At 54.1% G+C, this 69578-nt stretch overlaps 3 protein-coding genes across 3 annotated transcripts; all 3 read right to left on the reverse strand.

Moving 5' to 3' along the window:
• Window positions 1–7819: 7819 nt before the first annotated feature.
• Tnnt2 (troponin T2, cardiac type) lies at window positions 7820–19718 on the reverse strand. The gene is made up of 13 exons (XM_051183211.1): window positions 19667–19718; window positions 18821–18831; window positions 14187–14276; window positions 13906–13941; window positions 13082–13115; window positions 12067–12130; window positions 11714–11830; window positions 11080–11157; window positions 10509–10619; window positions 9130–9239; window positions 8552–8642; window positions 8327–8367; window positions 7820–8042 (listed from the first exon to the last, which is right to left on the reverse strand). Exons 1-13 carry the CDS (start codon window positions 19702–19704, stop codon window positions 7997–7999), a joined length of 867 nt encoding a protein of 288 aa, XP_051039168.1. The 5' UTR covers window positions 19705–19718; the 3' UTR covers window positions 7820–7996.
• Window positions 19719–26876: 7158 nt separating this feature from the next.
• Lad1 (ladinin 1) lies at window positions 26877–39992 on the reverse strand. The gene is made up of 10 exons (XM_051183210.1): window positions 39925–39992; window positions 32928–33065; window positions 30750–31632; window positions 30075–30179; window positions 29275–29318; window positions 28128–28200; window positions 27832–27966; window positions 27494–27580; window positions 27222–27296; window positions 26877–26897 (listed from the first exon to the last, which is right to left on the reverse strand). Exons 1-10 carry the CDS (start codon window positions 39960–39962, stop codon window positions 26892–26894), a joined length of 1584 nt encoding a protein of 527 aa, XP_051039167.1. The 5' UTR covers window positions 39963–39992; the 3' UTR covers window positions 26877–26891.
• Window positions 39993–48020: 8028 nt separating this feature from the next.
• On the reverse strand, window positions 48021–52035 carry Tnni1 (troponin I1, slow skeletal type). The gene is made up of 5 exons (XM_051183203.1): window positions 51915–52035; window positions 51349–51480; window positions 49993–50082; window positions 48860–49036; window positions 48021–48151 (listed from the first exon to the last, which is right to left on the reverse strand). The coding sequence occupies exons 1-5, from the start codon at window positions 51921–51923 to the stop codon at window positions 48044–48046; spliced, it is 516 nt and encodes a 171-aa protein (XP_051039160.1). The 5' UTR covers window positions 51924–52035; the 3' UTR covers window positions 48021–48043.
• Between the last annotated feature and the right edge of the window lie 17543 nt (window positions 52036–69578).

Consider the following 69578-nt stretch of genomic DNA (forward strand, 5'->3'; position numbering starts at 1 on the left):
GAAGCTACAGGAAGCGGGTAGGAGGCGGAAGTTCTACGCTGTGGGGAGAACAGAGGAGGTGGGGGAGGGGAGAAAGGGGGAACACCCTCTGCCCCCCCCCCAGCATCCCAAAGGTCACAGGGAACGTTCACATGCCCTCTTTAGGCACTGGTGTTTACACAAGCTGGTTTAATCCCCACAAGAACCTGGTGAGGTCATTGCTAATATCATTCCCTTTGTGTAGAGGAAGAAACCCAGGCGTAATGCTGCCAAAGCCACTCAGCAAATATGCGGGTTGGGGGTGGGGTGAAGGTGGCATGGAACCCAGGAAGCCTGGTGCCTCAGCCTGTGACTACTGACTCTCCAGAAGGAGCTGATTCTGGGGAACGTGTGACTGCTCTCCCCTTGATAAGTGAACAGAATGCAAAACCGGCTACTGATGGCCAGGCCCAGAGTACACACACACACACACACACACACACACACACACACACACACGACATTGGGAACGACAGTCAGCCCCCATGAAACCTCTTCAGGCGGTCTCTCATTCCCAGAAAGCCTCTTTGCTAACTTCTGGCTGAAGTAGCCCTGGCTGCACCGGCTACTCCCCAGACAGCCAGCTGCTCCACCTGGGGGCCCCAGATCTGTTCACCTTCCAGAGCCAGAAAGACTCTGACTGTTCTAGAATCACTGTGTGTATGCAACCTGTTCAACAAGGGGCCTGGACTCTGGGAGAAAGTCACCCACCATCCCTCTACCAAGTGCCACCGTGTGCAGTGAACAAAAGGCCGATCCCAGCTCTATTGAGCTTGCAGTCGAGCCAGCAAGAGAGCAGAAAGACAAGACGAGCCAGGGCAAAGTACAGCAGAAAAAGAAAGCTTGGAAGGGAAGGGAAGGGAGCGAGCGTGAAGGGGGGGCGGGGACAGACAGATCGACCAGAAGGGCGCCTGCAGAGCCAGCTCTGGCGGCCAGGGGTGGCCTCCCTGTGAGCTGGAGAAAATCTGAAGAAGGTGAAGCTGGCCACGCCAAGTTTCATTTGTCCCCCCAGTACTGCTCAACCTTCTGGGGACCCGCCCTGCTGGACCGTGGGGCCCTCTGGGGACCCGCCCTGCTGGACCGTGGGGCCCTCTGGGGACCCGCCCTGCTGGACCGTGGTGTCTGTTACAGCTTCCAAACCTTGACCGTCTTACTTCCTATACTTGAGCTGAGACTCCCTGATCCAGCTGAAGCTTGGTCCTCAGTTTGATGTTTCTCTTGCCCCTCCGACCAGTACAGACTCGACTGCAGGGTGAGCAGACAGGAGGCTTGTCATCACCCTGCCTGCTACCAGCAAAGGAGAGGGTTGAGCCCTTGGTTTCACGGCCATCTTCCTGATACCCTGGGATGGATGTTCTAGGTTCCTTTGACCAGGGGTAGGAGGGTGGAGAGGCACACAAGGCCAATGCCGTGATGCATCCATCATCTTCAAGAAAGGTACCATGTCATACTGTCTGGCCTCCCATAACTTTCCACAGTCAACCCCTCCACACCGCCCTGAGGGCAAGGGTAGTTGCTTGGAACCTCTAGAGGTAGGAAACACTCAACCAGTTGTTCAAGGGCCCTGATCCCACCATGGCCTCCACAGGTCCAGCGGATGACAGGACAGCTTTGAGTGCTGGACCTTGAGAGGCCGCCCCCCCCAACAAGTCAGGCCCATCCTATCCCTTACTAACTCTCCTTCACCCAACTCCACAAGGGACCCGGAGCCCATCCCAGTCCTAGTCTCAAGCCACACACTGTGGTTGTAATTTGCTTGCCTAGACTCTGGGCAATAGTCACACTCCAGAGCTACTTGGCAGGAAATTGGAGCTGCTGGGTACCCCGGGAGCAGCCTAGGACATCATTATTAGAAGAGAAGTCTCTGTTTCTATCCACCATACACAAGAATCTGGTGTTAAAATGAAGAATGGCTATATCCCTAAGTACACGGTCTGTCTAGGTGATTTTTGTCATTTAGGAAGGAAGGAAGGAAGGAGAGAGGGGAGGGGGAAACTTGGTTGCAAGGTTATTTTTTCCTCTGAAGTAGAGACTTGAAGCACTGGCCCACCACCTTAGCCTACTTGGTTAGTTTAGGGCGGCGAGAGACTGACTCAGAAGGCAAGGGAACAGTTCCTGAGGCTGAGCCTCATGGACACATGCATCCCACACTCCATAAAATAAGGTAAGACACAGAGCCCAGAGACAGCCCCGGCTGCCCAGTGTAAGGGAGGGGAGGGGTGGGGAGGGGAGGGGAGGGGAGGGGAGGTGGTCCTTAAAGGCCTCGCACACCCTCTTCCCCGATCCTGTGGGCTTTGCCTTCACCCTCTCCCACCATTTCCTTCTCTTACTCTACTACCTGCCCACATCACCAACTTAACGCGCCAGTGGTGGCGTCTCGTGCAGTCTTCCTGCGTCCCTCCTGGACCTCTTCCAACCAAAGAGATTTTTAAAACAAACCATGCTAAGCTAGTTGTACACATCTGAAATCACAACACTCAGGAGGCTGGAGCAGGGGGATTGCAGGGAGTTGGAGGCCACCATAGACAACACAGGGAAACTGACTCAATGCGCTCTCTCTCTCTCTCTCTCACACACACACACACATCCTCCCCTCCCCACTGTGTGTGTGTGTGTGTGCGCGTGTGTGTGTGCGTGCGCACACGCCCTATATAGTGGCACAGAGCAGTACTATAATCTCAGTTCTTGGGTGATGAAGGAAATAATGTCTCAAGTGCAGGGCTACCTATCCTCAGGTACATAGAGAATTATAGCCTAAGCTGAATAGGCCTTTTCTTATAAATGATAGGATACAGACAGACAGACAGACAGACAGATAGAGATTAGGTATATGAAGAGAGACAGACAGGCAGGCAGACATGTGAACCAGCGTGTTTCACTCTCGATAAAAACTCTCGATAACTTCCCATGATGCCCTTCTGCATGACTGGCAAGGACTGACATTATCCTGGCCAAACCCTGGTCTCTTCTCAAATCTCTACGCCCATCCTTTCCAGCCTCACCTCAGTACCACTATGATGCTTTTTAGTTTGTTTGTTTGTTTTGAGATAGGAGTTGTCTGTGTAGCTCTGGCTGTCCTGGAACTCACTCTGTAGACCAGGCTGGCCTGGAACTCACAGAGATCCCCCTGCCTCTGCCTCCTGAGTGCTAACATTAAAGGACTGTGCCACCACGCCTGGCCACGTGACCTATTAGGAGAAAAGTTGTTTTCCTAGAGCAGGGATGCCATTCCACATAGTGAAATGCTTTTGTCATCATCTACAAATGGCTTGGGTCACTCTTACTGCTTTCCTGGGCCCCATGCAGACTGTGAGCTGCCGGGAGGACGTGCTGGTTATAAAAAGCTATCCCTTTAATTTATCACAGGCGTCAGCAGCTGCAAAAGACAATGTCTGTTTTGCCGTGTATTCCAATCGTGTCAATATTTGATGTCCACAAATCCAGTTCTATCCAGGTCACCTACAGTGGGAATGACTCCTGGACTCAGTCCATCCGTTGGGTAGGACACTAGGATCTATAAAAGAGTGTGTTAGGGCTCTAAGCATCAAGGAAGGCCCAGTTTACATAAGAAGGGGAAATCGATAGCCACAGCTAAATAAGATAGGGGCTTTAATTCACAAGCAGTGGCCTGACTGGCAAACAGTGATAGCATCTGACTGGCCAGAGAGTGATCAAAACTTTGCAACTGATAGATGTGTATATTATTTCACACAAGTTTTCCTGCGACAAGTTTTGGCACATATATATTTCACGTTGCATAATCAGAAATCTTTCGGATACTTGTTGGCTAGAATACTAAGCAATTTCTTGAAAACACAATTCTTTTGTCTTCTTCACACAAGCGGTGGCTTCATTTGATAGAAAGTGTGTTGTGCAAATAGCCCTAGCATCATAATAGAAATGATCCTATGTGCAATCATAATAAAAGTAATCCCTGCCCTGTGTGACCTAGGATGAGTCACCTAACTTCTCTGGGCTTCAATTTCCTTGTGTATAAAATGGATTTACTTATGCAGGACCTAACTTTGCATGCTATTGTAATCAGAGTTTACACAGCACAGTACCTCGAATGCTATAGACCCTTAGTACATGGGCATGAATGTTATTTATTAGTATTATCCATCGCTCATAAACTATACCTTGTGTCTCAGAGGAATCCACTTATTCCCTCCTTCCCTGGGAGATGCCAGGCTAAAGAGTCCCCTGGGTCAAATTCTCAAGGAAAAAAAAAAAATACTATGTTCATTCTTCCAACCTTCATACCAGTTTTGGGCCTCGTCTGGGAGCTGGCAGGGCATGGTGGGTGGGAAGAGGATGAATCAAGACAGCTCATTCTCAACAGGCCTTCAGACCTGTCACTCTGTTCTGCTAGCCCAGCACAAACTCAGCAGGTCTCAGCCTGGGAACCACCCCACCCCAAGCCTGCCCACCCCTTTCCTCAAGAGCACCCCAGCCTGGCCCAGGCCCTGCATTGTCCAGGCCTGACTTTCCAGAGGGAACTACTTTGAGATTGGCTTGAGTTTAAGGTGTGGCTACTGTAGCCCTGGCCAGCTCTACGTGGAGAGCCACAGGGTGGAGCAGGGGCAGGGCAGGGTGGGACCGGGAGATGACAGTGAACACCCACTCCCCAGGGCCTGGGTGCTTTGCACAAGCGTGGAAACCTTTTTCTCCTGAGTCTCCAGCTGAGAGCAATTTAAATTCCTGTAGCTGAGAACCTGGGGTGCGCTGCTGGGTAACGCCAGGGAGAAAGAGTTGAGCTGGGTACCCACAGCTGACTCTGGGGAATCACAACCTGGGCAAATTCTCAGTGTAGGGAATCTGAGGCCTCTCCAAGGAAACAAGAAGCGCTCCGGACATGGCCAGAGAAACAGGGATTGGCCACGGCACAGAGACATGGACAAAGCGAGCTTGGGAGGGAGGAGCGTTGGGGCTAGCAATAGCATTGCAGAGGCAGGAGCAAATAAAAGTGGGGGTAAAGGGGGCTGCGAGGTGGCTCAGCCAGTAAAGGAGCTTGCTGCCAAGTGTGAAGACCGGAGATGACTCCTGTAAGCTGCTCTCTGACACACACACACACACACACACACACACACACACACACACACACACACAAAGTTTTTTAAAAAATTTAAAGAAAGCTGACCCCCTTCTTAATAGAAATGAGATGTCATCTGCAACAGGCCAGGTGGTGACTTCCATGACCCAGAAGCCCTTCACCAATCCAGGACACAGGAACGGGCTAAGGGCTCAATCCCGTGTATGCAGTCACCCACCAAGAGGAGGCTACCTGTGCATCCTGTAGCTCCTGAGTGCCCCCTTCAGGCTGGCCTCTCTGCTGGAGCCCACATCCCCCATCGGGTCCGGGGAAGAGAAAGCAGGAAAGGGGCTGGAGGAGCAGAGTCCCTGGACTCAGGCTTTGTGCCCTGACTGGGTGTCCCCACAGCTAGTTCCCAGGAGACCCTGACCCTGACCCAGGTGCTGCATTTGGGGGAGGTTGGAATGCTTCTCAATCTGCAAGGTCCAAGCGCAAGGGAGTGAACTGGCCAGGGTCTGCAGCAATGTTCCCTCTCAAACCCCGTCTTCCTCCTGGTGCGATTACTACACAGGCAGAACCCTCAGACAGAGAAAGGTCACACTCAGTCAGACACGTACTGTGAGTCAGGCTGTACTGTGAGTGACTGGACTCCAGTCTGGTTTCTGGAGCCCCCAACTCCAAGTGAGCCCATTCAGAGGGCTTGACTCTGGGCCCCAATTTAAGTTCAATTCCCCCACCAGGATAGGCCCAAGAAAGCTGAGTTTTTTTGTCTCAGCCTTTCCAGAAACCATGCTGCACAGTCTTAGGAGAAGCTTGCCTGAAAGCAAACTCAACTCAGAACAATCCTGACCATGTACCTGAAGGACAGTCCTCAGCAGCCCTGCCTGCCCATTGCAGCCTCCATCAGTCCAGCCGGACAAAACAGTGGCAAGCCGGCTTCCCCAAACCTTGAGCCCCTGAGAGGAACTGAACACGTATGATAGCCAGAGCAGCAACAGTAGTGGCTAACGCTGACGATGCAATTAATCTTCAGCAAATACCACCCTCATCACTACACACATTGCTACAGTCCAACCCTCACACCACCCCACCTTTAGGAGGGGAACTCGGGAACAGAAGTAGCAAGAACTTGCCCAAAGCTCCCAGAGTCGGGACTTGGCAGAACCAGAATTTGACAAGTCCTGGGTCCAGAGCAGGGTCAGCAGCTTCAAGAGTTGACCTCAGGGCTAATGGCCCCCTGGAGACCCCTGTCTTTAGCTGTCCCACCTCTAAAGTGGGCGTAGTAGAAAGGAGCTCTGCCCAGGAGGTAAGGTTGAGAGCAAACATAAGGGAGTGTGAATCTGTTAGCAAGATGAAGCAGGGTCTCGACTACTCCCACGCAGAGCCAGGGGATGCATGTGAGTGGGCATGGGCACTGAGCTCCTGAGACAAGGGGTCAGGGACCCAGAGTGGTCAAGGTTAAAACTAGAGAGGGCGGTCCTGGGGCTGTACAGAAAGGTGGGCACGCAGGAGTCAGGGTGCCAAACGCGCGTTGGTCCTACCCCACCTCCCTGACCCGCCCACCACCCCTTAGTTAGTCATGAGGCCCAGCCCACCTTGGCCATCCTTGTACCTCTAGTGTTAGACCCAGTTCCATGGTAAAAACAAGATCAAGGTGTGGAATGGATAATTCAAGTAAGGCTGGATACTGTGAACCCAGATGGACCCTTCCTTTCTTAAGTTACTTCTGTCTGTTTTTTTTTTTTTTTTTTTTTTTTTTAATCACAGCAACAAGAATAGTAACTGGTAGAGACAGATGAGTAAGTGAAGCCTCGGCCACAGGCTAAGCCCCCTAGGACCGTATTCTTTTCATGTCTGATCACTAATGTCTGTTACCGGCACGGAGCTCAGGGTAAGCAGGGAGCATGGTGTCCAGAGAGCAGGACGAGGGATGCTGGTAGTAACAGACTGGCCTAAGAGTGTCCGCTAGAAGACTTAAGTTGAGCCCAGATGCTCAGCGCAGTGAGAGGTGAATCCGAGAGATCACGGAGAAAGTTATGAGACGGGACTCACAGGAAGCTGCTGATGCTGTCAAAGGGTTAACAGGAGAAAGGATTTCAGTAGAGGGAGGCCGGAGGAAGACCTGCTGGTCCAGGAAAAACACTTTGGGGAATTGCCCCAGAGAGTTGTTGATTTGAGTGTTCTACTGTCTCTTGTGGATTCTCTGTCCGTCTGCTCAGAAGCTGTGCTACACGCTATCCTCTTAGCTCTGGGGTCTTTAAGGCCTAGAAGATATGCAGATCACAGGAAAGGGGAAACCGAGGCGCACAGACTAACCCAAGCCTCTTGGCAGCTCTGGCCTGAACAGCTGCCCAATGAAACCATCCTTCCTTCCTCCCTCGAGGGCTCCCTGCCCCTCAGACAGTGGGCTCTTAGTGCCCAGGCCAGGAGGAGAAAGACAACAGGAAACCATCCAAAGAGGCCCATTGTTCCCAGCAAATGACTCACACGGGGAATACTCCCTCCCTGTGCGACAGCCTCTTCCCCGGTATGCTGTTCCCCGTGACTCACAAAGACTAAAATCACAAACCCTGTCCACTGTTCCCACCTCCCTCCTGGGCTCTGAGACTGTACGTGCATTGCTTAGGCATCAGCTTCTTCCCTGTAGCTGAGTAAAAGAAGGCCAGACTGGCATCCATTCCTCCAAGCTGAGCAGATGTGAGGGCACTGGTTCTCGGTGACATTGGAGGGAAATGACATAAATACCATTCCTTGTGTGCAGTGTGTTGACCTTTTATTACTGGAGTGGTATTGGAACGGGGATCAGGCAGAGTACTGGCTGCTAGCTAGCCCAGCTCCCACTTTGCAGGCAGGAGTCTGCGTTGGGTGTCCAGGAGGACCCAGAGCTGGGATGCTCAGGGCAGGGACACTGGCAAGGAGCAGAGCTTCAGCGAGAGCAGCCTGTCTCTATTTCCAGCGTCCGGTGACTTTGGCCTTCCCACGAGTTTTGGAGCTGCAGGAGAATCAGAACCCCGTCAGATGGAGGGAGGGGGGGTAGCAGTTTCCAAAGGGGCAGAGGGTGGGCTAAGGGAAGCTAAGCGTTTGAAATGAACATTGTAAGGCAGGTGGGCTATGGCAACCGTCTTGACCCTCCCATCCCACGCTGCACAGGCAGGGGGGGTGGCTAAGGCTGAGAGAAGGAAGCTGTAAACTGAAGGAGACACTCTGGGGTCAGAAGCCTCACAGCAGGATGAGGGAGGCCGGGTGTGCGAGGAGAGGAAGGCCACAGACACTCACACTTTCTGGTTGTCGTTGATCCTGTTCCGCAGAACATTGATCTGGAAGAAAAAGGATGGAGCTGGGCTCGACCGGTGAGGTCTGGAAGGGCAAAGGGCACAAAGGGGGAGGAGGAAAGCACCAGAACATTGTTGGGGACAGCCGGGGACAGGGAATGGGGCTTTGAGGGTCAGCGGTGGTGAGGAGCAGGTCAAGCCAGGAGCGCGGGCACAGTGAGCAGCTCACTTCGTATTTCTGCTGCTTGAGCTTCTCCTGCAGGTCGAACTTCTCGGCCTCCAGGTTGTGAATGCTCTGCCAAAGCTCCTTGGCCTTCTCCCTGCAGGAGCCACAGTGGGGGCCGAGTGAGGGGTGATAAAGACAGGCTTTGGCTTTCACCCTGGCCCTGGCTCAGCCTACGCGGTCCTCCGGCCTGCCCTTGCACATTTAGGTCTGCAAAGGGCACCTCCAGCCTGTGCGATGGATGGGTCTGACCGTTCTGAAATTCTGGGCCCCAGCTACGGCGCCCAGTGGTCAGGGACAGACACCAAGGGCTGCCGGGGCAGAGCTCTGGGGTCCTGGAAGTTGTGAAGAAGCATCGAATCCAATGTGTGTGAAGGCCTCCTGTGTGAAGGCCAGCAAGCAGGAGCTCGGGCGAGAAAGCCCCCCCCCCTCCCGCTCAGTTCTCTTCCCCTGAGAGAAAGAAAGCTCTCACAGGGAGGCCTGACCGCTGAGGCCCAATGCCAGCCCTAGTAACGAGCCTTGGTAAATGTGTGAGGGAGTAACTCCCCCTGGCGGTGGACGGTGGGAAGCGCTTTCTACCCCACCTCAGCTGGTCTTCGTTCAGATGATCGATGGCCAGCACCTTCCTCCTCTCAGCCAGGATCTTCTTCTTCTTCTCTCGCTCTGTCTGTCTCTTCCCACTCTTGCGCTCTGTCTGAAGGGGGTGGAGAGCAGGGACACTTGTCTAGAGATGGCTCCTCCCTGACCCCTGGCCCTCCCAATGCCCTGGGGAGTATGGCTAGGTATGCAGAACACCAGCTTTCTAGCCTGTTGCCCTAGCAACACGGCACACGCACCGATACCTTCTGAATTCCCCCTGAGAAACTGAGGCAGGGCCAAGGAGGGGCCTATTACCAGTCTCCCTCCTCCCACAACTCCTCCTCCAGCAGGGAGTGCTCCCCCCTCCCAGGGAGCACTCTACAAGGACTCGAGGGTTTGTACCCACCTGAGCTTGCTAACCAGGAAACCATGAGAGAAAGACCCAGAGAGAAAGACCAAGATCGTCACAGAGACGCGGACAGAAGCAGGCGGGAGAGAGATAGGAAGACAGTGAGGGTCATGCCATTCAGCTGCTCAGCAGGGGCGGCCTGCTGTGCCCAGTACAGGTCTAGGGCTTAGGGAAGTGCAATTTTGATAACATTTGCCTGGTACAGTCACTCTGAGGACAGACATACAGTGGCAGAGCTAGGGACTTAATTTCTAAAACGAAATATTCTCATGCCTCCACGCATAAAGAAAACCAGGTCTCGTCGGGCATGGTGGCACAATCCCAGCACTTGGGAGGCAGAGGCAGGAGGATCTCTGTGAGTTCAAGACCAGCCTGGTCTATATGGTGAGTTCCAGGACAGCCAGGACTACACATTGAAGCCCTGTCTCAAAAAAAAAAAAAAAAAAAAAAAAAAAAAAAAAAAGACAAAGAAAGAAAGAAAATCAGGCCACAGCTCTGACCAGGGCTGGGGGGTACAGGGCATCTGGAAGGCATGAGTGTCCACAGGCAAGCCGCCCACATCTGTGTGGTACACACTTTCCATTAGCCCATTGCCTCTCTGAAGCTGCAGGGCAGGCAATACCGGGCCATGTGAGGAAACAGGGCTGTAGATTAGTGCAGGCCATGCTGCAGTATACGGCAGAGTCTGGTCTCCAACCAGAGCTCTGGCTCCAGGACCCAGGCTTCCCCTGCTGGCACACAGTCACCTTGGGGAGCCAGCATGAGGAGGCATATTCGTGTTCTATCCTTTGCCCCTAGCAGACCCCTCCTAGTAAGGTCATGGTCAGGCTAACAGCCAGCTCAGGGGCTAAGCATGGGAGACCTTAGATGTCAGCCGCAGCAGCTGGGGAATTCTTCGTGGGTCCAACCACAGGTAGCCTTGAGGATACACCGAGGTCGCCTGGAGTCCTATGCCGCCTCCTGTGTCCCACCTACCTTCTGGATGTACCCTCCAAAATGCATCATGCTGGACAGAGCCGCCTTCTTGCGTGCCTCGTCCTCAGCCTTCCTCCTGTTCTCCTCCTCCTCACGCCGGGCCCGCTCTTCCTGAGTTCAGGGAGGGCAAATGGACCCATTAATGGCAAGGTTAGGAAAACCGGACTCCGGGTTGAAGCTGGTGTTCTTTACGAACGAGATCAGCTTTCTTCCCACGGGACAAGGAGCTTCCTGAGATACCCTCTAGCACAAGAAGGGCACACTGGAGTTTACAGAATGGGTAGATGGATTGTTGTATGAATGAGTTAATGAAGCGCTAACTCACGCCTATAAAATCCCACCCCCCAAGGCTGAGGGGCCCTCCATCCCCATGTAGCCAGGGAAGGGGTAGGGGCTACAGGTTTTAAAATCATGAGCATAAGGCCCCCGCATGTCTGTCCAGTTCTTTGGTGTGATGTCAACCCTGAGCCAATGACCTGGACTTCTGTGGCAAACACTGCCTGCCTCTCAGGCTGCTGTCTGTGGATACAGAGGGCACTGGGATTTCGGGGGCTCGGTGAGGCTCACTCACAGCCAGGCGGTTCTGCCGCTCCTTCTCCCGCTCGTTTCGGATGCGCTGTTGCTCTGCCCGCTCTGCCCGCCGCTTTTCCTAGGGAAAGGCAGGAACTCCTGTGTGTGCTGCTGAGGGCTGTTATCCCCAGTACAGGAACCGGGAGGTGGCCCGCCACAGGGGGAGCCTCCTCTGAAAGCCCCCTGGAAACAATTCTGTGGGAAAAGCCGAGTGGCTTCTCTTGTCTCCTTTAAGGGCCATACCCACGTTCTGGCCCCAGAGATGCGTGGCTACCATGCACACCTGAGAAAAGTAGGTTGGCCACAGAAAAACAAGGAGTCAAATCGTCTCTCTCAGAGTGGGATCCAGATGTCATGCCTCCTGAGTTAATGAGGCAGCTATGCCCCATGGGTTGGAAAGAGGGACAGGGAGAACACAGACATTTGACTATCGTTCCACAGCCAGTGGTGTTTGGTTGGGCCCAGCTAGAGCCAGAAGCTCTTCCCTGGCCGTCTCCTGTTGGCAAGGAGCATCCGCACCGATAGACAGGTAGCAGGGACCCAAGGACAGCAATATCCAACAGGTTGGCAGCTTGAGGCATGCTGCGGGGGCGGGGGAAGGAAGCTGCAGCGGACTGTGGAAGATTGACACATACGATCCTGTCTTTGAGAGAGATCAGCTCCTCCTCCTCCTTCTTCCGGTTCTCAAAGTGAGCCTCGATCAGCGTCTGCAGCTCATTCAAGTCCTTCTCCATGCGCTTCCTGTGGATGTCCTGCGGGGAGAGCCCGGCTGAGCCTGCCGCACCCGTGCAGCGCGGGGCTCAATGCAAAAGGCATTGTCAGGGCTTGGAGCCTGAGGCTCTGTCACCCCGCACCAGCCTGCCAATGGCCTGCCCCCGCCCCAGCCCCCGCCCCAGCCCCCGCCCCCTAGATCAGGAGATCGGACGTCCTCATTAGCGCCCTTGCCGCCACCTGAGGCTGACCCACTCCACCCGCAGTCTCCACTCACGTCGAAGTCCACTCTCTCTCCATCCGGGATCTTGGGCGGCACCAAGTTTGGCATGAAGAGCCGGCTGCAGAGAGGAGTAGAGGGTCAACCCGACGGGGGAGGGGGCGGGGGGGAACGGGACAATGTGCTCCCGGGCAGCTCCAGGCTGCCTCCCTGCAGGAGTATTCTCCTCTGTGATGACGCCAGCACCAATGTCTACCTCACTGGCTCACACTTTCACCGAACACTTCTCGTCAGATCCCAGAAGGGGGCAGCACTGAGCTCCATTGGGAAAATGGAGGCTTAAAACTACACAGCTGGGAAGCAGAAGAGCTGAGCTTAGAAATGGAGTCCCTGTGCTCTTGGGCCTTCAGGAGCTAAAAGGAGCTGCTCCTGGATGCACGAAGCAACCAGCAGAGAGGATGAACAGAGCTAACACACACACACACACACACACACACACACACACACACACACACACACCCCACACCACACCACACCACAGGTGCTACAGCTCCATCTTGGAAAGATAAGCATTGTGGGAAAGGAAATGCTCCCTGTCTTAAAGGTCCCACGCTCACGCTCAGCCACCAGGTGTAGATCCAGGTATGGGATGAAGCTGTAGCTCTCTGACGCTGCTGTGCCTGCGTCGGCGGCATGGGTCCACTGCTTGGCTCCCCAAAATTTGCATCCCTTTCCCCCTAGGTCCCACCCCAGCCAGGATGGAGGGCATCCTGTGGGATAGGCAGTGTGTCCGTCCGAGGCCGTGGCTAGCCCTTCCCCATGCTATAGACGAATGTAACTCCATCCATGTTCGTGAACGTAATTGGTGAAGTGCAGGGTCCAGTTCATCTCCCATTCTACCCCTCAGGCTGAGATCTTCGGCAGTATAAAACCTGTCCAGCCCTCTGCGGTAGTCTGTGCCTACTACTACGGCTCCTGCTCAGACTCCATATACCACATGCACTGGGGTCTCTGTCAGCCTCCCTAACCGGCCCCTGCCCCCAGGGCTATCCCACAGATGCATTCCACTCACCTGGGCTTGGGTTTGGACTCCTCTGTTGGACCATCTGGAGGAGAAAGAAGGAGGTATGGGTCAGCAAGCCTGACTATTCCCAGCTCCAGCCTGAGCTGCCCACCTGTGGGTCTCTGTTTACCCATCTGTACCCTGCTAAGTCTGGACTTCCATTAACACGCAGGGAGCCTGGAGGTGAGGTCACAGAGAGCGGCTGGCTGTGTCTACAGGCTCAGAACCTTCTCCCATCTGCTCTGCCCTGGGGAGATTACCTCTCACACAGGGGCTTGTGGGAAGGTTCCCAGGTGCTCCAACCTGAGAGCCCCTCCCAGATCTGCTTTAATGCTTTGGGCCCTAGACTTCCTAGTGGCCATAGGACCAGGGAGCCAGTGGGCGTGATTCCAAGGCCTGGCCGGCTGTCCCCGCAACCCCCTACCCTGTGTCTGAGTGACTGGAGCCAACTGACAGAGGCAGTGACCGGCCAAGGTTCTTGATGATGATGTCACCACAGCATGAGCCACCTGTGTCTTGGAAGTCCACCCTATAAACACCAGACCTCATTGGCACTGTCTGGGTATCAGGAGCCTGGGGTGTGAATGTGATGTCTGAGTTCACTACCCTGCACAGACCAGGGGCTAGATGCTGGTTCCCTCTCCTACTGGGCTCTAAGGCCACATCTGCGAGACAGAAGACACAGGTTCAGAGCCTCGCAGGCCCTGCAAGAGCTACGAGGTTCTGCCTTCTAACCCTTTTCGGTATAACGTTTGGTGGAATCCCCAGGTACACTTTTCCCCAAAGTTCCTTCATCATACCCAACTCCTGGGCTGACATCCAGCAGCACTTACCTTCAGCATCTCTGGCTTCTTCATCTGGATCAACCTCTAAACAAAACACGAGCAATCAACAGAGGTCGTGCTCTGAGCTCATTTCCCTGAGGGCATTGCCCATGGCCAGGTGTGCTAACCCCTTCATTTAGTGTAGGGTCAACCATGAAAGAGACACTGGGTTGATGATCGTCAGCCAGAAACGGGCTGCTGCATCCCCCAGCCCCACCCCTCCCGGTCAGGCACACGAGCTAAGACCGCACCTGGGCGACTGAGCCCCTTGTCCCCTCACCCTGGCATACCTTCTGCTTTGGTCTCCTCTGTCTCAGCCTCACCCTCAGGCTCAGCCTCAGCCCCACCATCATCCTCCTCCTCCACCGCCTCTTCTTGCTCTGGAGAGGTGAACCAGACACAATGAACATCTCTCAGCAACCAGACAGCACCCCAGAACAGAGATCAGCCTGGGAGGGGAGGGGTGGAAGAGGGCCAGTAATGTCCCGGTTCACATGACTTGGGAGCCACGGCCTCAAATGACAGAAGGGATGCTGCTCCGTGCCTGGTTTAGACCAGAAGTAAATAAACCAGAGCCCTAGCCACACCCAGCCCAGGGCCACCTCTGTAAGCCAAGTTTCATAGGTGTGCAACCTCAGTCACTCATCCACGCCGAGTGAGGAAGGGTTCACCGTCTACTCCTTTGCAGGAAAAGTGGAACCCAACCGAAGGGTACCATCCGGCTGAACTTGCCTCTCCCAGAGTTTGGAAGTCAGAATGGGACTTTTCCCAGTGTGGACACCTACGTGCCATTTGGAGGCTGCTGGACAAGCCAGACACTTGAGTTGGGGCGTGTGATGTGGTGGGTGCCTTGGGCAGAGCCAGTGAGGGAGGTCAGCAAGACCCATTGCTGGGGACCAGTTGGGGTGAGGGTCTGCCCAGCCTCTTTCTGCCCAGTTTAGAGCTTGCCTCTCCAATGCTCCACCCCCCCCCACCTCCACCCCCCCCCCGCGCCCAGGGATATGATTCCTTCATCTTCACCAACTTTTCCCCTGGAGGCTCCATTCAGTGCCTGGCAGCACAGGACAGGTTCTGACTAAACTGAGATGCCAGGGACTCTTCAACTCTGTAGACCCTTCTCCATGCCTAGCAGAAGCCAGAGCCATGAGGTTGGGCAGATGGATGGAACACCCAATATTTGGAGAGTTGTGCTACCCAGAAGGCTGCCAGGAATTTCTATTTTCATCATTCACTTGGCAGGATGTGGACCCCGTCTCTCCCGACATTCAAAAGGGACAGACAGATTAGGGAGGCAGCATGCCATCCAGACCATGACTCGGCTTGGCAGACATGTGCTTGTAACATTCAGTGATGGACAGGCTGACAAGTGGCGGCCCTTGGCAGAGGGAGAAGAAAACACCTCACGACAGAAAGAACCATAGGAGGGAAAAGTCCTTTCCTAGGACTGGGTCCCCACCGAGGTCTGGGGAAACAGCTTTCAACTCTGCAGGGGACTTGCCAGGAGCGTGAGGGTAGAGGGAAATGGCCAGTTATGGGGTCCACCTTACGGCCACCATGCCAGTAGCTCTCCCATACACTCTACGCTTCATCTCTCTGTGTCCTGTGCCCTGTGCCCTTTGCCCAGCGGTCACATGGAAACTCAATGTCACTGCGGGGAGCTGGTCCTAGAATTAAGTCCCATTCTGTGTCCTTTGCCCTCCTGTTATCCCTGGGAGCAAGTCCAGCCTCACCCCACCGCTCAGCAGCACACATCTGCTCTAGCTATCTGCAGTCTCCTCTGATACCCTCAGAGCCCTAACCCCTTGGCCATCGTGCCTGAGGCAAAACAGGGAAGGTCCCCGCATGGAACACTGCCACGGACAGTGGAGAAGCTGGGGTTCATTCCTGCCGAAAGAATCCACCACGTGTGGAGTGAGAAGGGAGAGCACAGCCCCCTCCATGGAAAAGTCAACACAGAAAAGAAGGGATGGGCAAGGCACCCTGGGGCCCCGGCCCCTCTGTGCCCAGAGCCCAGAGGAACAGGAACAGGAGCGGGGACAGGAACAGGACAGCAAAAGCTATACTACCGTCTTCATCTTCGCTCCAGTCTTCCTCTTCCAGGCGCAGGAGGTGACAGGCAGCAAAGGGGGCAAAGCAGAACAGGTTAGTGTGCAGCAAAAAGCCTGGTGGCTGCGCAGGCCACCGCCAGCTCAGAGTTAGGCCTGAACTCCGTTTCCCAAGCTAACGCGTGTAGTGAGATATCCACCCTGCCCTGCACCTGCAGCACTGACCACACCCACTGGGCGCGTGGGGGCAGGTGCAGGTGTGACCTGGGGGGCCTAGGTCTGGGGTCCTGGACCTCAGCTCTCTCTCTTACTTCCTGGTCGGAGACAGACAGCATCTGGAGGCATCCTTGGGATGGGAACCTGTGGCGGTCGTCTGTTTCTGGTGTAAGTGATCTCTCCCACAATAAGCATCCATCAGCCTATCGTTTCCCAGATCCTCATTTACCAGGCTTTAAACACGCAAGCAATATGACAGCCTCACACCTCAGTGACATCCCCAAGCCTCAAGTAGACAGACATCATGACACTCAGTTCCCAACCACTACTGAGAATGGAATGCCTAACACCAAGCAGAACCTGGCCCCTGGAAGCATCCATTCCCCCGCCTGCTTCTAGGCTACAGGCAAGATAGTGGACCCCAGTCTCAGAAAATAGGAAAAAATTCACTTCCCCTCCAACTTCTCCTGTATTCCTACCCTGAGTGAGTTTTGGGACTATCCCACAAAATGCCTACAGACTCCCAGAATCACCTCTAGGAGGACCACCCTGGAGGCCATACCAAAGGGCTGGCCCGGCCTGTTGGAAGGCATGGGCTCATAATCTGAGGAGGCTGACTATGTTCGCCCCTTGTTCTCGATGCAAATCTCTGCTTAAGGAAGAGTTTAAGAAGCTAGCAGGCAGATCTCTGTGAAGTTCCAGGACAGCTTGGTCCACAGAGCTAGTTCTAGGACAGCCAAGGCTACACAAAGAAACCCTGTCTCCAAAAGCCAAAATAGAGGGGGGGGGCGGGGAGGAAGATCTTAGCGGCTGTGGGAAGATGCTTTGTCCTAGAACAAAGGCCGTAAGGACCTGTAGGTTTCAGCTGCTCCTTTCTGAGCCAGAGGCTGTGCCTTGAACCTTTCAGGACAAGTAAGGCACACACAGATGCTGCAAGGAGTTTGCTTCACCGAGATCTTTGACTCCCAGACAGAACAGAACCTACTGTGTGCAGTAGCAGCCAGGCTGGAGGTCCCAAGCCGTTTCCCAACCCCAGAACCTGCTATGATTAGGAGGAAAATCTGCCAAGGCAAAGGAATGCCCAGCAGATGGTGTCCTTTCTATGGAGGAAGTTGGGGGCAGCTGGACTTGACTCAAAAATGCATTTTGGAAGAAGCTGGACAGGCTCATGCCTGTAATCCCAGTACCGAAGCTGAGGCAGTAGGATTGCTACAGCTTGAGACCAGCCTAAACAAAATAAAATAAAACAAAAAGAGCCTTGGCTTGATGATTTGGCTCACCGGTGAAATGCTGGGTGGATCAGGGTGAGAGATCTTTCTAATGGCTCCTAAAAAACTCAGAAGTAGCATCTGTGGACCCTTTCTGCTCCTGGCTCGTGCTTGGCTACATGACCCGGAACAGGTTTAAAGGCGCAAGGGGACCCTCACTTTTCCCAGAAAGCCTGAGGAGCCGGGGGGTGTGGCTCCCTAGACCACCAGGGCCCCTTTTCAGTGTGTCTACATGTGACCTAACTTTGCTGAACCCCTGTGAGCCAAGCTGGGTGGTGCAGAAGCCAGGAACCACAGGATGGTTCCGGGCCTTCCAGGAGGAAGGACGGAAGGAGAGTGTGATTCCAGAGACAGCAGAGCCCAAGCCAAGGAGGGTGACATGTCGTCCTATCCAAGACGAGGGGACAGCAAGATGGACCTTTGCCGGATTGTAATAAAGCTTCATGCCCATAGAAAATGTGCCCGGCTATGGCGCACTTTCAGATTCACAGCCATGTTTGGAAATGCAGTCAATGGAGGGTTCTTTGGTTTGTTCATGGCACTGTGATTGTGTTTGTTTAATGGTGGTTATTTTTTTCTAAGTCTTAATTTAACTCTCTCTATACACACACACACACACACACACACACACACACACACACATATGTTTTGCCTGCATGTATGCCTGTGCACTATTTGTGTGCATGGTGCCCACAGAGATCAGATGAAGGTGTCAGGTCCCCTGAAACTGGAGTTACAGACAGTTGTGAACCACCATGTAAGTAGCAGGAACTGAACCCGAGTCCTCTGGAAAAGCAGCCAGTGCTCTTAACTGCTGAGCCGTTTCTCCAGCCCACATATCCTGAGATGTGTGCTGAAACAGTAACGTGTGCATCTGGGAATGGTTTGGAGTGCCTCTTCAGAGCAGCTGAAGATGAAAGACGTGTTTATGATTGCGCTGGGTGATGAGTGTGTGCATGTGTGTGTGGGGGGGTCATTATGCTTTTCTCGCTGTCTACATAACACTTCAAAGTTTAATGGTAAAAATATGTTTTATACACACCACACAGACATATATGTATGTATGTATATATGCATATACATATATATGTGTGTGTATACATATATATGTATGTGTGTGTATATGTGTGTGTGTGTGTGTGTGTGTGTGTACAAAGTGATTACTTGGGACATCTCTGCTCTGCTAGGAGTTCAGGGCAGAGAAAAACAAGCTGTTTCCCCAGAACCACAGGCCTCCCAAAACCACTCTCTGACTCCCCATGTCCCTGAAGAACATACCTTCCACAGCTTCTGTTCAGAAGAGAAGGCCAGGGTAAGAGAGAAGAGAGAGAGAAGAGGTAGGTCACTTTGCAGCCATACTGTCCTCCATCAGCCTGCACACAGGTGAGCACTTACCTTCCTGCTCCCTGTGTATGGAAGGAAGAAGACACTGTCAGAACCTGTGCACATGCTACACACCAGAGATGCATATGCATGCATGCGTGCGCACACACATGCATGACTTTTCCCTGAAGCCAGTCCCCTTATCCACTCCTTCCTTGGGCAAATAGCACGCCATCCTCTGGCTTGCCCTGCAAAGGCCCCCAGCAGCAGGGCCCACCCTCCTTAGCCTGCCATTTGCAAATGTCTAAGTCAACAAGCATCTTCAGCATTCTTCCTGGGTCCGTATCACCTAACCTCTGTGGCTATCCCAGGCAGAGCTCCTTTCCAGAAATACCTTTCCTCCCAAGACTACAAATGCTGCCTACCTTCTCCACACAGCCACCTCTGCCTATCCCAGTGCCCCGTCTCCCTCTCCCCCGAGCTCCTGTGCAACCTGGGCCACATCTGGACATCACATCCCTTTGCTAAGTCCTTCCAGGGATCTGAACAGGAGTGATACTCGTGGGCCCTGGGGCAGGATGGATGGGGGAGGCCAGCATCTCTATGGCCTCGTGAGAGCTGTTAAACCCGTAGCAGTTTCAATGGCCCCCCAACTTCTCAGCTTTCCCCCCGAATGCCAGGAAAGTTCCTGAATGCCTGGAACTGAACCCTGTATTCCCAAAGTCCCCAGCCTGAGTTGTCTGGGATCTGCTAAACAGAGCTACAAAGATGGGATGGGAGGGAAGAAATCCAAACTCCAAGTCCTGGAAACGATGCAGCCACTCCCACCAGGACTGAGGGTTGCGGGGGGGGGGGGGTCCATGGGCCGGGTATGAGGGGACCACATACAAGACAGGATGCTCCCAATACGATACTTACTCTTCGAACTCCTCCACCACCTCCTCCGCGTCAGACATGGCCTCGGCTCTCCCTCCAGAAAGAGAAAAACATCATTGCAGGTTGTAAGAGAAGGATGCCTTCCGCAGGAGCCCTCCGCAGCACCTAGCTATAGCGAGCTCAAAGAAGCCCGGGGGACGAATTCACTGTGTGGCCCACAGGCAAAGCCAGTTTCTCCCTCTTCAGGGAGCAAACCGCGATACTTCCGCCACAGCAAGGCGCTAAGCAGCGTTCACCCTTTCCCTTCCCCTGAGCAGGCACCCTTCCATTCCTATTTGCAATTCTCAAAGAAACGTTAGCTGTACTTCTCTACTTCTCCAGGGAGCAGAGAGCCCTAGCGAAGCGCACCTTATTTCTGTTCTCAATGTTTATTTCATCAGGGCCTGGGATACGAACTCGAAAAGGCAACTGTGATGGCTGTAGGCTGTATGGATCCATTTATGACTTTCTTGAAATGGCAAGATTAAAAATGTGGAGAATAAGGCACCGGAGCTCATGAGGAGAGCGGGGGGGGGGGGGGGGAGGTTGAGTAATTAAAATACGCACAAGGGGCCTTGTCGGCCCTTTAGAAAGTCACGTATTTATTGATGTGTGTGCACACGAGTATCACAGAGCGTGTGTGTGGAGGTCAGGACAACTGGCTTGTTTCTTCCACCATTTGGGTCCCGGGGTCACGTCAGGCTTGGTGGCAAGTGCTCTTACCACCGAGCAACGTCACAAGTCCCCCGTGTAGGGGTGAACACACACACATGCCCGGGTTAGAACTGCCTAAGAACTCAACCCAAAACACAAGTGAAGCTGGGGTGGTCTAAGTGAGATCGTGATGGTCTGCGCCTGAGTCTTGACATCACATTATATAGTTTTGGAAATGTTTTCTCTGGGGAACGTGGACAAAGGGACACAAGAAAATTTTGTTTTCTTTCTCTTTTTTGACTTCTCTTATTTTTATTTTTTTTTTATCATGTGTCTGTGGACACACGGAGTGTGTATGTCTGTGTGTGAGTCTGTGCACAAGAGGAATTCAGATCCCCTGAAGCTGAGCCCCCTGACCTGGATGCCAGGAACCCACCGTGGTCTTTAAGTGCGTGCTCTTCGCTGCTGAGCCATTTCCCCAGCCCTTTTGTATTATTTCTTAGGCGAGTGTTGATCCACATTATCCCAGTAAAGAGTCCAGCTTTAAAGTTGTCCCCATGGCTTCAAAGTGTAACTGGGGCAGGGACAGCGCTGGGGTCAGGCTCTCTTCTCTCAGTTGGCTGAGGTGTTGGTGCGTCTGTAGCACAGTTGAACCCAGGTTCTCTCTGAATGATGGAGGGAGTCAGGCATCCTGGCTAAGGGGCCTTATGGGGACCCAGCGGATAGTGAGTGGATGCCTAGGCATGGCCAGATGTAATTATGTGGACTCGTAGTTGCAAGAAGCCACGGGGGAGAGGTGGGAAGAGCAAGACCTCCGTGTGAGAGTCATCTGGCGCCCTTGAGTGTGACCTTGGAGAGGTCATTTCGTTTTCCTACACCATAATTCCCTCGGGGACCCCTCCCCTGTGGTGTATGCAATAGAGTGAACGGATTAGAGATAGTGTAAAGTGCTTGGCCTGAGAACGATTTCTACCCATATTATTATAACCCGATTCCCGGAAGTGCATCGGTGCCTAACCCAGAGACACTGTCACGTTGCCTGAAATGTGGACAGCGCCCCCTGTTTTTTGCAATAACCTGCCAGTTTCGAGGAGAAGGACCACACGATGCGATGCGGTGGGCTCAAGAGCAATAGGAACATGCTAACGATAGGCCCGCCCTCCCATCTTCCTCTTGTGCCTTGCTTGCTGCCCACACCGAAGCCACACCCACCCCCGTAGCCTCACCGAAGCCACACCCACCCCCGTAGCCTGCCCCCCCCCCCCCCGTTGCTGGTGGGACATGGATGGTCCTGCCCCTGCCTTCTCCAGCTTTCCTTGCATATCCCAAAGCAGGGGAAGAGGGCTGAGACCCTACCCAACTCACATCTACAAAAGGCAGTGAGCTGCTGGGTTGAGCTGGTGGTCAGCACAAAGCCCACGCTGAGACTGGGCCGTTTCCAGCAAGCTAGCAGCACTGGCTAGCTGCTGTGAGGGGAGACTGCCTCAGACTCAGAGCTCACTGCAGCCTGGGATTGGTCCAGGCCCGCGAGGCAGGGGACAAGCGCAGCCAGTCCCTGCTCCGCTGCCTCTGCCGGGGTAGGCCAGAGACAGTGGGGGGGGGGCTGTTCAAGGGGAGCTCTAGACAGCAGCCCTGCCTGCGCAGAGTGTCACCCTGCCCCCCCACCCCTCATCCCACCCCTCACCCCACCCCCGTATTAAGATAGTGGCAAAGGGCTGTCTAAGGTGTACGATGTCTCAACAGGGGGTGGAGCTGTGTTCTACTGAGAGAAGACTCCAACACCAGATGCCCTCCACCTGGGCCTCAGGATGAGCATGGCCAGCCCTGAGCCCAGCAGTTGGGTCCTAACCCCAGGGGAGCAGTCAGGGCCTGTGAGGAGTCTGGGAGTGTGGGGGTGATGGGCAGTGCTCTTGGAGGAAGGGGCGTGGCTACCCCAGGTCTTATCATTGCTGGGCTCTCTCCTGCCCTCCCTCCCACCAGCTTAGCCGCTGGGCATCTTGCTGACGTGAGAGGAGGTAGGAGCAATTTGGACTCCCCACCCTGGCCCCAGGAACACCATCAAGCTCCCCAAACAGCACACAGACCGCAGAGGAGTGTGCTTCCGGGGGAGGGGCACACCTAAGCCGGTAGACTGGGAAAAGAAACGGGGGGGGGGGGGCTGACTCTGAGGGCCACAGAGTGGGAAGAGATGAGGAAGCTGGAGGATGACCCTAACCCAAACCCTAGGGCCCTACCCCCCCCACCAGCTTCTTACCAGCTGACTACCCCCACTGAAAGCCGCAGGGGTCACTTTTCATGGGTGATCAAGCAAAACAACAGAAGCCAAATGTGGGCTCTCATCAAAAGATGTGAGTCTTAAACCCAGCTTTTACTGTGTGGCCTTAGGTAACTCACTAGCTGTCTCTGAACCTTTCGTTGATTTACCTATAAAATAGATTAGCTTCAGATTCTGGCCTTGCGGTTCCTGAGGAATGTAGGCTCTGTCCTTTAGCCCTGGTCCAGAGCACAGAGCTGGGACCTTCCTAAAGCTACAGCTGTTAGCCCAGGAGACTAGCTGAGGAATCAGCAGAGGGTAGAAGGGGGGGGGCATAGGCAACTTGATCCCCTCAGATTCTTCTGCCCTGAGAGGAGGAGGGAGGGCCTGTCCAGTGAGAGCAGGAGCCCTGGAGGTCAGGTAGCTTCCCAGCTGGACTCCCTATGGAATGTGCTGGAAATGTCTTAGACTTAGCAATTATCTCCTAAGCAATCCTTCCCTACACCCAGAAGTCAGAAAGCCTGCCCACAATGCAAAGTCACCAAGGGCAAGTTGGGGTAAGGCAAGGGTCACACTGGAAGGGACTCAGTGGGTCCCAGGGACATCCTTCCAATGTATCTCGTATCTCCTGAGAAGGGATCTGAACTCACCTCCCCCACCCGCCCCATGCTAGCCAGTCTTGACCTCCTCCAGGAGTGGGGTCACACCCGGTCCCGGACGCCCAGTGGATAGCACATCTGCTTGGAGAAACCCCATCAGGCCCGCATGTCTCTGGATGTTTGACCTTTCCCATTGCTTCCAGGGCAGCATCTTTGTCCCTGGACACGAGAGCCGTGTCACCAGAATTCATTGGCAAATATAGCCACGGCCTTATCCTGCTCTCTAGGCCTCTAGGAGAAAGGTTTGGGTGGTCCTTAACCGGGAATCAAGGAGATGGACAGAGCAGTCCGGGGATCCCTGTTGGCTAGGGTTTCGCTGTATTTACTGGCCCAACAGGGCTCTCTACTGTGAAAAGTAGATCTGGGGAGGGAAAGCAACCTACTCAAGATTTTAAAACCACGCAGCATCGGGACCTCCCACCCACTTCCCACCACTCCACGGCACCAGTGTTGGAGTCTGCCCTGGGTACCGCTCCTCTGCACATGGAGCTGTTCTCCACTCTAGAAGGGTTCGTGGATTTCCATCAACCTAGTGAGCACCCGCACAGACCAGGGAAACCTGCAGGGCCGAATCCCTTGTGTTCTTCCACCCGTCTCTGCCCTCTCCTAGAACACCCACTGGTCTTACCTCTGAACAGGGGCAGCACACGGGTCCCGAGGTATCTATCTACTCAGCCTCGGCAGGGACTGGCCGAGGGCAGGGCATGGAGAGGCTTTAAGCAGGCATGTGGGCTGGGGCCTTGAGAGCCGGGCCCTGTGGTGGGAGGAATGTGGAGAAGATGGGGGGGGGGGGAACGACACAATAGGGGGTGTTGGCTGCTATTTTGGCAGGTGCCGGGCACAGGGCTGAAGGAACAAGTACCCAGTGCCATATAAGCTCATGCGGTCCTCCAGCTGCCCACATAAGCTATTTAAAACCAGAGCAGATATGCTGGGGACAGAAACCAGCTGTCCCTCTTGAGAACCCTGATAAAGCAGATGCCAAAGTCCAGGCCCGGGGGGTGGGGGTGGGGGGAGGGCCGGGAACAGAGCTGGGGACAGAAGTCAACCTCAGAGTCACCTCAAGAGCCTCAGAGCTAGGTCCTGGGGAGCAGAAGGTGAGAGCTGGTGGGGACAGGGATCTTCTGGGCTGCTGCTGCTGGGCCAAGGGACCTCAGGCAGGTGACAGGCTCTGCAGGCCTCAGAAAGAACACCTGGAAAGTTGTCTCCATGATCCCCAAGCCACAAGCCGTGTCCCTCTCACAGGAGTGAGCTCTCCACCTGCCAGAGGAGTGTGGGCACCAGGCCGGCCGGCCACTCCTTAGGCTGGCGGCAGGAGTATGAGCCGGTGCGGAGCGTCGTTGGGGTTTCCCCTCGGGGTTAAAGCAGTTTTGCCTGGCTTGCCCACTAGATCAAAAGGCCCATAAGATCAGGACCCAGCTTTTGCTGTAGCCTGGCTGTTGATGCCCACCAGCCCGCAGAGGGTGACTGGCATAAGGTGGAGCTCAGGGGATGATGAAACCATAAGAAGAAAGTAAGTTGGGAGGCAGCTGAGCTCTCTCCATGCCCAGAATCCTCAGCAGGTCCCACCAAAGCCTGAAGAACAGATACCTCCACGGACCAGGCTCACCTTCCCAGGTGCCCCAAGCCCTGAATGCCGGACCCTTCCAGACAGTGTTAGTGACTCACTCTCTTGTTTCCACACTGGGCTCAGCCAGCCTCTGCCCTTCTCTCCTGGCCATGGGCCCTGCCTCTCTAGTTCCAGCAAAACTTTAGAGGGACAGGGCTGCCTCTGTGTGTAAGGACCCTCTGCATACAAGATGTCCACACTTGTAGCCAACTCACCCATTATCCAGCTGACACAGCTTGCCTTCCCATGATTCCTAGCAGCCTCTGAACCCAGTGACTTTGATCCCCAGCTCTGGGCTTACCGCAAAGCTATGTGTGTCTCTGTGCTGCCTCAGGTCAGTAGCAGGCCCAGTGGAAGCCACAGGCCTGGGGGCAGCATCCCAGGAAAGGGAGGGCTCAGGAAAACTTGGAGGGGGGCTTGGGAAAGTCAGGGGGGGGAGACTAAGAGGGATAATGAAGACAAAGCCAGGCTGACCTCACAAAGAACATGGCAGCCAGCTTTTCCCTTCCAGTGGAGCCCACCAAGCCCCATTTTGCATTCTATTTCAGTCCAGAATCTCCCAGAATTTAGGATTTTCTCTTCCTAAAACCTCCCTGAATTTAAACTACTTTCCAAAAAGGCCAATGGCCTTTCAGACAGGCCATCAACCCACATACAGCAGCCTCCTCCTAAAAAAACAGTGGGTTCTTAGTATCTGGGGACCCTAAGCGTGGGGTTTCATCCAGAGAGCCACTACTGGGCAGCCACATTGGCGCATAGTAGGGCAGCTCCAGAAGCAACTTGGACAGTGGTCATTACAAATAATCATGTCTCTGCAAATAGGCAGGAAATCAGAAATGCGGTGATCTCAGCTGGTGTATGCCCACTGGGATACCCAGCCAATGACAGGATGCTCCTGGGGTCCCCAGGCCACAGCAGCAGCCGAGTAGGGAGGGGGCTCACCTCCAGGGGGCACCTCCTACAAACGCGTGCGCGTGCGCACGCGCACACACACACACAAGCATGGTACAGGACTGGAAAGGGGAACCCTGGGGAGAAAGATAGGGTGAAGGTATGTATGTGTGTGGCAACTCTGCACTCTTACATGTTTTTATTTTGTGTGTGCTTTGCTTGCATGTATAGCCATGCACCAAGTACATGCCATGCCCACAAATCCCCTGAAACTGGAGTTTCAAATATGTTAGGTGCTCACACTCGAACCCAGGTCCCCTGGAAGAGCGGCCGGGGCTCTTCGCTGCTGAGCCATCTCTCCAGCCCCCAGTACTGTACTGTTAAATCACCAAGCTGCTGGTGAGCCTACCCCCTTAATATGAAAGAAATTGGGAACGAGGTGTGTTCCTCTTTCCACCAAAGCCAGTGACCCCCTCTCCCCCGTGACCCCCGCCTCCCTGCAGCCGACTCCAAAGGGAAGCAAAGGCATCCGCGTCACCAGCCACTTAGACCTGAGAATGAGTGAGTTTATCACATTCTTCCTGAGAAAAGACTTGTGTGGAAGTAAGAGCAGTAGTAATATAAAAAGGCACGGAGCTCCAGATTGCGGGGAGCGCGTGGGGTTGGGGGGAGCCGGCGATAACAAAGCAGGGAGATGTAGGGCATGGGCAACACCTGGTGCCTTTCCAGTCTGGCTTTGAAAAGCCTCAGTGAGCAGTAACTGGGTCTAGGACTTAGTGAGGTGACACCACAGGTGTGCAGAGTGCCTGCTGGGAGCAGACAAGACAGATAACTCTGGGGCTGGCAAAATAACCCAGCCTGACGCTGGCAGCGAGCAGGAGGAAGGGACAGTCTCTGGACAGGTCAGGGAGACTCCATGGCTGACGTGCTCTGGGTCCTTCTGGGTATAGGATATATTGTGCCTGCAGCCAGAGCACGTCTGTCCCCCCAGGCAGGGCTGGGGGAGGGGCCGCAGAAGTGTCACTCTGGCCCCCAGGGGCCCTGGCCAGACTACTGTCTGAGAGGCAGAAAGGGAACGAGGTCAGTCAGCAATAGTCAGGGGTACTGCAGGGCAGGGGCCGGCATGAAGAAGGCCCTTGGGGTACATGTCTGCAGAGCTTGTCACACCTGTGGGACAAAGGACAATTAGAACAAGGAAATTGGTTTCCTGGGGCTGTGGGGGAGGGCACCTCTGGACAAGAAGATAACCCTTTGGACAAGCAACTTCCACCCACCCTGGGTAAGTACCCGGAAGCTGACGGTTAGACGGCTCAGGCTTTGCCAAGCTATGGCTCAGCCAAGCCAATACAGGGCTCCCATCATCCTCATCTAAGCACGTAGGGATGGGCAGAGCCTGGGTACTCAGACCACGCAACTGCACGCGTCTGGATAGGTCTGGGGGGGGGGGTCTTCCACCGCATCGCAGGGCTGGGTCCCTTCTGGCTCACTCACCTCGGCATCCAGGGACATGGCAGGCTTGCTTCCCCACTGGGCCCTCCTGGTGACAGATGTCTCTTTCTGTGTGTCCTGACCAGGGCATCAAAGTAGAGACCAAGATCTCAGGGGTAAAGAGGGACTCCGGGTCCCCACATGCCCCCTACTCCAGGTGTCTCTGTTCTTTTGAAGGGACAAGGACCCACACCTCTCTTTAGCTCTCACCAGATCCACTTCTGAAGTGACCCATGGCCTATCCCTCCTCTGACCTGACATGTGGGTAAGGGTACCTGAGGGCCCTGGTCTCCAAAATCCTGGGTCTTGCTTATCCACAGGTTAAGTCTTGACGTCACAACCCCTGACAGTCGCAGATTCTCCTAGGAAAATAAAAAAAAAAATCCCACCTTAAGGCTCAGAGTCTGTGACAACCCTAAGGCCCTTCCAAAGGCCCCAGAACGGGGACAACATTCTCTCCACCAGCGTCCACTCAGCACAAGCTGTGTGTACCTGGAAAAGGCCCCATCGCCGGAGTTCTGCACTCAGTTAAGGAGATCCAATACAGAACAATACAGGCCCAGGCTTCAGGGATGTCAGCCTGGAGCCCCAGCGGCTGAGATCTGGACCTCACCTTTCGGATGGTTGGTTCTGTGCGGTTCTGGCCTGCCAGCTCCTTCTCAAAGAGGTGACGCCTGCTGGCTACACCGGCAGGAGCCACAAGGACCTCAGTGCGGGAGGAGCCTGGGGACCTGACGGATTCGGATCTCTGTAAATCGGTAATGCGAGTGGCTGAGCCAGGACTGCAATTTCATAAATAGAGCCCTCAGCCCCGGCAAGGCTCCGCCCCGGCAAGGCTCCGCCCCGGCAAGGCTCCGCCCCGGCAAGGCTCCGCCCCTGCAAGGCTCTGCAGGAAGCCTCTGCTCCTACCTGTATGGCCGTATGGTATCTCTCCAGTTTCTCTCCTAGCTTCACCGTGCTAGCTGGCAGCCTCACACTGGCACTGCAGGACGGGGAAGACAAACTGAGGTGAACCAGCTGAGACTCTGCACCCCAGGGAGGTCAGGCCTGCCGCCAGGGCTTGAAAGCAACCCACCCCACCCCCTATTCTCCTGGAAAAGAGGGAGGGCAGCGACTGAGGAAGTCGCCTCTGTTGCAGAGTGGTTTGTGATGACTTGGTCAGGGTGAAGTCTGTAGACTCTGGGGACTTTCACACCTTGGAGGAACAGCCCGCCTACTCCACAGGGCAGCTCAGCGCCAGACACTTCCCATTGCTTCCTTTCACCCCTTGCCACCTCCTCTCTCCTCAGCTCTCACAGGCGGGGAGGTCATTACAGCCTGGAGCTCCCACCCTGGGAACACACTGCTGCCCCTGCAGCTGCCTGCCCGGGTGGCCATGTGTTAAATGGCCTCCAGTGAGCTGCCTGAGGTTAGCCACTGTCCTGTGTGTTTGATCTCTGTTCCCCGGTCCCCACCCCCAGGCCTGTGTCTAAGAACGTAAGCCCTGATTAAAGGTTTAGCAGGGTAGGTAGTCCAGCCCGGGTGGAAGAAACTTGTAACACCAGCACTAAGTTTTAGATCTTATTCATGTTTGCCCCCCCTCCCCCCCCCCGGGCAGTGTAGCATCCTCCATCTACTTGGCTCAGCCTTACAAGGGTAGTTACCAAACATGCAGGTTCCCGGACACGACTCTAGGCCTGCCACAGCTGAGCCATTTTCTTCTTCGTCCTAACCATAGTCTCCCCTCTGGAAAGTTCTCTTACCTTCTCTCACACCAACTCTAAGATAACCAAAGCCTCCTCCCACATCAGAAGCCCATTAAAGCTGTGTGTCCTCCAAGCAACTCTCCCAGGGACCACAGGACAAGGACACAAAGCTCTCATGGTACTCCCCCCCACCCAGTGTCACCTCACCGAACCCCAGGACCTCCTACCAATCTGGTCACCTTGCCAAAGCTAGAGTCCCAAGCAAAGCCTGTACCTCCCCTAATGTGTGCGGTGGCACAGCCTAGCACAATGGTGCAATGATGACAGGTGAAGGAAAAAAGAAAACAAATCATGGGCCCCAGGCAGCTCACCTGCGGGTTAAGGTTGTTTCTGAGTTGTCTTTCCTGGGGCTCATCTGAAAGAAGGTGAGTGAGGGTATTAGGAAAGCCCATGCCCGTCTCCAGTGAGGAGTCTAGTTCTTACTGCATCTTCTTCCTGGGAAAGCACCTGCTCCCCTGCATGCATGAACCCAAGCCTTCATTAAACGTCTTAATCTAGAAGCGCCGGCCTTCACCCTTCAATGCTGGTCCAAAGCCTTTCCTCTGCCACCTCACCCCAGCCTGGCCAAGTTACCTGTTTCGACCCATATTCCCATCTGCCTCTCCACTAACCAAGAGCCTTGAGGGTGCTGGTCAACCTCAGGCACCTGCATCAAGGCACATTTAATCAATGGATTAAATGAGTAGATAACCCAGTAAGCAAAAGAACCAAGACTAAGTACTGAGACAGACCAGACTTCCCAATCTCACAACATGGAAGCAAGTCAGGGGCAGAGAACACTGGAAGGAAAGCTGGGTGTCCTGGCCCGCCTCTTAAGGAAGCTATAAGAGGTCCATGACAGGTCTGTCTGGTCTGGCAAGTTCTTCTTCCTGCAGTTCTGATCTTATCCACTAGGTGGGGCTGTCTCCATATGCATTTTCCAGGTCTTCAACCTTTACTTACAATGATTCATCTGGTTTGGGCACCCATCTAAATTCAAAGCTCCTCTTTAGTCAGTCTCTAAAGAGACTTTCTGTTGTGTAACCTAGGCTCTTGTGTAAGGGTTTCCTTTGCATGCTCTGCAGTGGATCGATGGCTAGCCCTCCCCACACACACACACATACACTCTTACCCGGAAGGAGATGGTCCTGGGGCTGGAGCGTTTAAGGGAACTGCTGTAGGTAAGCAGGGTAGGCGAGGGTATGTCTGCCTCTTCATCCTTGCTGGGGATTTTTACCTGAGTGGAGGAAAGGTGTCAGACAAGAACTCACAAGAGTAGGTGCTCATAAGCTCAATCAGTCCCCAGGCTACACTTCCAGGGGGACCTCAGGTGGCCTGGCTCATCCCAGAAGCTAGAGATGTGACAATCAGTCAACCCTCCTACTCACTGGCCTGCCTCTGCTATGTGTGACCATATAGTCTCATGATGCCCGGCCTCCAGGCAGAACTTTAGTTTTGGAGGGCTCTGGGTCTCCCTAAGAGCTTGCCAGCTAGTCCAAGGGTCCCATGCTTAATGGGTGCTGGTTTCCTCCGTGGCTCTGTGGTAGACAGGTGACAAGGTTACCCTGGCTCTGAACAGAAATAAATGGCCTGGGTGCTGGAGTCCAGGGCCTGGATGAGGATTCGGTTGGGACCCCAGGTGCCCTCTGCAAATGGGTCCTTTCCACTACAACAACCTACCTCTGACTCTGGGTCCTGTTCAGACAGCAGCTAGGGATTCTGACTTGCTAAGAGGGAAAAACCTGCCGAGGCCAGCCCAGAAGTGGGAGGAGAGGAGAAAAAAAAGGGAGAAAGGGGCAATGCCAACCTGCAGTGTGATGGGTGGGAAGCAAGGGGCCTTCGTCGGAGCATCTGAAGTGCCCTGCTCTGCAGAGGAAGGCGGGCTCTTCCCAGGGACAGCCCTCCCTCTGGGCTCCCTTGCGGTGACCTGGCTTCCCCCAGGGGCCTGGGGCTGCTCTGCCGTTGCCTTCTTTGGAGTCAGCTTTGTCTCTGACACTAGTGACTTCTCAAAGAGAGATGCTTTCTCTGACACCAGCCGCCGCTCTTGCATCTTCTCAAAGACCACGGCTTTTTCTAGAACCGGAGTGGATCTTCTCTCTGGTGCTGCTGTCTTCAGAGACACGAGTGTCTTCACGGGGACAGGCGACTTCTCGGATGCACTGGTCCTTTCAGGGACCAGCTTCTCTGGGCTGCGTTTCTTCTCAGGCTGGGATGCTGTATCTGTGGCCACCCCCTTCTCTGAAGGGCAGGCTTTCTCTGAAGCCAGTCTCTTGGCAGGCACTGGAGTCTTCTCTGGCACAGGCGATTTCTCAGAGACCAAGGTCTTCTGCTGGACCACTGCCTCCTCTGGAAGCCCCCTTTCCGCTGCTCCCTCGAGCTCTCTGCTCTTTATGTTCTCTTCTTCCCGGGCCCAAGGGCCTCGCTGCTCCTGACTCAGTCTCCGTCGAGGCAGGGCTTCCACTTTCCTCTTAGGCACAAGGGGCTGTGTCAAGGTCTGCTCGGGGCCTGGGCTGTCCTTTTCTCCCTCTGCCTCCAGCCTCTCCTGCACTGGAGCCTGGGCAGCCTCTACCACCTGACGCCTCTGTCTCCGTTCCTTCCGAGTTCTAAGGATGGCTTGGAAGTCCTCTTCCTCATCTTTGGAGACTGGAGGCGAGGGCTTGGGGGTCTCTGCTTCCTCCACACTGGGCAGCCTGAAACAAAAGACGCGGGGGGACAAGGTGGACAGAATCAGGTGACATCAGGAGTGAGGGGTGACCCTGGCCGTAGCTGACTCAATGAGATGCCTCCGGGGCCACCAAGGAGGAAGCAAACAAGTGAGACCCTGCTCGTCCTGCCCCACCACCACTATTTTAAAAACAATCCCTTTTATCTGTTCTGTATGCTGCACTTCCGAGGGGTCTCTTGAGCAAGGCACCCTGGGCTCCAGAAAAATCACAGATCCCTGTCTAGTGTACACTGAAGTGTTCCTTGTCCAACCACAATCGCTAACACTAATCAAACAACTGCTTTGTAGGTTCTGGGCCCCGGGGCAACATTGGCCAGGAGGGCTCAAAGGAATGAGTTCAGTCCAGCAGAGCCTAGAGGAGACCATGGCAGCTAACTGAGAGCTAAAAGGAAAACCCACAGCCTCTGAGGGACCATTCTCTTATCCTGCCCGTTGTAGGGGTATGTCTGAAACATGGTGGCGGTCATGGGTTCGGGTCAGTCCAGGGACACAGCCTGGTTTTTTTTTGGGGGGGGGGGATGTAAAGGAGCAAAAGCAACATAAAATAATTGTGCAACACTCAGAGGTCCTGGTCCCCTGCCACCCTACTTTTCATGTGATTTCCGGCAAGTTAACTTACTGTCTGAGCTTTTCAATCCTATAAACTGAGCTTGTTAGGCAGTGGAATGAGACCCATCCTGTGAGAGCGAAGTCCTAGCACACAGGCGGCATTCAGGAAGTTCTGGGCCCTTTCTTCCCCTCATAACCCCCAAACCTAGATGTCAAGATTGGTACCCTTCTGCTCCCCTCGGAAGGGGGATGATCATGGTATGGGGAGGTAGCCTGTTTAGGAGAAATTTGACAAAGCTGGATGAACGCTGAGACCACACTCACTACTGGGCACCGTACCTCGACGAGTTATCCAAGCACGCTTCCCCAAATCTCTCCTGCTGTAAGACAAGTTTCTAACAGTGGCCTCTCAAACATCACGAGGACTGAGAGAGCTACACACATCACTAAAATGTCCAGCAGAGTGAGACTCATGGACAGGTCCACCAAACACCCCATGAGTGTGATGACGATGACGGGGATCATACTCGGTCTGAGGATGGGTCTAGGGACTATGAGGAACTGGAATTTCATCTTCCCACCATCAAACTTATCCCTGAACCAAATCTCTAGCAGATCAAACAGATCTCACATAGTCTTCTGGAGTAGCTAGGTCCCCCACTTCCACTCAGAATGGGGAAATGATGTTCAGACTCTAACACAACCACATACCTCTCCACGGATCTCCGAGCTCCATTCTGGGTGAGTTTTGGAGATTCATCATCTGTGGTTGAACTCAGGTTGCGGCGCCTCCGCCTGCGCTCACGCTCCTGTTCCTCCTCATCCTCCAAAGTCCTCTGCCGGGCCAGGCTAGGGGAAGGATGCAGGAATCAGCAAAGCCCTGAGATGGGTGAACACCTTCCCTAGCCAGACTCCCACAGGCTTGGAGAAGACAACCACCTCTAGGCACCCCTGGGGCACTACAGTGCAGATGGCCAGGACAGAGATGTTCTAAGGACAACTGTACACCACATTTCCCAGACCCAGGATAGAGAACACAGTGTAACATTGAAACAGTGTAACATTGAAACAGTGTAACTTTCTTTGATCGCCTCTAGTTCCGGCTAGCCAGACAGCTTCTAAGTACAAACAAACACATTTCCCAGACCCAGCATAGAGAACACAGTGTAACATTGAAACAGTGTAACATTGAAACAGTGTAACATTGAAACAGTGTAACATTGAAACAGTGTAACATTGAAACAGTGAATCACCTAGCTAGATGACTTGAGCTCAGGGAATTCCGGTTACCCTGCACTACAGAGAGAATCTCTATCAAAACAGGAAAATAAAAAGTGTATATCCATCTACTACATGTTAAAATGATCGCTTTTGGGTGTATTAAAGCAAATGAGATATATTATTTAATTTTCCCCTTTTCCATCTTTAACATGGCTGCTAGAAAAATTTAATTTTTCAGTGCAGTTCCTATCTTCACAACTTGCAGCGATATAGTCAGATCAGTGTCTCTGGTTGGCGCCACTTTGTGACCAGCTGCCCTGGATTAGAGGGTACTGAGCAACACCCCTAGACACCAGCAGCAGCATCGCCCAGTTGAGACAACCAAAGACATTTTCCCGCACTGCAATAGCCCCTTAGGGTACTGATACCTCCTGGTGAGCACCATTGGGCTGGATTTTACTATGGGAGCAGAATGTCTCTGGATGGTGGTTCTGTCTGAAGGGAGAAGGTGACCTTGACAAGGTCCTCTCTCTTGATGGACAACAACTGAGAATTGTCTCAAAGTTGCTCACTCCTCACAAAAGCCCTTAGTCTCTGGGGTTGGGGTAAGGATACACTCAAATGAGAGTAAGAGAAAAGCCATTACCACCCTTTCACTTCTCAGGGGCTATCTTCTTTCTGCCTGGAGCAGCAAGGCAACTCCAATATTCTATGTTTGGTTTCCACCCCTGTGACCTTGCATTTGTGGGACTAACTAGACACTTTCAGGCAGCCAAACAAGCCCCCACTAATCCAGTCATCCAGCCAACCAGTCATCTGGCAATTCAAGCAACCCATGCACTTGCCCTTCTTGCCACCCTCGTTCACCCACCCCACCCTACCCGAAACCCACCCATTGCTCACTCTCAGCCCATCTTCCCTTCAACCACCCAGACAAACTACAAGTAAACCCGGAATGGCTCTAACGAACGGGACACCCTTAATCTGAAACTAAGTTTGAGTATTAAGGAAAGTATGCCTTGGCGTATTCCTTTTTCTTATGCATAATTTTATCCTTGAAGAGGCAACTTTTTAAAGGCACATTGTGTTGGCTTGCTACTGAAGAAGGGAATAGAGATAAACATTTCTTCAAAGGGACTTCTGCTTATACATATGTTACAATGAGGATGTGTCAGCCAAGTTTATTTCACTTATGAGGTTTCTCAGAACGGGGAGAACACATCTTTTTAAAGTGGTTTAGTCTGTTATGGTAAAACAACAACAACAACAACAAACAAACAAAAAACAACAAACCAAACAAACAAACAAAAATCCAAAACTCCTGGGTGTCAGCAAAAGACAGAAATCAAAATCCTAGATGGGGGTGCGGGGTATCCCTCTCATTGTCCTAACTACCCCGTTGCAAAACTTACAATTTATATGCACTGAATTGCTTCTAAAGTGTATGTGTGGACCTCTGGTGTCTGCAAGGCAGGCTCGGCAACCTGGTCTAGGGCAAGTCATTGCCTTCCCTTCTTCACTTTTGAAGAGGGCTATGGCCCTCCTGGGTTAAACATCATAGCTATACAGCCAGCATTACACAATGCTTTTGGAGTGCCTACAGGCTGGACATGATTCTGGGAGCTAAAATCCAACAGGAAAGAGAATAACACATCACCCCACCCTTCATGGAGGCTACGGGAGTCAGACAGTAGAAGCAAGGACACAAACCAGGACAAAAACAGTTAGACACGGCTGATCGAAAGAAATGCTTGGGTATACAGTCCTGGCTCAAGAGAAGGAGTCAGCAGTGTCATGCCTGGTGGCACAGGGTCCCTGGGGGAGTGCAGGGCCCTGGCTAGTGTAAGAGCTGATGCTCAGGGGAAGATGGCAGGCTAGGGACAGCCTACAGTACAGAGGAGCTAGACGGGGGATCGGGGACACAGCCTCGAGGTTTGAAGGCCTCTGGAGTCTGACATGGAGGCCAACAACTGTGAAAGAGCCAGTGTGAATGTCACTAGCAGAACCCAGGACTCTCCCCTTCCTGAGAAATCACCGTGTCCTGCCTTGATGCAGAAGAATAGAAACAGGGAGCCAGTTGTGAGCCCCTGAGGGCAATCTACCCATCTCCCTGCATAGGTAAGGGGGTGTCTGATCATTACCCCAAGGAGAGACCTTAGAAGAGAACCTTCTGGAATATCCCAATCCCACCCTTTACAAGAGCAACCTCTGCTCATCTGAGTCACAACTGTATTCCACCTCTATGCAGATGAAAGAGGGCCAGGGTTTTCCCCTACGTCTTTGACCATGGATCTTAAGCAGGACTCTGCTGGGCCTTCACACGAGCCCTGTAATCCTTGTATGTTTAAGGACTGAGTCTTCACTCACCCCCACACTGCACACAAGCCTACAGTCCATCTCTTATGAGCCAGGGCCTGGTGTCCCACCTCTCCTCCACCAACTTCCGCTGCCTTGCAAATGAGGATACGGCTCCTTTTCTGACTCTGCATGCCCCTGCCCCTGTCCTAGTTGGGGAACAACTCCTACCCTCCAGAGAGAGTCCACATCCAGAGGAAAATGAACACTCCCCACCCACACCCGGCAGGGCTGGGCTGGAGCCTCCAGGATTCCTTGACCATGACCAATACTGTTCTCTTATGCTGCTCACTGCCGCTGGGGAAGCAGGGGCTTTGTTTGCCCTCCGCTGGGGCCTTATGTGATGTGCCATCAGCCCAAACCAGGTCTCCTCAAACCCCACTCATACATGACCAGGTTGGGCCAACGCTGGCTGCAGAAGTCAGGGCCAGATGTCCGCTAATCTTTCCAAGCTTTACATCCAGACCCCAACACTCAAGAAGGGTGATATGGTCACCAATGCATGGTGCTCAGAAATCATGAGGCCACCTTCAACCCCTGACATCCAGCAAAACGGATTATTGTCCCCCACCCCAGCAGAAGAATGCTATCGCCAATAAGTGAATATTATTGGCCTCTAAAGGAAGAAATGGACGAAAGTGGAGGAGAAGGAAGGCCAAAGGTCAGATTCCTTATCTCCGGTAATAAATCATTTTTTGGGGGGAGGGAGCTTAAAACAGGGCTTGAAATTCAAATATAGTGGAAAACAAATCTATAAGGAAAAGAATGGGGATGGGGATGGGGAGTTGGCAGTGAGTCTGAGTACTCTACAAACACCACCATACGAGGCACGGTGTTGCTACCACCTCCACCGAGGCTTGGAGGAGTCTGCAATGTTATAGAGAAAGCATGGCTACTAAAAAGAAGGAATCAAGACCTCCCACCTAAGTCACCCTCTGAAAGCTTCATGCCCTAACCAGGACACCAAGGGCCAGGAAAGATACCCCGCAATGCTGGTCCTAAATCAGAGCCTTAAAGCTGAACATTGGAAAGGAAATGAGGGGCAGTGCAAAGCAAGAGCAGGGGCAGACAAGCTTGGGGTGCAGTTATGAGAACAGAGGTTTGGGGAGAGCCAGCAGCCAGCCATGGAGCCCTAGAGCCAGGCCCGATGTGGAACTTGCAGGCTCTAACAGAGGTTTGACAGCTGGCCCTGCAGGCTAGCCAAGCAGCTCCCTATTCACCCCCTTTCCCCAACCTTCTGGCCTTCACTGGGGACACTGCACCTCCAGGTGAGGCTGCTAAACCCTCCCCACTCCTAAATCATAAACTCCACCCTCTCTTGTGGATGACTAAAGACATCACTGCCTTGTTACACTTAGGAGGAGAACCCATTTCGCCCGACGGTCACAGAGAAACCTAGTACAGGGCACAGGAAGGCTAGCTCTGCTGCTCTGCTTTAAATGCCTAGAGGGTTTGTGACGAGGCCCCAGAAGCATTCAGTGAACCCCGGGGCTCTAGGGGCAGCACCTGGGAAAGTGCAGGACAGTGGTAGGGCCCTCCATGTGGCTGTGACTGGGGACACAGCCACAGTTCCTGAGCAGGCAGGCCTCAGACTCCGCTTCCACACACTAGGAGCTACTGCGGGTGGTCCGAGGTCCCTGCCGCACCAGACAGTCCAGAGAGACATGAGAGGGCTGTTAAAGGGCCTGGCAAGGAAATGATTAACCACCGGCCTCCTAGTCCCAGGCTCTCAGATCCTCCCTTCACCCCCCACGGACAGGCTGGCATATCCTCGGGCGATCACCAGATCAGCACATGGAGAGAGGAAGACCGGCCAGGGCAAGCAGCTAACCACTGCCCCATCCCAGGCCTGCAGTTCCTGAGCCTCGCGGATGAGGACAGTGAGTGCAGGCCCACCACATCTCCGTTCTAGTTGAGGCCACCCTTGTCACACCCTCAGCACAGGCCTCCCCAGCCTGGAAGGCTTGGCTCACGGTGACTCACAGTTCTTTCCTGCAGCCGGCTGAGGCTTGTTACTCACTCAGAGAGCAGAACAGGAGTGGCCCTCTGTTCCAGGTGCCTCATCAGGGAGACGGTTGGCAGCAGCTGCATCTGCCCACGGCTTCCATGGAGGCTGGAACTGGGCAGGGAGGCCAGACTAGGTCCTCCGGTGGCAGGGCTGGTTCCCCAAGGGTTCACTATCACCTAGCCTGGACATCCCGTGGGAACTCAGCCCCACCCCTGCAGCCACATGAGTCTGTGTCCAGCTGAGCAGAGGACAAGCTAAGACCAGACCTTGTTCCCATTAAAAATCCTAGTGCCCCCAGCCAAATCCTCTACACAAGAGCATGCGTGCACGCACGCAGCACACACACCTACACACACACACACACACACACAGAGACAGGCTTTTAAACAAAAAATAAGTAAATAAAATAAAATCACAGACACACACCGAGCCAGGTTTTTAAAGAAAAAAATAACTAAATAAAATACAATCACAAACACCCTCATCAGTCTGGGCACTTGGAGAAAAAGAGAGACAGACAGACAGACAGACAGACAGAGATCTGTCTTGCTTTTTAACCTAATATGCAGTACTGACATCTTCAACAACCATTTCAATGGCGCATCCAGGGAGCAAACTCAGCTGCCCACATCCACATCTCCTCTCTACACAGGCCATAAACATGCTCTCCCACACAGAAGCTGCACTCCATGTATCTGAGCATGCATTCATAGGTACCGATGTGCCCACACCCAGAAACAAAGACACTCCCGCACCAGCCCCATGCACACTGACCCACAGAGTCCAAGGCCATGTCCCTGCACCAGCTCCACCCCAGCACATACCTTCCCTGGGGTGTGTCTGACCTCTAAGGCAGCCTGGGTTTCCAGAGCTTTGGGTCTCACTCACCCAGAGGAGGCTTGCCTTTCCCCTTCTCTAGATACTACCGGCCTCTCTGCACTGAGACTAAGGGCAACCATGTCCTCAGAACAGTGTTCTTGGGTCTGAGGAGATGGTCTTCAGACCAAATGGATAAGCTTCTGTGAGGTACTGACATTGGGGGTGGAGAAAACAAAAACAAAAACAAACAAACAAACAAACAAAAACCCAAAGACCTCTGAAGCCCTCAGGGAGACCCCGAGGGGCAGTAGACCTTAGGTGATCTGAAAGAAAACTGTGTGAGAGATGCCTGGATAAGCAAGGCCAAGGTTCCTGTGCTGCCAGACAGTTGCTGGGCTGCACTTACAGAGCTAGCTCTGACCCCACAGGAGGCCCGGAGCCCACTTGACAAAGGCCAAGAGCCTTGCTTACCCTGGCTGAGCCTAAGGAATGGAAAGCCCCACAGCCTCTGCTCCCTTAGGACAAAGGATGCATTTTAAGTCAGGGACTCAGTGGCAGGACGCGGAAGAAAAGATGCTCCTTTCTACAGTTCTGGGGAGGGAGGGGCAGCTCCAAGAGGAGGCAGGAAGAGAGGGGGGCTGCCTCTTGGATACCCACCCCTCCTAGGCTTCTCTGGCCTTGATAAACTGTCCAGCAGGTGGGGATGGCAAGTACAGTTTCTGACCCGCTGGGACCACAAACAGATTGCAGCACAGACGGGGAGGGACAGCAACTATCTTGTTCCCGGTGGCGTAGATGCCACCCCAAATGCAAACTCAGAATTTGAGCCAATCTTAGGATGGGGGAACTGCTTTCTCTGACCCGAGTCACAGACCCGGGCTCGGATGGCTCCATTAGGTGGGGCTAAAGGACACTTCCCCGACGTATTCTAAAAGTCTTAACAGGGGCGCAGGGACTGGGGGTTCACTCAAGAATAAGGCTTGGGGTTAACTCTTGGACCTTCCCAGTCCTGTAAACTGTCCCTTTGCCCTCACAGACAGTGGCACCCTGGGCTGTCCAGGCTGCGGGCCAGCCTTCCCCTGACCTATTCTTTAGGACCTACGGAGACAGAGAGCCGCGGAGCAGGGAGACCACCTCCCTGTCACCTGCGGGGTCGAGAGTGGTCTCAATGCTGACTCCACCGAAGAGCAGGGCTGCAGGCCTGTGTCCCGGGGTGCAGATCCGAAGAGGAGAGGCTGCCCTCGCCCCCCCCCGCACCGCTCCCCCCCCAGTCCCGGCCCATCCGGCCTCGGCGGCCGCTCTCACCTGGACAGCGCGGACCAGTCCTTCCTGCTGACCGACATGCTGCCGAGCCCCGCGGCCGCCGCGCTCCGCGCTCACCTGCGGCCCCTCCCCCGCGCCAGGTAGGGTCACATGGCCGCTTATCTCAGCCGGGCTGGGCCCCGCGCCGCCGCGCTCCCATTCGCCGGCCCCGGGAGCTGCCTCCGGGGTGTGGGCGTCCCAGACAAAGCCCGGCTGAGCTCCGCCGGGGCGGGTCTCCAGCGCGGCCGCTCTGCGGGACTGCCGCACCGGGCTGCGGGCTGCACCGAAGCCGGGGCCAGCGCGGGGCTGCTCTGCCGCTGGGGGCCGGGGCGGGACACTTCCTCCTGCCCAGAACCAGTTGGACCAGCTTGGCGCCGGCCCGCGCCTTCCGTCCGAGTCCCGGCGCCCGGAGTGCCAGGGAGTGGGGCGGGGGGCGGGACCCGAAGAGCGGGGTCAGGCTGAACTCGCTGCCTGGAAATCGACTTAGTCCACAGAAACCCAAGAGCTGGTAGCTGAGCAGGAAAAGTTAGAGCGGGTACCGTAAACTTGGGTGTGGAGTGCCGGCAGCTGTGAGGAAGTGGGCCGGGGTAGGGGGCGGGGGTTGGGGCGTCGTAGAGAACATCCCAGGAGTCTAGAAACTACCTCGAAGACTCCCTTGAGATGAGCAGACACTGCGTGAGAAACATCCCCTAGAAAGCCAGTCTCTCTCAAAAGGAGGTTCAAACCCACCAACAGGGAATGCACAACAGCTATAAACAAACAAACAGACGCATAAATAAATAAACACATAAATAAAAAACCATGTGCACCAAAGGCACGGTCCTTGCTCTCTGATACCCCACCCCACCATGGGCTAAGGGGCAGGACTTAACTGCCATGGGAGCAGAGTTTGGCTCCCCCGGGAAGAAAGAGGGCCATAGACAACTGAAACTAATTTTGCACCAACCTAATGCAACTCGGACACCACCCACGGGCACCCATTTGGGTGGATACAGCACCAATAGCTTTCCTCACGGCTAACTACCTCCTGGCTGAGCAAGCCAGGGTCAGGTAGCTGGATGGGAGGATTTTATCTTCCCTGAAAGATCCGAAATGGTATCAACGGCTCCTGCTACAAGCCCTGCAGGTTGAGAAGTCAGAGAGGGCAGACTCCAGAGGTCCACTTGCCTCTGCATCCTGAAGACTGGGAGCGCTAGAATTAAGTCCTGAGCCACCACAATAGGCTAGGGGCCAGGGGGGATTAATCAAAGGTAGTATTATGCAGGAGGTGGGGTTAGCATCGGAAAGCTGAACTGTGAGGCAGAGATTGACATGGCTGGTGGTTCCTCTCTGCCTGGTGTGAGAGAGCGGGATTGAGTAGAGCCAGGGATTCCAGAGGACTGAGGGAGGAAGTTGGCTACAGACCACAGAGGGTTTCTTGACCTTTTAACCTGATAATTAGTGCTCCGTTTGAGGAGCTATCTCTACATTGTCATGAGGTCAGCAGCACCCAATGCCAATTTGAATTAAAGGTGTTAGTTAGAAGGGGCTATCGGGAAGACCATCCGATGTCGGTGTGGGACCTCAGCAGATGGCTTGGCATTGTGTGCCCATAGCCCAAGGGCAGGGGTTGAGCAGGAAAGAGGAAGCAATGGGTTTTCATCAACCTAGAGTTGGTGTCTGCGCCCCTGTCCCGACTCCCCAAACTTCTTGCAAAAGGAATCTCCCCTCAGTGTTCCCTGAGCCCTGTGCTGAGTGTTCCAGGTGCTCACGAGCAGTTTGGAGAGTCACACTAACTTTATGGTACAGAAGAAAATCTGTACCACTGAAGGTGACATTTAGGGTCTGGGTCAAGGGGTTTCTGGGCATCCGGGACCCCTGGCCTCTGGGATCAGATAGAGCCAGGGTGTGGTGTCCCAGCAGCTCCCAGACTTGCAACTGGAGTGTAAATGGTACAGCTGGCAACGGTAACCATGTTCTTGCATTCCTGGATAGAAACACTCTCGGGCATGAACACCAGAGGAGAGGCCCATGATATTCAAAGCAGCTGGGAAGCAGAAGGGATGAATCAGGGATGACTTAAAGACCAGACCTGTGGTACCACATAGCTTATCTGGGAACAGAGATGGCCACACGGTTAGCAGACAACCTATACCAGGATACACAAGACAAGAGATGATTTAGGTCCCGACAGGATGGAATAAGAGTTACGCTACTCAGAACAACATGTGATTTTACACTGGATGAATTACTTGTTTCTGAGATTTTTTTTTTCCATTTAATATTTTTGGGTCAGAGCTGACGACCACAGGTATCTGAAATTGTAGAATGCAAACTCTTGGAGAAGGGAGACTCCTATAAACACAAAATAGAAGATCTGTTTATTTACCCCTATGGAGAGGTAGGCATATTGATGCGGGAGGGGCCCAAGGGTTTCAAAGGTATTTCACCAAATCCTAGATCTGAAACCAAGTGGTTGGGAGTCGGGGTGTAGTCCGGTGACTGAGATCCTGCCTGCATGCCCCAGAGTTCAAACCACCGCACCATGAAAAAAACAGTCCACACAAGGGTACTCACATCATAATTCTTTATTAACACAGATGTTTAAAGTGTTAGCGTGTGATGGTCACTTCCTTCATGGAAAATCCATCAAGACGAAGCCTGCTGTGGCTGGGAAACCCCTGACCAATGGCAGGGCTTTCTGCCATTTGTCAGCCAAAGATGAGGAGGTCAGCCTCTTCTTCCCTCCCTTGAGGTTCTGAGACACCCTGCAACAGACATTCAGGCTCCGGAATCCCCCCAAACACAAGACTCACGGGGCATCTTTTCCAGGGAGGCTAGAATGGAAATCTGGGGGATCCCCAGCCCCAGCCAGCTGACCTTTGCACCGTGACATTTCAGTCCAGGCCCCATTTTCTGTCTCTACTGAGTAGCCACTGCCTTTGGCACTGTTGGAGAAACAGGGAAAAAAAAAATGGACCAACAGCACCCACATCCTAAGGACCCAGACCACTGCCCTGGCTTTTGGTTACTGAAGCAAAGTTGTCACTGTCTTAACTTGTGACTTAGGAACCCCAGAAGCCAGAGTAGTGTGTGCCTCGGGAGGATCTGAGTTCAAGGCCAGCCCAGACTACGAAGAGCCCTTGCCTTAAAAGACATTAGAAAACAATTAGCACACAAAGGCTATTTTAATACTAAAACAGCAACTTGGAGGTTTGCAGGCTTTGGAAGAAAGGGCGGCTGTTTCCCTTTCCCTGCATTAGCATCTGTGGTGCTGGCCCCTCGGCAGAGCACAGTCCATGGGCTAGGGTCACAAACACCCTCGGGGACCATTGGCGCCACAGCATACTGAGTGTGTACCCCAGTAGCCAGTGGCAGCCTGCTCCGCATGGTGTGCCCCATAAGCCAGCTCAGCCTTTCTCTAAGCAGCCATGGCATTCACACCCTTTCCCCCCAGGGGCTCCAAGTTGAAACACCTGCCTGTCACCCAGGGGAGGCATACCTCTCCTGAACCTAAAGCAAAGGGCCAGGCTCACCCAGCCTTTCCTGGGCCCACCAGTGAGGGAGGACACTTGCTGGCTGGGTCCTGAGATGGATAGGTTCCCCAGAGCCCTGGCCTGGGCCTCTGGCTGGAAAAAAAAAAATCAATGATTTCTTACAATCAGTTTTCCAAGCAGACTGGAGTCAGAGGGCCTGTGTCCTAGTCCCACACAACCTTGAACAAGTCACTTTCCTTCTGGATGGTTCCACACATTGACTTGCCACACTCTGAGCCAGCGCCATGGGGACACACACGTCCACCCTGTCCTGCTTGGCCTTGGTGCCTGGGACCACAAGCCAGCTTGGGCATCCCATATATCCTGGGAATAAAGAAGCCCCCTGCCCCTCCCTGTCCCACAGGCTGGCAAACATTTTGAGAAAAGAGATTCCTGAGCAGGTCAGGAGAGGAGAGGAAGCTGCATCTACACTGGTCCCAGAGACCTGTCCCAGACTTCCGCAGCTTGGCCACCCACCTGGAACAAAACTGCCCCCATAGCTGCCCAGCCTAGAGCCCTGTGGGGGGTGTGACTCACTTTGCGGGGGGCCATTGTGGCTAAAGTTTAACCTGGCCCCTCCTTCACAATGACACTTTAGCCCCAGAAGTTCTGAGCACAGGCTCGCCCTAAGCGCACCAGTCACTGAGTGAGACTTCAGACACACTGCTGCTGGGCTTGGGACCCCGGGGACCAGTGGGAACAGGGCACCTCATGAGAGAAAGGGAAGACACCAGCTGGCCTCCTGAGAACTCTAAGGCAGGCAGGGTGGTAGTAGGTGGCACCCTGCCCTAATTCCTAAGGAGGAACATCTGCAGAGGGAGGCATGCCCACACAGCTGTTGTGGGTTTGTTCATACCAGATATTATCCACGAAGGTCCTGGGCCTCTACCCTCAGCCTAGGGCCAACTATTTGCAGGAGACCTCCCCTCTGGCCACGTGGGTCTGTCTTGCCTCTCACAAAGGCTTTCCCCCTTTGGCAGGGATATGGGAACTCTCTGGTATACAGGTAGACTCCAGTGGAAATCCTTCCCCAACAGTAGCTAGTTGGGCTCTGTTGAAGCAAGATGGGTTCCTAGAAAAGCATAACCCCCAAGGCAAGTGGAACTGGAGTCCCCCATGAGGCCACAGCTGTCAACCTCTGGCCCTTATATCCTAGTGTCCTAAAGCCTCCAGGGCTCCGTTCCTAGAGCTCTCCCTCCAAGCTTTCCTGAGAATGGTACCTGTGTCCTTGTTATCACTGCAAACAGTGTGATGGGAATAATGAATGAAAGTCTGGGTGCTGGAAAACTCCCTCAGCAGAGCTCCGCCTTCCTCTTTGCTTTGTGAAGTCATTAGACTCCCTGTGTGCCTCGTGCCTCCCTATAGATTGGGGATGGGGACAGCGCCATCTCACAGGGCTGATAGGAAGGTTAGATGACTACAGTATCTAAAAAGCAGGGCCCAGTGCCCGGCACACGGTCACATGCCACGTGTGGGAGCTTCCCATCAGTGAGAGGCCCCAAGGCTCACTGCTGCTTAAAGCCATATCCAGTTGCATGGACTGTGGACCTCCACGCAGAATCAGGACTCTAGAGCTATCACGCTTCCCACCCCAGGCTGCAACAAAGGACCCTTTACAGAGCTCCTCCGTGGCTGAAGCCTATCTTCTCCTTGCCATGGAGGGTCTCAGTCTTCTCCATAGAAGTGTGGGTATCCGTCTGAGTTCTAGTCCATGCTCAAGGAGATGGCCCAGGGCACCGGAAGCCGAAGAATGGGGCTGGTAACCTTCTGGAGTTCTCTGCGTGGATCCCGGGCACTTTCCCAGAAGGCCATAGGCTTAGGTGTGTTGGAAGCCCCACCCCCTCCCAGCAGCCCTCTTGTATACCATATTTGAGTCAGGATTGGGGCTGGTCTCCCAATCTGTCAAAGCCCTAGGTTAATAGTCTACTGGCAGACTGAAATTTGCCTCGGGAACTTAAGGCCAGGTTCTATCAAAGGGCTGGAAAGAGACGAAACATTGAGACATGCTCTGGAGCCAGGCCAGCTGGGAGGAGCCGTGAGGCAAGGGTTAGGGTGGGTTTCTTGGCTGCTCAGGCACGGAGCCTCACCCTATGCTCTGTGGCATGAGCCAGCCCTGCCAGGCTCCCCAGCGTCCTCTCCCTCCCTCTCTCTCTCTCTCTCTCTCTCTCTCTCTCTCTCTCTCTCTCTCTCTCTCTCTGTGTGTGTGTGTGTGTGTGTGATTGGGTGTATCTATGACTACAGGCGTGTGTACACAGAAAGTGCGCTCTTTGTACACCCCTGACCGCCTACTGATGCCTCTGGTGCCTTCCCTAAGGCACCCCAAGTTGCTGGTCCCCACTGCCACAGGCAGGCTGACTGTGCCCCGGGGGGGGGGGGGTAACAACGCTGCACTTTGCACCAGACATCAGCATTCATGGCAGATAATACATAGAGATCAGAGGGCAGAGCCGGGTATCTCCAGGGGCAGGTGAAAGGGGCTGTCCAGACAGCTTCTGCTGGGACTAGTCCTGGGGACCAGTCACTTCCCTGTAGGCCTAGCTCAGGAACTGCCAGGGGCACCACCCTAAAAGCCAAGTTCTACTCTGGCCCAGAATTTTTGCTCTTTGCTCCTTCAAGTCAAGGACCCAGGGCTGTCCCCACTCCATCACACCTCCACCCGTCCTAAGTGCCTCTAAGGGTTCGGGTCCAGACGTTAGTGAGATAGAAAAGGGAACTCAAAGCTGACTCAAAGGTCAGACCACTGGGCAGGACCCCTTTGGAGAAAGAGTGAGTCTTGGGAATGTTTGATTGAGAATGTGAGACGAGACAGGGTACCTGACACACTCTGCCCTCTGGGAAGGGACAGAGGATCCACGCAGAGGACTAGGGAAATGTTCCTCTTTCTTCTGCCTTCAGGAAGGGAGGAAGTCATTTGGAGCAGGGAGCAAGAACTTAGAAGGACCTGAGCGGCCAGGCACAGAGATGATGGATGGAGCCCCCTGGTGGCCAATTATGTCCCCCTCCTGAGAGGCCAGAGTGTAAAGAAATCTGTAGCCCTGACCTCATGCCCCACAACAGTTAGGTACATGTGGACAGACAGTCCATGTTTGTGGGGGCTAGGGAAATCAGGCGGGGTATGCTACCGAACGGGATGCCCCTCTGACAGCTAGAGTCTAGGGTAGGATGCATCTGTTGTCAGAGATCCGGCTTTGGTGAGCTCGGATTCCCAGACGGTGGGACTGTGTGGTGTCACTGTGACTTGGAAGAAAGATTCCTTGGGGACACACTAGCAGGCAGCCACCAAATCTTCAGCATCATGATCCTGAGCTCCTGACTCAAGGCTGAAGTTTTCCAAATCCCTTCCCACACTCCTTGTCTCCACTTTCTTCTGAACATTAGCCATGGACTGCAGAAACCGCCAGGAACGTGGGTTTTTTAATGGTGAGTTGAGATGCCTGGGGACACTGCAGGTAGCGACAGAAACGGAGGGTAGCAATTTGGGGCTGTAGGGTAGGTGCTGTCTCTGCCCTCCCTCCTCAGCCCATGGCCCCTCGGCGGGCGCGGTACTGTAAGCCCATGCTGCTGGGATGAGGTCTCAGACACCCACATCTCTCCTGCTTTGTGTTGTGTGCTCTTTCATCCTGACCACAAAGGTGGCCACACAGGCTGGAGGAAGGAAGGGCACAGCAGGGATGTCCCAGGCATTGGCAGGAAGAGACGGGTGTGGGGTTAGAGTGTGGCCCCCGGAGTGCCACACATACAGCAAGACAACCTGTAAGGACAGAGAGGAGACGCTATCAGATGGATCCTAGTGACGCGCGCTGTTCGGCCATCGCTGGCTGACACACAGGCCATGGTCCCTGGGGTTTCTCTTTTGTCCCACCCGCGAGCCTCCTCAGCTGCTCTGCCCAAAACCTGAGCTCCCTCTGTGCTCCTTGGCTTGAGCCTGTTCTCCCTGTCCTGGTCATCTTCCAAGACTGGCTCCCTCCCACAGCTGACCTTTGCACCCTCCGCCCTTCCCCTTCATTTGTGAACCCTCGCCTGTGGCCTGTGCCCCTCCTTTCCATGCTCCGCAGCTGGGCTTTTATAGCTCAACTCCACCCCTTTGTGCTCCTCTGGCTGTCTCTGGGGAGGGGGGCTTAGTGTCTCTGAACTGGTGTGTGTGCCTCCCCCGACCGGCGACTAGGGTGCTTCGTTGAGGGTATACAAACAAAGAACGTTGCCAAGTAGCATGTGAAAGACCCGAGATCTGAGATTCTTGGAGAGTTGGAGCTGGAGGACCTCGGGGATCGTCTAACCTTGGACTCTCCGACTCTGGCCTGCCTCAGGACCCTCCTAGGGTCTCCCAGCCCCACAGTTTCCAGTTCGATCGGTTGCAACCAGCAACACATGGAGGCTGCCAGGCCCAGGACCACCAATCTGGTACAAGCCGCAGACATGCCAGGCCCAGTATCTGATGGTACTAGAGTAGGCCTACACTCAAGAGCGCTGACTCCTAAGAGTTCTCCTGGGTATCCATCAGCCTTCCATCCCTCACGTATCCTGAGTACCCCAGGGACTCTGAGGGGCCCCAGGATGAGCATCCCGGGGACTCTGAGCGACCCCAGGGTGAGCCCCTCGAAGCACCTCTACTGTGAGGTTGGAGACTTGGCAGCATCGAACATCTTCTTGCGGCCTTCCATGCCAGACATGGCCTCCACGTTCTTCCTCCAGTCCCCCACCTCCACGGGCCGCTCCTGTGAATAATCCACAACCATGTCAGAAATTCACCAGGCTGGAGGGGCAATGGAGGCCCCCCTGAGCTCGAGAGACATCACCTCCTCACGGAGATAAGAAATCCCCATGGTCCTGCCCAGTGTGCGATAGAAGCTGCCTTAGCCTGGCTGAGGTTCCACAGGGAGTATGAGCCTGGCTGTGTGGCTGGGAGGTCCTAGGTGACTGTGATGGGGTCACAGGGCTGGCTTCCAGTGTATCCCCGGACAGCTTCACCTCAAAGACCCGCTACACCGTCCTGTGTGACACACTACAGCTCAGCGTCACCTCCTCCAAGAAGCCTCTCTCTCCTGACTCATTCGGGTCCTGTCATTTGTTAGCATACTGCAGAGCCTGTGTATCTTTCCTGGGCTTCCTGGACCAGGGGTTTCTCTCTTACACTCGCCTCTCGCAGTGTGTGTCAGCTCTGGGCATACTCTGAGAGGGCGACAAAACTTGAAGTTTGAACTCAGTTCTCCAGTTCCTATGCAATTGTATTCCTCCAGTCACAATGAGAAGCCGTGGCGAGAGGGGAATGGTGGCCCCTTAACTGACACTGGGAGCAGTTACCTTATTCCTCAGCCAGTCTGACACTGACCTCGAAGGGGGCTCTAGAATATTCTGCATCGTAGAATAACTAGAGCGCCTCGGGCTGTGTGAGAAGGTACAGGCTAGAGGAGGATGCCCCTCACCTTCTCCGTGTCCTCTTTCTTCACAGACTTGAGGTTGGCCCGCAGGTCCATGGATACCTTGTGCTTGGAGCCCAGCAGGGCTCGGAGCATGGCGTCAGCTGAGACACGGACGCGGCGCAGGGGTGGACGCTTGAACTTCCCACGGAGGTCCAGCACCTTCAGCTTCAGGTCCTTAATCTGTCGTAGGGAAGGAGCTAGACCCAGCCCTCTCTTCCTGGGCCCCACATGCTAGGCTTCCAGCTAGAGCAGCCCCACCCCCCAAGGTCCCCTGTAGGCTGTAGGCTATCCTTTCTCGGGTGCCCAGAACCACCCATCTGTCTCCAAGCAGTTACCAGGAATTTCCCCAGATTAAGCCCAGGGGTTAAGCGCAGCCCCTCCCCTTCCCCAAGACTCAGATGAAGGAAAAGCCACTAACCCATCATTCACATTTGGAACCCTTGTGTGGCATGTGAGCTGCTTCTTTTCTGTCCCTCTGTCCCTTCTCTTGCTGCTCAGGCCCTGCCCAGGGGCCCGCAGAGCAGCAGAGCCTACATTAACCCAGCAGGCAGAAAAGCCCTAAATCCTGCACCCTGGGCATCCCAGTACGAGGGAGTTCTCTGGAGTTTAATGTTATCAACCTCGCTGCCAGCAAGTAGAAGAGGGTAGGGAAGGGCCTGCTCACCTCGGGCCAATGCTCGGAAGCGGCCCATCAGCACCGGAAGTCCCTCCTTTCTTTCCCCATTCCTCCCAACTGGCTGCCCCTAAGGCTCTTAGAGCCCGCGCTGAAGGAGCGCTGAGTATGGGAGTGTGTGCTAGCTAGGACCCCCATTCAGCGGCTTGAGCCTTTGTGAGGCTCTGTGTCAGGGTCACCCACAGGTGTGTAGGGAAGATCAAAGGGTGCAGCAGACCTGACAGCCCTTCACAAAGGTAGCGTGTCATTAACAGACGTCTGATTGCTCGGTCGGGAGGAAGTGTGTTCTTTTCCTGCGTGCCTATCTATCCTTCCCGCCCATCTCCGCCTGCGGTGCTAGGGTGGGAAAATTAGAACTTCGTGCAGAGAGGCTGCCTCCCAGGCCCTGGAAAGAGGTGGGCCATGGTTTGCCCGCCCCACCCAGCACTGACCCAGGCTCCTCCCCACCCTCCCTGGGGCTTACCTCCCTTGTGTTGTGGAGGCATTTGGCCTCAATATCATACCGCTCCTCATCCACCACCTCTACCTTGGCGTGTAGCTCTCGGCACAAGTCCTGAGGGAGTAGATTGATGGCATGAGAGAGGCAAGGCCGCCGGCCACAGCCTCCCTTTGCTGTCTCCACACTTACTTAGCACGCTTGGCCCTACGGCCCATTGCGCAGCCACAACTGTGATCCCAACAGTAGCTGCTGGAGGTTCCTTCCATCAGGGTAACACCTCAGGGCGTTAGCCTTTCCGCTCCGTGTGCTTTCTCTTTCTAGATTGTTGTGAATGTTAACTTTTTTTTTCTTTCATTTATTTATTTTTAGATCGTGTCGGTATGTAGCCCAGGCTGGCCTGAGAGCCCTGTCATTGAGGATGCCTGGGCCCAAATTCACAATTTTCACACATATGAATTCACAGAAACTGTGACAGGACACGCAAGACCCCACACATGTTCAAGACAGACAAAATCCCAGCACTGAGAAGGGGAAGCAGACACAAAGCCCCACCCCTAACCAAGAAGCTATTTGTGATGGATAGTTGTTGGGGAGGGAAAATCAGTTTCCTACATCTCCATGTTTTGGGTTTGTTGTTTGTTTGTTTGTTTTTGTCTTATTCATTCTCTCTCTCTCTCTCTCTCTCTCTCTCTCTCTCTCTCTCTCTGGGTCTCACTATTGTAGCTCTGACCTGGATCACTGTAGATAAGGCTGAACTTGAATTTACAGAGATCTGGTATTAAAAGTGTGCACCACCACATTCCTGATTTCCTGATTTTCTTCCTCCCTCCCTCCCTCCCTTCCTCCTTCCTTCCTTCCTCTCTCTCTATCTCTTTCTTCCTTTCCTCTTTTTGATTTTCACTTTTTGTTTTTTCTCATGCCTCTATAGAAGGCTTATAGTCATTTCTTAAAACATAGCTTTCTTATCAGAAAAGTAACAAGTTAATAGTAGAAAAATTGAAAACTATAAGTTAAACAAAAATAATAAAATTAAAATAGCCAGTCATGGGAGACATGTGGAAATATTTGCATCTGGTCTATTCTCTTCAGTCACTGGTGTTAAAGCAATTTCTAACCGATCAAAAACAGCGAAGATTCATCTCCAAAACGAGAGGCAAATCTTTGGAGGAATCAGCCTTCCTAAATCCTGCCCATCTCCCAGGCCATGCCATTGCACCAGCTGATGGGATGCGGGTCCGGATCTGCCCAACTAAGTCCATTCTCCCCTCTCAAGTCTGTAAAATGGAATATCTTATGGTCACCTCGAATGCAGTCAGTTGTGAGACTGAGCGGGTGGTGGAGGGCACCTTACGGGGTCCATTTCCAGCCCTCCAGGCTTACCTGCAGGGCGCTGAGGGACAGGCCGCGGGTCTGCAGCGTGGGGATGCGCTCGGCTAGGTAGCGCACCTTCTCAGCCTCCCGCTCCTCGTGTTCCTGCTCCCAGCACTCCTTGGCCTTGGCCAGCATCAGGCTCTGGAGAGGACAAAGCCCCTGAGCCAAGGCTGGCTCCTCATTCCCCACCCAGCATCACCGAGTGAGGAGAGCGAGCCTCCAGACTCCGGGTGTGAGGCCATCGCTCAGTGTGCCCGTGTGTGCAATAGCTGCCCTGTATGAGTCACACAGAGTGAATCACGGGGCATTCCTGAGCCCCAGAGCTTGTTCATCCTCAGTCTCCCTCTCCCCTCTGAGCCTGTCCCACTGAGCTCCAAAGAGAGAAAGGTACCGAGATAAGCCCCGCCCCCGCCCCCGCCCCCGCCCCCGCCCCCTGCTGGCTCTCGGGCACCCAGGAGGGGCAGGATCCAAGTCACGGGTCACCAGTCAGCTTCCGCAACCTTCAGGCTTCTTCCCTTGGTTGGCCTCCCTCCCTGCCCTCCGCACCCCTCCATCTCCCACGGGACCAGCGTTACCTTCAGCATGAGTTTGCGGGAGGCAGTGATCTTGGACTTCCTCTGAGGATGAGAAGGAGAGACCAATGGTCAGACAGAAGCTGTAACACTGGAATTCTGGTCCAGACCAGCACAATACCAGTGTGTTTCTTCATCGTTATCCAGAACCCCCTGCTCACTTTAGATCTTTTAAAGCTGGTCTTTGGGACTGAGCCAGGCAAGCTCAAGGACCTCTGTGCTGCGGTCAGCTACCTTCAAGCCCTGCCTTCCAGGCCTCACTCTGCTGCAGGCAGGACTCTGCAGATAGGCCTCCTCCTAAGGGAGCATGTTGACAGCTGTACTTAGGTCACAGCGCCACCAAGATAAAATGAGGACACGGATAAGCACCCTTTGTGAAAAGCCTAAAACAGGCGCATGCTTTAGCGCTCCAGGTGATAATGCAGCTATATTTTGATGCTCTTTGCTGCCAGAGACATATGCTACATGTTTCCCAAATAAGGGAAGTACGTCTATGTGGACATCAAACAGCTCTGCAAGTCGCCTTCACCCACATAAATCCCGAAGATATGAAAACGCTGTGTGTCTTCTAATCAGAGAGAGCAGGCAAATTCTTTTATTTATTTATTTATTTTTGCCTTCCTTTCTTCCTTCCTTTCTTTCTTTAGACAATGTTTCTCTGTATAGCCCTGGCTGTCCTGGAACTTGATCTGTACCTCAAATAAGAGATCCACCTGTCTCTGCCTCCCATGTGCTGGGATAAAAGGCGTGTGATACTGCCACCCAGGGACGGGCAAATTCTTGGTGACTAGATAGATAAGTTTTAATAACTCTTTGTAAGTCCCTGCCAAGGCCAGGTACGGTCGATCATATGTGTAATCTCAACACTCTCGGGGCTAAGACAGGAGGCTCACACGGTGTGGGCATTCATGGAAGGACCTGTCTAAAAGAATGTTTAAAGTCCCAGCCCAGTGGCACTGTCCCCAGTGTGGAGAAGGTGGCAGAGCTCCCACACTGCTAACTAATGGGGCTGCGAGGCTTGGGAGCCCTCTATCACTCCTGGGTTTCTCCTGGCTGCTCCCATGGGGATGGCTGGGAGAGGTGATGGGTGAGCCATAGCACACTGAGCGTACAACTTCTGACCTGCTCACAGTGGCTTATCTTTCCGTCTTTGAAAGCCCACACCCCAGGTAAGGAGAGAAATGGCCGGTTGCTGAAGCCATTGCAGGCCCTGGTTCACCCACACAGGCACTGCTCAGCAAGAACATGGCCTCTTCAGCAGAACTCAAGGGTCATGGGTCACTGGAAAATAGTGTCTGGAGACTACCCAGGCCAAGTGCTCCCTCTCTCTGTGACACTTCCTCTCCACCTGAGCCAGCAGGACGCCTTTTCCTCCAGTCCCCGCCCCTGGACCACAGAGTGTCCATAACCTGGGTGACCACAGTCCTGAGGGGACCCTAAGGCCATGACCTCACGCCTCCCTCAGTGTTAAGTCATAGCCTTCACCTTCAGCTACAGCTTTATGCAGCTTCAGGCTTTCGACAGTCAGGATGATGCCCCAGGGATGGATGCGGGAGCTTTGAGAGAGGCCGAGGGAGAACTTTCACTCGCAAAGGTATGAAGCCATGCTGAGGATGTGTGGTCCCGGCCCCACGAATGCCTGTGGGGAGCATTGTGCCCCAGAGCAGCGACTCCCTGCGTCCTATACTATCCTCACTCACGGCTCCTCTTCTCCTGGGAGTTTTCTCCGCCACGGGCATCCCTGCCTCTACCTTGGCTTTGTCCCAGTCTCTGCTTGCTCTTCAGGCCCACCCCACCTCCATCAGCCTGGAGACCCCAGCATCACTCACCTCACTTTAGGCATCCATCATAGGACGGACCGGAGGAAAGAGCAGACAGAGTGAGTGGGAACAAGATACATGAACATGAGCAGCAACAGAACCAAGCAGATTTGCCCGGAGAGCAGGGCACGGGTAGCAACAAACATCATGTCCGAAAAGACCTCAGCCATCGGGCGGGGGGACCACTTCAGGCTGTCAGCAAATAAGAACGTAAAAACCCGACAACCTTCTGGACTCTCGGACTCTCCTTCTGGGAGGTGTTGGTCATCGCAGCTTTAAGGGCTCTAGTGGGAGGGCCCTGTAAGCTTTGACAGAGGGCCACAGTTAATGCGAAACTTCTACCCCTGGGCCTGCATTCCCAAAGGTTCATTCATCTGCCACGGCCATGTGGTGTGGTAAAGCCTAGTGTGTCCAGCTCATTGATCAGCACTGACAAGCCAGCTCTGAAGCTCAGGCCAAACATGTCCTCCAGGCCAACCTGGGAGTGAGCCCTGCTCAGCTGAGGGAGCTTCCGGACACCTCAGGGAAGAAATGCTTGCTGACACTATGAACCACCCCTATCTCAGGAGCTTTGGGGGGTAGGGGGGATAGGCTGTCCACAGCTGTCAGGCTGAAGTCGGTGGTGAAGGGACATGCCTCCCGGGAGCCCTCTATGGGGAGAGGGGGGAAACTACTTACACTTCCGGCATGGTGGTGGCAAGGCGGCACCTGAAGGGTACAGAGGAATCATTAATGGAAAAGCTGTACCTTTGGCTGCGGACAACAGGAAGAAGCCACCATGACAGATTCCAACAGGACCCCTCAGCTGTCCTGCTTAACCAAGGATGAAACAGAATACACGGACAAAATCCTCCTGTGACCTCAAAGCCTAAAATATTTACCGATGGCAATTTCCAGAAAAAAACAAACAAAAAAAAAAAAAAAAAAAAAAAAAAAACTGCTGACCGAGGTGCAGAACAGAATGGAATCTGTAGACAGTGTGGTTGGAAAGTAAGAATGGGACTTGGTGGAGAGGGACTTGAACACGCCACGGCAGCTGAATTCAGCCGTCGCCCGGCTTAGGATTCTTGGGGAGGTACGGGAGGAGCAGAATCGAATCAAGCTGACATGCAGCGGGCAGCTGGGTGTCTTTTGGCTCAACTCCAGAGGAGCCACCCAATAGGTGCCTAGCAACCCTGGGTAGGTGGCAAGAAGCTCTGAGTAGAGGTCAAAGCAGGTTGGGAAAAAAATCTAGTGTGTCTTCACTTTCTTGGTCAGTTTTCCTCTCTGCAGAGTTGGAGCTTAGATGAGTGCTGTGCTTCTTAATATTTTATTCCAACCAGACCTCACTTGGAGGCAAAGCAAGTTCAGTCACTAAAGGCATAGGAGCCTGGCATCCTGAGAGGGCATGACTGGGCCGTCCCTGGGCCCAGGCCAAGGCGGGCTTCCGGACGCCTGGTTCACCCTCTTGTCTGGGCCCTGACTTAGAGCATCGGGGAGCAGGTAGATGAGGGTAGAGGAAGCTCAGGGAAGCAGGAGCAGCAAGCCTGGGGAGAAATACGTCGTTGTAGGGAGGGTCAGGAGGCCTGAGGCGGGTTTACAGAGGTGGCAGGCGTGGAGTTCAGAGTCCATGCTTAGATTTGGTTCATGAACCCAGTTTGGAGCACTACAGAACCCCTACAAGGCGCCCGCCAAGAATCTCTCTCCATAGCCACAACAACAAAAACGCTAAACTCACTGACCAGACTTGGCCCTCCTCTCGTGAACCCGGCCTGTTAGCGAGCCTTCCACCTAAGCCTCTGTTGTGGGGAGAGTAGGCTAAGTGGGAGGTGACCCCAGAGTCTCAGCTGTCCCCATGGGGTGCAGGGGAAGAGGTGTGGGGACCATCCGTGCATTCCCAAGATGCTTAGCTGAAATTAGAGTCTATGCACAGCTGCTGGTCAAGTGCTCTGCTCTCCTGAAGACCCTGGGGAAGTCCAAAGAGAAAAACACTGGCCGGCAAAGACGCCCCCCCTCCCACGGCCATCTGGCCTCCAGGAATGCAAGCGGCAGCTGAGTAGGTCTCACATCTGTCTCCCTAGGAAGTGCTTCATCCTGGTAGGCATCTAGCCATGTCTGTCCTTCCTCCATCCCTTAAGATCCCACTGCCAGTATGGGGCCCACCGCTGGGGCCAGCCTGGGCCTCCTGCCAAGCCTCAGGCAGTCCCCAACTGCCTCAGAGACAAATGCCAGACCCAGGGGTCTCACATCGAGCGGGGGGGGGGGGGGGGGAGGGGGAGGGGCCCTGACCTGCGCTCTGACACCCACCAGGCAGCCCCCTTGACAGGCTCTGTGGAAGACAAGCAGGGACCTGATTAGAAGCCAGGATGTAGATAGCAGTGAGTCTGGAGAGCCGAATTCCATCTGTGCCACAAGAGGGAAACGAGGAGATAACGGAACGCGGAGCTAGAGGGAAGTCAGCAGGCTCCGGGCCGGGCTCGATGCTCACCTTCCTGGCCCTGAGGACCGTGGCTCTGAGGAAAGGCTGCGAGCTTTTCCACAGCAAGCCTGAATGTGTGTGAGTGTGCAGACCTGCGTGAGACCTGGCCCCTTGACACACCTGCCAGGGACACTCTAAGGAGACTCAAAGCTCTACCCTGGCTCCCCACCCCCGACCTTGGACCTTAGTTCAAGGGCACCCCTGTGCTCCTGAGCAGGGTGTTGACCAGCTGGGATCCCAAGCCTGTGGCCAGGAAGCCCTGTGTTAGAACTCCTTTGGTTTTATGACTTCCAAACTCGGGGTAGGGGCTTCCTTTAGCTCCCCCCACTCCTCCCAACATCACAGTGTGGATATCGTCCTAGCTTAGGGGCGCACGGGCTCTTGAGCTTTCACCCCAAATGCTGTTGCCATCTGCCTCCCCCATGAGAGGACCCCCTTCTACAACTTAGAGCCAGAAGCAGCGGGGAGAACTGGCGGTCTGTCTTTACCTGCAAACGAGACAGCCAGAGAGCTAAAAGTGCCAGTCAGAGACAAAGGACACAGCAATAAAGATGTGGTCAAAAGCCCATCTGGACCTGTGTCCTGGGAGTCCTGCACGCCAGCCACCGCAGGCACTGATCACTGTCCCTACTCCCAAGGCACCTGAGTGCAGACCCTTTATCTTAACCCCGAGTCCCCAGTGCCAGCTCTGCCACCAGGAGCGGTGTCCTCCACACCACTGGCTGCAGTCCCCGTGAGAGCATAATCCACCAGGCTCTGCCTTGGGCTCCTGAGGAATGTGTTAGGCAGTTCTGTCCTTCCGGGGTTTTACTTCCCACAGCGTCTTACAGGAGAAGTAGCATCTTATGGGACATAAGGCTGGGACTAGGAGAGAGCATTCTGCCGACAAACCTGTTTACCCAAACAAGAAACCCCTCCCAAATCTTATCTCCCCTCTAAACAAAGCTGCTCGGTTGTGTACCCAGGCTTGCGTAGGTCCAGAGCCAGGGCTGTGGACACTTACCTAGTTTAGTCCTCGTGGAGTCAGGCTGGCCTGAGCCTCACCACAAACTGCAGACTGCGGGGGCAGAACTGAGGGCAGGCTATGAAGACTGTGGCCTCCGGCAACTGGCCAGTAAAAATAGAACAGCCACTGCCCCTCCAGCTGCCTCTCCTTCCCACCCCCTCCCACCGCACACACCTCACAGGGCACAGGATGCACAGGCTGAGAGACCACTGTGTGGACATCAGGAGTACACACACACACACACACACTCACACACTCACACACACTCACACACACACTCACATACACATACACACACTCACACACTCACTCACACACACACTCTCACACTCACACACACACACTCACACACACATACACGCACATTCACACACATACACACTCACATACACACTCACATACACACTCACACTCACACACACTCACACACATACACGCACACTCACACACATACACACTCACACACACATTCTCACACACTCTCACACACACACACTCACACACTCACACACATACACACACTCACTCACACACACATTCTCACACACACATACACACACTCACTCACACACACACTCGCACACACTCACACACACGCACATTCACACACATACACACTCACACACACATTCTCACACACTCACTCACACACATTCTCACACACACACTCACACACTCACACACTCACTCACACACTCACTCACACACATACACACACACTCACACACACACACTCACACACACACACACACACACATGCTGCACACACCGAGCCTCTGCCTCAGGAGGGAGGTGGAGGGTGGAGCTGAGCAGAGACAAGGACAGGATGTGGGATGAGGGAGGTCTGGGCACTGGGAAGCCTGAGAAACCATGAGGGGATAGGGAGGGAACCAGCACACCGACTTTGGCTCCCTTGACACCCTGTGGGCAGATCCAGCCCATGCCCCAAAAACCTCAAAAGGCCCAAACCTAATTGTCTGGCACCTGTGAGATAGGAGGCTCAGGGTTAGGGTGGCATGTTTGTGGCGCCCAGCTGAATCACAGTGGTGGCAAGGCCGTCTTTATGCCCATGGAAGCCCGAGGACCTGAGGACATCCCATGGGAGTCTCCAGTGCCCAGGTTCCGAATAGCAGCCCAGCCTTCCATGTCTTGAACCCAGGGAGACTAACTGTCTTTTTCTTGCTTGATCTTCATGTCAGTCAGAGGCTAACTGACCCCAGGGGGCTGGGGCTGCAGGGCAGCACCTGTTTACCGGGTATTTTTAGGACTGTTGATGGACACATAATACCCACCCTATAGTCAGAGAAAGACAATGCCTGCTATGTTAATCCTGTGGCTATTATAGTCGCTCATCTCGTGGGCCAAGATCCCAGGCTAGGCAGGACAGAGGGATCACTGACCCCTCGGGGAGGTCAGAAGCGGGCCCAGGGAGGTAGGGAGTTGGTGGGCAAGGCTGAGCTAAGGTGGTGCATTTCCAGTGCCCACCAAGAGAAGAAAGCCTGCCCTTGATACTCTGTTGTCCAGCAGAGATGGCTCCAAGCATGTTCTTCACAGGGCACGCTTGGGAAACCTCTCGCCGGATGGCTGCCAGGGAGAAAGGACAGGGTCTAAGAAACTATGTGGCTTGTGAGGCTGGGGTAGAAAACAGACACCAATCACATGGGACAGTTGTGGCAGAGGGAGGGATCTAGGATCCTTGGGGGAAAGCCCACTGGGGTTTACTGCCTTGACTTTTTGTGAATCTTTTTTTTTTTTTTTTTTTTTTTTTTTTTACATTTGAGGTGTATGGTGTGTGTGTTCTCATGTGTGGTGTATATATGTGTGTGTACAGAGGTATACTGGTAAATGTGTAGACCAGAAGCCAACCTGCCTGCTGTGTTTTCTGAGACCACCCTCACTGGGGCCTGGGGTCCATTGATTCAGCTAGGCTGCCTGGCCCGAGAGCTCCCGAGAGAGCAACCTGTGTCTGCCTCCCCAGTGCTGGAGTGAGGTGCCCCGATTCTGATGTAGGTGCTAAGGGTTAAACTCAGTGCACAGTGAGCAGAACCGACCCCCGGGCACCTACAGGAAATTTCTCCTAAGACCTCACACCAAAAAATGAATTGTCTGCATGAATCGTCTTGCCTTTTGAGAAGGAAAATAAAGATAATATGACAAAGTACAAAATAGGAAAACAAAAGATGACCGAAACAAACCAGAAATCAGATGGCTGTACGCTTACAGCAAGCTGCTGTGAGCGTGGGCCACCCAGGAAGGTCTTGGGAAAAGCAGGCCCGGAGCCCCTTTGCTATAGGTCCCAGCTTGCTTCCCTCCACACCGTGTGGTCCCAGCAGCCAGGTCTCTCCCTCAGGCCCACCGCTCACGACCCTAGTTCTGGCTTTGCACTCTGGCCCACGCACGGACTTGTCCAGTGTCCTGATGTAACTCAGAAGTGGCCTTCAGACCTAAGTCTGTTGTGCTCTGTAGTCCAATTTCCCTGAGCAGGAAAGTGGGTTCAGAGCCCACCACGGGCAGGCCCTGTGGTCCCCAGCAGGAGTCTCTGGCCAGCGGAGGCTCCATCCCTGAGTGGTTCTGCTCTGTTCCGCCAATCGCTGCCCTTGCCAAGTGTGCCTGTCACTTCGTCCTGATCGACCCCCTTGCTCACAATAAAGGTCGCCACCTTTTCCACTCACATCTGTCCAGGAACAGGGTCACCCACTTCCCAGTCTGTCTCTACAGGGGCAGCTAACCCAGGGCCTTCGGGCTGTGTCTGGCTTCTCCTCAGAGTCAGAAGCAGCACTCATAGCTCTCCAGAGTCCCCGGGCAGAAGTTCCTGTGGTCACATGGACACCAACATGCCCATGTCCTAATGACAATGTAAACATGACAGTTTACATAGCAGAGGGACTGTGCATTTGTGATTTAAGATGGGAGGTTTTCCTGAGTTATCACAGGTGCCTTTTTCAAGACCGAGGCATGAGGCTCAGGGCTGGCATGAAATGTGGCAAGCAACGCAGAGGCCAGAGGGAGAGAGACAGATGCGACACACTGTCCTCCAAGTCGGAGGAAGTGAGCCAGCCAAGGAGCACAGGTGGCCAGCTCCCAGGACAGAGGCGAGGAAATGCCTGCCTTGGCCTCCAGAAGGAAGCAGGCCCACAAACACCTCATTCCCCAGGCTGTGAGCCTGGTTTTAGGCATCAGCCCTTCAGGACTGTAAGGTAACTTGTGTTGTTTTTAATGGTTGAGCTTGTGGTAGCTTATTGTAGCAGGAACGAGAATGTAACGGGCTCTCTCCAGTGACTTGCAGGACCTCAGGCTTCATGGTCAGGTAGGCTTGGGGCCAGCCAGAAAAGCAGTGGGTTTGGCCAGGTCAGTGGGAAGAGGGTAGGTGGGGTGTACCCAAATCAAGGCAGTCTCTGACACTCTCCTGGCAGAAAACAGCCCCCTAGAGCAGCCCTGATCTACCACCCAGCCCCTCTGTCAAGGACGCTTCCCTAATGCTAGCACTGGCCTAGCTAACCCACTCTACTGCAGGGCCTCCTTCTAATCCAAGCGTACGCCATCTTTGTCTTTGACTCCGCTAAATGACTCTGAGCAAATGAGAAGGCAGCCTCCACAAGGCCCGGCAGGCCCTGGGGCTTCTCCAGCCCAGGGTGGGACTGCAGGGGCTGGAGAAGCCCCTCAGCTGCACCCATGTCCTGGCGCTAACCCGGGCCGCCATGCTCTGGTTTCCCGGGATGACCACTTGCACGGGAAATGCTGAAACTGCTCTTGTCCCAATGCCTTACCGGCTTTACCTCCTTTCTGCTGAATGAGAAGTTACGTTCATCCCCTTTCCACACCCCCCGCCCAGCATCATCCCCGACTTCGATGCTGACCTTTCAGAACCTAATCTAAATGTAGGTTCAAGGTTGAATGCCAGCTCCCCAGGGCCCTCTTAAAACCTTGGCTATCTATTGGTAAACTATCTTAGGGGTATGCCATGACCTGGGGGTGGGGGCTGGCTTCTACAGGGCTCCTCTTTGCGTCCTGGGCTGGGGAACCCCTGCTTAGGACAGGATGATAAACCTCCTTTAGCTTCTTTTAGAAGTCCCAGGAAAATCTTAGGTAGTGTAGGTAGGAGTTGTGCCTTGAGAGAATGGTCACGATCAGAACTTGGCCCTCAACCCAATGAGAAATTAGTAAAACCAAAGTGGTACAGGATGATGCACCCGTAATCTCCACACTTGGGACACCGAGGCATGGGGGTTGCTATGAGTTTGAGGACAGTGTTTGAGCTGGAAGGAGGGAAGGAAGAGGCACGCAGCAGTGTCCAGGGCCTTCTAGGGCGGAGACAAAGGCGGGCACTATTGGGAAAAAGACTCTGGATGGGAGTTGGCAGAAGACCCAGGTGAAGAGTGTCCAGTCTTTTGTCACACTGTTTTCCAATGCCATTACTGTCTCTCCCAGACTTAGAGAGACCATAGAGTATGGGAGGAAGGAAGTATCAGGCCAGAAGATCTAAGCCTTACAAGGGTAGTTGAGTCAATCGTCACAAGGACAGACACCTGCCAGCCAGCCCTAGCCTTCCTGGTGTTGTTTGGGAGGCAGAAGAACCTAAATTAGCAAATGACAAAGCCGGTTCATTTGCCCTGCCAGCCTGCCCTCAGTGACAGGCGAGCACAAGGCCCCCTCTCCACACCCACTGTACCCCATGCCAAACCTGTCTGTCCTTGCTCTGGGACCAGGTATCTACCGTAAACCCCGAGAAGGGGAGCGTGGGGGATGAAGGAAGAGAGCGTGGCCAGAACAAAGAGCAGGTGACACTCCTCAGTTTTATGCCACAGATCAGCCTGTGTCATTGGAGATAGGGCCCAGTGCAGCTGCGAGTCAACACTCAAGCTTGGAGACAACCGGCCTCACTCCCAGCAAATCTGATCTGGTGTAATCTGAGCAGTTTGACCCCTGGGAGATTCCGTTTCCTCGTCTATAAAATGGAGATAATAAAAGTGTCTACCTCAGAGGATTGCTGTGGGGCTTTGGTGAGGTAATGTGTGCAAAGGGATTTGGGAAGGTCTGGCGGGAGGCATGCACTTAGCCCGTGTTAAGTCCTTAGTGTATTCTGTCTGGTTTGGGTGGTGGTAGGGATTGAACCCAGGGCCTCCAATGTGCTAGAGCAAACCCTCTGCCACTGTGCGACTTCATGGCCCCTTAGTGTGTCCCCGCTGAAGTCTCAGTATCACTTTGAGGCGGTGTTATTGTTAATCCCACTGTACTGACGAGAAAGAGAGCTCACAGTAGGAAAGCAACTCACTCAGTGACCCATGGCACGGAAGGACGAGGCCAAGTCAAGAACTATACCCCACCCCTGCTGTGAATGGTGGGTTCCTATTAGAGGTCTGTCCAGCCAGAAGTTCACCGCCTCTGTTCTCAGCCCTAAGACTCCAATGGGGACGACGTTTTCTCTGGGGGTGAGCCCCTTCCAGCTCCAGCAGGTTCCAGCAGCGGCTGGGTGGGGCCCTGCAGCCTTGGGCTAGGCAGCATTTCTCCCCGCCCACGCCTGCCTGGGATTTCCTCCCACACCTCCACCCCCCCCAACTTCTCCCCGCAGCTCCTTGAGCTTGAGCCTTACTCCATCCTACACTCACCCTGCTCCTGTCTCCCTGCCGACTGCCTGCCTGCCTCCAGACATGGGCTGTGATAGACAAGGGGCTCCGTCACCCCAGGCTGCCCTTATGCCTTGAGCCTAGGGCTGGGCTGTGCCTTGGCAGGTCCCTGCACAACAGGCTGCCTGACCAGAAATCCCCATAATGAGTAGGTAGGCTTCAGGGTGCCCCCGTGGGGCACAGGAAAGGGGTGTGGGGCATGGAAACAGAGAGAGCTAGCAACCAGGTGTGGGTCCCACCCTTCATAAACAGTCGGTGAACCTGGGAACTGGGACACTGGCTCAGTATGGAGATCTCCTAATGCTGCCTCTCCCCGCCCACTGCCCATGCCCTGTGGACCCCAAGCCTGATGACTCGAGCTCCCAGACCTCTCCTATGCCACGCCCAGCCTGCCCTGCACCCTACCCTGACCATTTGACTCTATTCACTCTGTAGAACCCTAGACCCATAGTTTCTATATCTGTGCCTTTTACACTCTCAGGCATCCAGAGCAGGGACGTTCCCCCCCCCCGCCCCTGCCCCACCGCAACACACACACACACACTCACACACGCACACACAGACACACACAGACACACACACACAGACACACATACACAGACACACATACACACTCACACACACACACTCACACACACACAGACACACTCACACACACACACAGACACACATACACACACACATACACACTCACACATACACACACACTCACACTGACACACAGACACACACACACACACACACACCCCCTCCCTCCCAGGCCTGCTTGCCTCAGCCCTGCGGCTCCTTCTGGACAAATCACGTGCTTCTAGGCTTTATGTGCCTCAGCTTTCAGGAGAGCTCAGTCAGTTGTGTCAAGGGGCCAGTGACAGGGTCTATATTCTTTATCTGCCCCTGCAGGGTTCTACTTGGTGTGTAGCAGAGTGAGCCCATGCTAGCTCACGCTAACCCAGTGGTTTTTCTAAACTGTGATACCTCAGAATGTTCCAGAAGGCTTGTCACAGCACAAGTTCTGGTCCCCAACCTCGTTTGTTTCTGCCTCGGCAGGGCTGAGTCAGGTCCAGAAATGTGTGTTTTTAACCAGGTCACCCTGGGCTCAGCAGAGTTTGAGACAAAGGTGAATATCGCTCAAAGGTCCCCTTCTGGGCAGACGCAGAATGAGGTAAAAATGTCCAAATGTGGCCTGAGCTTGTCCCAAAGCATGCAGGCCCTAGGCGTGGGTACAAGCGGAGTAGCTGCTCTGCTGCTCAGTCGTCCCCCACTACCCCCAGTTCCCACAGAATCAGGTGGGTCCCCAGGCACCCTACTTCACAGACACGCGTCCGTTCACTCAGCTGCCCTGTTAGGACTCTCTAAGAACCAGGCACTGAGTACCCCAGGAAGTCATGCCCAGACCTCCGGAGGGTCCCAGCAGGACTTGTGACCCCTTTCTTCTGCCTCCTCCAGGGGAGAAGCCAAGAGGAACATACACGATTGTCTCTTTTGCCATCAGAAGGAGCTTTGTCCTGGGACTAAAAAGCCAAGAGCAAGGAATGAGGAGGAAGGCCCCTCCCGGGCCTTGCCACACCTGATCATCGTTTAGATGATCAAAGAGGAGGCGGCAGTAGAAGGCGCCTCCTGACTGAGGGACTGTTAGAGCCAGGTGTGGCGGCTACACTCTTAATCCCAGAACTCGGGAGGCAGAGGCAGGTGGATCTCTGATTTCAAAGCCAGCCTGGTCTACAGAGTGAGTTCCAGGACAGCCAGGGCTACGTAGGAAACCCTGTCTCAACAAAACAAAACAAGCAGACACAATTTTAAAAATAAGGAAGGAAATGGGGAGGGAGGAAGGAAAGGAAGGGAAGGGGGGAGGGCGGGGGGGGGGGGAAGAAGGAAAGAGGAAAGGAAGAGTTAGAATCCAATTGTTGCACTAACCTGAGCGAGCGGGAGCTGGCCGACCCCGGTCTGACAGCTGGGGAACCGGGCCCCCTGATCGTGGGTGCCAGCTGGGGGGGGCGCTGGGCAGTCTATGGGGCCTCTAGCAATGGAACCAGCATTTACTCCTAGTGCACAACGTTCCCTATGGAGGGTTACTCTCAGCCTAGACACAAGGGGAGCGCCTGGGTCCTGCCCCAAACGATGTGACAGACTTTGATGATCCCCATGGGAGGCCTCACCCTCCTTGAGAAGTGGATGGGGTGGGGGGGTTGGTGGGAGCCATGGGAGGACAGGAAGGAGAGGGAACTGGGCTTGGTATGTAAATAAGATGTTTTTTAATTTAAATAAAAATTAATTTAAAAATTAAAAAAAAGAAGACCGCAGCTGTTGCCTGGCCGCGGCCCCTGCAGCTGTCACAGATGTGGACAGGTAGGCCCTGCTGAGACAGCCCCTGAGTGTCTAGCTAACAGACTGCCAGGCACCCAGGCAAGTGAATTAATATGAAAGCAGGTATCGGTGGCCACACATCCAGCCTAAGAGTCGGAGAGCCAACTGCGAAGCCTGGGCCACCAGCTCACCTTTAGGACGGTATAAAGAGAGACACACTTTCCTCTCTTCAGGGTTCCATCCACGCTGCCTGGCCCTGAGAGGCCCCGCCACACTCTTGTCTATCTGTCTGTCCGTCTACTCGGGGCATTAACACCCCCCCCCATGAACTGCACGCTCCCAATAGTCTGTGTCCCTCCTGAATCGCTGCCTGGGGCCTTCCACTGGCCGCCACCCTCACTCAGGCATTTGCAAGCCCTCTTCACCCACTAGTTTCAGTGTGATTCCTGTGACTCCCGTGTCTGCCCCTAACCTGTCCCCTCTGTCCTCCAGGTCACAGGGAGGCATGGCAACCACCCCTGCGCCTCTCCCCACAGCCAGCTGAGCCCTGGGGCATGCCCTGAGGTGTCTGATCCGCAGTGACCCCATCGCCCCTCTGTTTTGGCCATAGCCAGCATCACCAAGGCTCCCTGGCTGCTCTCCCAGCTGCTAGAAGGACTTGATGCGGCTACGGAATGAGTCCACCCTCCTCCTGGCTTCCCTGGGGTCCTGCTCCCCCAGCTCCAGCCACAGGCATTACCTTCAGGGACTCCTTCCCTCCACCGTCCCAGTCTGCCCACCCCCCACCGACCGACCGTGTTAGGTGCTGCTCCTCCTGGCCCCCGCAGGCCCTGCCGCCCATCTTTACCCCCACACCAGCATCATGTTTCCTTCTCTGGGAGGAATTGGGGTGTGGATCCCAGTCCCCATTCTTTTGTACCCTCTCCCCTCAGGGGTGCACACACAGGTGCTCACAAAGGTTTGCTAAGTGGCCAGCACTGTGAGGTCACCTCTGGCAGGGACAGTGCAGGGGGGACCTGAGCCTTCCCTAGGATCCTGAAGTAAGGTCAGGGGCTCACAACTAAGAGAGCGGCTGGGAAGCCACCTTATCCAACTGCCTCCTGCCAAGGGGAGGGGCAGCCTGGCCCTGCTCTGTCCTTGACACAGGTGGTGCCCTCCAACAATGTGCTCGGATGCACAGAGACAAGAGCTGGCGACCTGGGCCTCTGCTGCTGCTGTCATACTTAGCGCCTAAGCAATGACCCATCTCTGCCCCACGGCGAGGCTAGGACCAGGTATACCGGGAAGCACAAGCAAAGGCCCTGCCCGTGTGCCTGCCCGTGTGCCTGCCCGTGTGCGAGCCCGTGTGCGAGCCCGTGTGCGAGCCCGTGTGCCTGCCCATGTGCCTGCCCGTGTGCGAGCCCGTGTGCCTGCCCATGTGCCTGCCCGTGTGCGAGCCCGTGTGCGTGCCGGCCACTCAGCCGTCTCCCCACACCCTCTCCATTGCCCTCCAAGCCCAATGCCTTTCCTCTCTGCGCAACTCCACTCTCCTGTTTTAAGTACCTGGGCAGGGAGGTGCTGCATCTGTCAGAGCTTCTAATGAAGTCCCTTCAAGACTCCAGCCAGGAAGACGACGTCTTCCAAACTCCTCTTGGAAGTGGGCTTCCATGGGGCCCGACTCCTTCCACGCGGGGGCAGCTGCTGCACCCCTTTCTGCAGAGGAAAGAGGAGTCATCTCCTCCTCAACACAGACCCCCACCCCGTCATCTCTTCACTCTTTGTCAGATCCCCAGGGGCAGAGCTGCTAACACGAGGCCCTGCTTGCAAGTGTGTGGGCAGCAGGGGGCGCAGCCCTGCAGGCAGAAGGGCACCCAGCGTGGCCACCATAGGGGCAGGGACAGGACATAGAGGACAGGAGGCCTTGGAGGTGACGTTGGCCATTTTGAGACAGTTTCTTCCTCGCTGAGGCCATCCTGAGAAAAATCTATGGCAGTGTTTGTCACAGCACGGCCTGTTAGGACCTGGGCTACACGGGTGGCCTTTTATACTGTGCCGGCATTTCCATAGAAGGCACCAGTCCAACGGTGGGTAAATCCACCAGTGCCTTGCCTCGAATCACGGTCGTGGGGCCAAAGTGAGCTAAGGGTGACCCTGACCCTGTGCTTGGACAGTTTTCCTCACCAGCACTCACACAGGGGAAAGCTGGTTTTTCTTAAGTATATCCTAGATGAATCAGGAAAATGTTCCTTCTACCATGAATAGATGGATGGATATAGATAGATAGATAGATAGATAGATAGATAGATAGATAGATAATAGTTAGGATATAACATAATCAAGACAATAAAGTGCATTTTTTAGTTCTGAAAAGAACCATTCAGTAACAAAAATCAACCAAGGCATTTAAAAATTTTACACACACACACACACCACCACCACCACCACCACCACCACCACCACCACGTGGGTCCCAGAGCTTGAATTCAGCCAGGGTTGCCCGGCAAGCATTTTTGCCTGCTGAGCCATCTTTCTGGCCCCAAGGAATTGTTTTCAATCCAAGTCATTCCGAACAGGCTTGCCCGTTGCTAGCGAGCTCCTTGCGTCTTGTGGTTAAATAAAATAACCCAAAGGTAGTGAGTGAGGCAATTGATTGTGGAGACGTGATTTCGTTGCTGTGGTTTGTCTGTATTGTAGTCCTCTGTGAGTATCTAGACACAGAGAGGTCCCTGGAGAAGGAGATGAAGTTCTCCTTGCTGCCTGAGGGACATCGAAGGACTGTGATACAGAATATGTGAGTGACCTATGGAAGCTTCCATGCAACTGGCTGCGATAAGACTGTTCCATCTCCCATTCCGATCCCTCCTCCTCCTGCCCCACCCAGGGGATAAGCAAGCAGATGTGTTTCCAGGCTCTGCGCTTACCCATCCCTCCTGCATGCATTCCTTGTCCCAACGAGGTCCTCTGGATCAATACCAGGGAAGGCTTGGAAAGGAAAACACAGCCTCAGGATGGACCTGTCAGCATCTACTGTAACCCCAATCCAGCATCTCTGACAATGATCATCTTTCTTAAATCGAGGTCTTCCTTGAGGCCCACCCAGGAGTTCCGTGGAAGCTCTAACCGAGTATGCTGTCCTCAACTTTTCAGGGAAAAAGCAGAGCCTTCTTCGGGAACTTCTGAAACCTAAAGCACCACATTTTTTAGAGCAATAACCTCTTACACACTCCAGTTCCAGAGGGCTCAGAGATGTCAAGGATGCATGGGGACGAGGACACCGGTACTGTGTGCACAGATGTCTCCACGGACTTAGAGAGACTTTGTGGTGCGCTGGGCAGGTACGCATACAGACAGCCCAAATTCCTTTCTCCGGACACAGCCAAGACCTGAAGGACCTCTGAGATTGCCACTAGAGGGCAGCAGGGAACAGGCGGACCTGCCTGGCTCTGTTTGGGAGAGCCAAGGCCAGCTGAAAATTCATGCTGCTGTTTACACTGTTGAAAGACCCAGCTTTCAGTAAATTATGTTTCAAGATTATACTAATTTCAATATAGTATAGAGGTTTCAAAGTGACTCGTGGAGTCCAGGAAGCCCAGAGTTCTACACCTGGTGTCAAAAATTACATTTCTCTCCCCACCAAACCTTCCCACTTCCTAGTTTGAGTTCCTCAGACTTACTCGGGGTTCAGGCTGGACAAAAGAAACACATGCCCCATCCCCTCCCCTGACCCTGACTCGTGTGATTCCTTTCTTGTGATTCACACCAAACTCTAGACAGCGAGAGTAGCTTCTCCCACAGGAATCTGAAAGTTTCCCCTAAACATTCTTGACACGCATAATTATAACAGCTGCGCATTCCTGTCCCGTGAAGAAAGATGTGGCCAGGCACAGTAGCACACCTCTGTAATCCCAGAACTCAGGAGGCGGGAAGATCTTAAGTCCCGGGCTAACCTGGGCTACAAGGTGAAACTTTTATCTCAAGAAACGTCTCTTGAGATGAAACCCGGCGTATCACACTGGCCGAGCATGTGCCAGGTCCTAGATTTGAGCAGAAAGGGAGGGGATAACATTATCTCAGAGGGCATACCCCCCCAGTCTAGATTCTATAGGGCACGTAAGAGCTTGTCAGACAACAGAGCCATCTGAGTGGGAAGAGAAAGGATGAGTGAGGATGCCAGGATGCAGAGGGCTCATCTGTGGACCAGCAGAAGGCCACGATGGAGCAGAGAGTGGGTGCAGAAGTCATCACAGGTGCTGGGATCACAGCCTTCCTGCATGTATACGGCACCCGTCATGTAAGCCAGGGTGACATTACAGTTCCTGTGGACAGAGAAAAGGATTGGAAGGTGAGAGAATTAGAGGCCAAGTGAGAGGCAATTGCCATTATCGCCATCCAGTCCCATGTTCCATTCCCAGCATCTGTGTGATGTAACCGCAACTGCAATTCCAGGAGACCTAACACCTTCCTCTGACCGCATCA

This window comes from Phodopus roborovskii, unplaced genomic scaffold (assembly GCF_943737965.1).
Source record: "Phodopus roborovskii unplaced genomic scaffold, PHOROB, whole genome shotgun sequence".
Classification (NCBI taxonomy): domain Eukaryota; kingdom Metazoa; phylum Chordata; class Mammalia; order Rodentia; family Cricetidae; genus Phodopus; species Phodopus roborovskii.

Bases quoted from the DNA above. Each gene is read 5' to 3' on its own strand.
- Tnni1 (XM_051183203.1), bottom strand. The intron at 50,083-51,348 runs GTAAGCCTGGAG...CTACTCCCTCAG, and splicing joins TGTCCCTCAGCGCCCTGCAG to GACTTGTGCCGAGAGCTACA. The intron at 48,152-48,859 runs GTGAGGGGCATC...GATTATTCACAG, and splicing joins AGAAAGAGGACACGGAGAAG to GAGCGGCCCGTGGAGGTGGG.
- Tnnt2 (XM_051183211.1), bottom strand. From the start codon at position 19,704: ATGTCTGACGCGGAGGAGGTGGTGGAGGAGTTCGAAGA. The intron at 10,620-11,079 runs GTGAGTGAGCCT...CCCTGAACTCAG, and splicing joins AGCGGCAGAACCGCCTGGCT to GAAGAGCGGGCCCGGCGTGA. The intron at 8,643-9,129 runs GTGGGGTAGAAA...TGGCTCCTGCAG, and splicing joins CTGAACGAAGACCAGCTGAG to GGAGAAGGCCAAGGAGCTTT.
- Lad1 (XM_051183210.1), bottom strand. From the start codon at position 39,962: ATGTCGGTCAGCAGGAAGGACTGGTCCGCGCTGTCCAG. The intron at 30,180-30,749 runs GTTGGCATTGCC...TCCTCCACTCAG, and splicing joins TCCCACCCATCACACTGCAG to GTAAAAATCCCCAGCAAGGA. The intron at 27,581-27,831 runs GTGAGGTCCAGA...TTATTTTCCTAG, and splicing joins CAGAACCAACCATCCGAAAG to GAGAATCTGCGACTGTCAGG.